Raw genomic sequence first — 60,948 nt, 5'->3', positions numbered from 1 at the left:
GATTGGGATTTGCAGTTTCTGAATTCCTTTTAGTATAGTAGCATCGCACTCCACTTGATAAGTAATTATGTTCTTCTTAATTTCTGTGGTTTGAACTGGTTGTCATTAGTTACATTTATTAAGCTCAATTTTCGTTATTATTTCCTGCTTAATTTTTGCTCTGTTCACGTGGTCTAAGACAGGGAAGCAGTGATAGCACTAGCAGAAAAATATACATTCATTTTTAAAGTGCAGTGTTGGATTTGTACATGTAATTTCTTTCAAAGAACCACCTGGTTTGAGATTTACAGGTGAGGTGTGGATAAATGGGGCATAAAAGTAACCTGAAGGAGATGTCCACCTTACTTTTAAATTGGCTGCTATATCCCTGACACAACCTCTCATTAAACGTGTATATCAGTTATATTTAAAAAATCAAATTAAGGGTAGACTTGATTGTGTGTCTGGTGAATGTATATAGACAATACAATGACCTGTCTACAAAAATACTATTAAACAGTATTATACGCTTAGGCATAGGAAAACATTTTTATTATTCACGGAAACAAGCTCAAAACACAAAAAGTTTGCCCTTTACTTTACTTTATAATCAGTTTTTGTATTCACTTTTAATTTTGATTCAGGACAATGTCGATAAATAATGTTATTTTGTCAAAAGACGAAATGTGAGTCGAACACAGAATAATGCTCTCCGTTCTGTGCGCGTTTCCATGCGCGCTCATGTGAACACCCTTTAAAAGGGCAGAGGCGCAGAATGTCCCAGCGGGTGGCTGACAAACAAACGGACAACCAAGTAGCGGATTGCGTTGTAACAAAATATGTCTTTGTACCGAAACTCAGCGTGGTTCCTTAAAGGATTCATCGAATTTACAAAGTAAGAGACAAAATTTGCATCTTTTACACGTATACTGCTAAACGTATCTAAATAATAGCTAAAGGCACAGTAATGTGTAGGAATAGCAATAGTGACTTGTAGTTCATGTGATTAGCAGGTACTTATATTTATTATTGTCTTAAAAAAAAAAGTATTATTCTTATTATTCTTCTTGAAAAATTATTCATGCACAGCTAAGAGACCAGCCAATTCTTCCGGCATTTAGTGATATAGTCAAGAAATGCAATCTATTGATTCGTGTTCACAGACTCGGATTTCCCCTCTTTTTTCGTGTCACTGAGGACGACTTTCTATGTAATTTATTTCAATAGGTATCAATAGATATTTTTGGTGCCTCTGCCAAAGTTTCCTTTCTGCCACTTCGTACCACAGAAGCTGTATTGTTTTTTCTCGTTTGCTATTTATTTTTTTAATTTGCAAGCACTATTACTCAACATTTAAGCAGGAGATTTTATCCCTGTTATTATTAATATATATTTGGTATGCTACTTGCTATTATAAACCATCGTCAGTGGTTTCTTCCAGTCAAAATACAGGTAATATATTTTCTGGTTAATTAAGGAGACTGCATTAATTAGAGACACACATATTAATTACAATAGAACCCTTAACCAAACCATAACCGTAGGTTTTCTGCTTTATTCTCTGATAGAAATGGAGGGAAAAGATTACTGTTGTAATTTCTATCAGCATTGCGCATGATCCTCTGCATCTGTTGCTATGGAGACGGAGGCAGTCGTGCTGAGTTACACAAAAAAGAGGGAAATTTGTGTCTATGAACAAGAATCAGTAGACTGAAGTTCGTGACTATATCACTATATCACTATATCACTATGATCTCTTGCGGAGTTTACACAGAATGGTGCAAAAAAAATGTAGTGATTGACACTTCTGTACATGAAATTCAAACATTGGTTTAAGATGCCAGGAAGGAAATACGTAATTCAAATAAACACTTTTTTCAAACAAAAACAAACAAGAACAAAGATAATCTCAGGTTATTATGGGCACAGATAACCTGACAAGATAAAAAAAATAGGTTAACAAAAAAAGCCGGTGTGGAGACCAGAAGGGGACAGGATCACTGGTATCTCAGGACCATGTAAGGCTTAAGAAAGAGACAGAGAGGAGAAAACACAGATTTTTAGCTGTGTTTATTATCACAAATGTTTAATTACCTTGTACATTCTGATAAACTATGACAACAAGAGAGCCAGAAGGTACCATTCACCATTTTCAAATCTGAGTGGATGTGTAAGAGTGGCAACATCCAAACATTCCGGTTCACCAAAACAATATACTTGTGAATCCTCTAGATCTGCTCCTTTATCTAAGAAAAACACTTTCATAGATGCCTTTACTAAGCAAAAATGTTTTCAACCTAGTCCCAAACACTGTGCAAAGGCTGTGCAATAGCTAAAATAACAATGAGATCAGTGGAATATTGACTTATATCTGTAAAAATCAAACAAACAAACAAAAAAGAAATTACCTTTTCCCTACCATGGATCTAATATTTTTTTTCCATTTTTATTTTCCCTGTATAAATATAACTTTTGTTTGCATTTCACTCTACAGCCATGACCCACAGTGAACCAATATGCCTCATTAGGCTCTGCACAACACTTTAACAGTGTGCTCATTTACTGAGTGGAGCAAGCGTCCCCAGTGCCTCCTTGTGCCCCTTTGTCCCACTGCCCAGTGACTCTGGCTTGAGTGGACAAAGCCACTTATTCATGCTACGAGTGGCATCACAGTGATGTCCTGATTTGCACTTGTTAGCGAACCGACATTTCAGTCTCTCAGCGCTTGTTTTGTTGGTAAAGATGTAAATTATTGTGCTTTATTGACTATTTAGCTGTAAAATCATATAATATTTTGCTGGGGTGATGGGAAGTCAGGAAAAAAGCAGGCTAATTTTAAAAGTAAATCTTTTAGTATGCTAATTGGATATTTAATACCACTATGCTATTGATATGTCAATGGAAATTAATCCTAAATGTTTTGCATTTTTTGGGTTTGTTCCAGGGGAGCATTTGAGTCTGCATCAAAACATTTTATAGAAAAAGATGTGGAAGTCTCTGTGGCAGGTCGATCTTTCTTGATCACTGGAGCTAACAGTGGCATTGGCAAAGCAGTGGCCATGGCCATTGCTAAAAAAGGTAAAGAAGTGTGTAAGTGTACGTTTGTAGTAAATATTCACAAATTTAATATTGTCTGATATTGACGGTTTACACACATTTCAGGTGGTACAATCCACATGGTATGCAGAAACAAGGACAAGGCTGAGGAAACCAGAGCAGAGATTATCAAGGAGTCTGGAAACAAAGTAAGATTACAAACTTGTAACTTTGTGCAATTGCAACAGTGGCATTAATTTTGGATATTTAAAATTTGAATGAAAAGATCAATTACTTCAGTTTTTTCCAATTCATTGATCAATTATTTTTAATTTGCAAGCACTATTACTCAACATTTAAGCAGGAGATTTTATCCTGTTATTATTAATATATATTTGGTATGCTACTTGCTATTATAAACCATCGTCAGTGGTTTCTTCCAGTCAAAATACAGGTAATATATTTTCTGGTTAATTAAGGAGACTGCATTAATTAGAGACACACATATTAATTACAATAGAACCCTTAACCAAACCATAACCGTAGGTTTTCTGCTTTATTCTCTGATAGAAATGGAGGGAAAAGATTACTGTTGTAATTTCTATCAGCATTGCATGATCCTCTGCATCTGTTGCTATGGAGACGGAGGCAGTCGTGCTGAGTTACACAAAAAGAGGAAATTTGTGTCTATGAACAAGAATCAGTAGACTGAAGTTCGTGACTATATCACTATATCACTATATCACTATGATCTCTTGCGGAGTTTACACAGAATGGTGCAAAAAAAATGTAGTGATTGACACTTCTGTACATGAAATTCAAACATTGGTTTAAGATGCCAGGAAGGAAATACGTAATTCAAATAAACACTTTTTTCAAACAAAAACAAACAAGAACAAAGATAATCTCAGGTTATTATGGGCACAGATAACCTGACAAGATAAAAAAAATAGGTTAACAAAAAAAGCCGGTCTGGAGACCAGAAGGGGACAGGATCACTGGTATCTCAGGACCATGTAAGGCTTAAGAAAGAGACAGAGAGAGGGAGAAAACACAGATTTTTAGCTGTGTTTATTATCACAAATGTTTAATTACCTTGTACATTCTGATAAACTATGACAACAAGAGAGCCAGAAGGTACCATTCACCATTTTCAAATCTGAGTGGATGTGTAAGAGTGGCAACATCCAAACATTCCAGTTCACCAAAACAATATACTTGTGAATCCTCTAGATCTGCTCCTTTATCTAAGAAAAACACTTTCATAGATGCCTTTACTAAGCAAAAATGTTTTCAACCTAGTCCCAAACACTGTGCAAAGGCTGTGCAATAGCTAAAATAACAATGAGATCAGTGGAATATTGACTTATATCTGTAAAAATCAAACAAACAAACAAAAAAGAAATTACCTTTTCCCTACCATGGATCTAATATTTTTTTTCCATTTTTATTTTCCCTGTATAAATATAACTTTTGTTTGCATTTCACTCTACAGCCATGACCCACAGTGAACCAATATGCCTCATTAGGCTCTGCACAACACTTTAACAGTGTGCTCATTTACTGAGTGGAGCAAGCGTCCCCAGTGCCTCCTTGTGCCCCTTTGTCCCACTGCCCAGTGACTCTGGCTTGAGTGGACAAAGCCACTTATTCATGCTACGAGTGGCATCACAGTGATGTCCTGATTTGCACTTGTTAGCGAACCGACATTTCAGTCTCTCAGCGCTTGTTTTGTTGGTAAAGATGTAAATTATTGTGCTTTATTGACTATTTAGCTGTAAAATCATATAATATTTTGCTGGGGTGATGGGAAGTCAGGAAAAAAGCAGGCTAATTTTAAAAGTAAATCTTTTAGTATGCTAATTGGATATTTAATACCACTATGCTATTGATATGTCAATGGAAATTAATCCTAAATGTTTTGCATTTTTTGGGTTTGTTCCAGGGGAGCATTTGAGTCTGCATCAAAACATTTTATAGAAAAAGATGTGGAAGTCTCTGTGGCAGGTCGATCTTTCTTGATCACTGGAGCTAACAGTGGCATTGGCAAAGCAGTGGCCATGGCCATTGCTAAAAAAGGTAAAGAAGTGTGTAAGTGTACGTTTGTAGTAAATATTCACAAATTTAATATTGTCTGATATTGACGGTTTACACACATTTCAGGTGGTACAATCCACATGGTATGCAGAAACAAGGACAAGGCTGAGGAAACCAGAGCAGAGATTATCAAGGAGTCTGGAAACAAAGTAAGATTACAAACTTGTAACTTTGTGCAATTGCAACAGTGGCATTAATTTTGGATATTTAAAATTTGAATGAAAAGATCAATTACTTCAGTTTTTTCCAATTCATTGATCAATTATTTTTTAATTAAAACCTTTTTTTAATTGTGTAAAAATGGCAAACACAATTGTCCAGACTTGCTACCTAATACTTATTTGAAGCACTTTTTGCAACAAATTCAAGACAGAATTGGGTATGAGCATAGGGAATTTGGAAAACAGGTCTCTGCAATGGGATACATCACTGCAAGCACAGTAGTTCTATTTTTGTGCTCCTTCTAAACATACATACACTACCAGTCAATAGTTTGGGCACCTTCTTTTTAAATATATATATATATATATATATATATATATATATATATATATATATATATATATATATATATATATATATATATATATACACAGGAGTGCAGAATTATTAGGCAAGTTGTATTTTGAGGATTAATTTTATTTGAGGATTTAATTTGAACAACAACCATGTTCTCAATGAACACAAAAACTCATTAATATCAAAGCTGAATATTTTTGGAAGTAGTTTTAGTTTTAGCTATTTTAGGGGGATATCTGTGTGTGCAGGTGACTATTACTGTGCATAATTATTAGGCAACTTAACAAAAAACAAATTCATACCCATTTCAATTATTTATTTTTACCAGTGAACCAATATAACATCTCAACATTCACAAATATACATTTCTGACATTCAAAAACCAAACAAAAACAAATCAGTGACCAATATAGCCACCTTTCTTTGCAAGGACACTCAAAAGCCTGCCATCCATGGATTCTGTCAGTGTTTTGATCTGTTCACCATCAACATTGCGTGCAGCAGCAACCACAGCCTCCCAGACACTGTTCAGAGAGGTGTACTGTTTTCCCTCCTTGTAAATCGCACATTTGATGATGGACCACAGGTTCTCAATGGGGTTCAGATCAGGTGAACAAGGAGGCCATATCATTAGATTTTCTTCTTTTATACCCTTTCTTGCCAGCCACGCTGTGGAGTACTTGGACGTGTGTGATGGAGCATTGTCCTGCATGAAAATCATGTTTTCTTGAAGGATGCAGACTTCTTCCTGTACCACTGCTTGAAGAAGGTGTCTTCCAGAAACTGGCAGTAGGACTGGGAGTTCAGCTTGACTCCATCCTCAACCCGAAAAGGCCCCACAAGCTCATCTTTGATGATACCAGCCCAAACCAGTACTCCACCTCCACCTTGCTGGCGTCTGAGTCGGACTGGAGCTCTCTGCCCTTTACCAATCCAGCCACGGGCCCATCCATCTGGCCCATCAAGACTCACTCTCATTTCATCAGTCCATAAAACCTTAGAAAAATCAGTCTTGAGATATTTCTTGGCCCAGTCTTGACGTTTCAGCTTGTGTGTCTTGTTCAGTGGTGGTCGACTTTCTGCCTTTCTTACCTTGGCCATGTCTCTGAGTATTGCACACCTTGTGCTTTTGGGCACTCAGTGATGTTGCAGCTCTGAAATATGGCCAAACTGGTGGCAAGTGGCATCTTGGCAGCTGCACGCTTGACTTTTCTCAGTTCACGGGCAGTTATTTTGCGCCTTGGTTTTCCACATGCTTCTTGCGACCCTGTCGACTATTTTGAATGAAACGCTTGATTGTTCGATGATCACGCTTCAGAAGCTTGGCTATTTTAAGACTGCTGCATCCCTCTGCAATATATCTCACTATTTTTGACTTTTCTGAGCCTGTCAAGTCCTTCTTTTGACCCATTTTGCCAAAGGAAAGGAAGTTGCCTAATAATTATGCACACCTGATATAGGGTGTTGATGTCATTAGACCACACCCTTCTCATTACAGAGATGCACATCACCTAATATGCTTAATTGGTAGTAGGCTTTCCAGCCTATACAGCTTGGAGTAAGACAACATGCATAACGAGGATGATGTGGTCAAAATACTCATTTGCCTAATAATTCTGCACTCCTGTATATATATATATATATATATATATATATATATATATATATATATATATATATATATATATATATATGATTTTAAACAGTTTCTGAAAGTGAAATTAGGACAGAACAAATATGGAATTTTGTAGTCAACAGAAATGTGTTAAATAACCCAGAATATGTTCCATATTTTTGATTCTTCAAAGTAGCCACCTTGTGCTTTGATGACAGCTGTAATGGTTTACCAACACTCTTTAAGGAGTTCCCAGGGGTGTTACATTCACATTGGCTCCTTTACTTTCCAGTGCACATCATCCTAAAACATCTTAACTGGATTTAGAGCAGGTGATTGCAGTGGTGGACGAAATACACAAACTATGCACTTGAGTTAAAGTATAGATACACAAGGTAAATTTTTACTCCAGTGAAGTTAAAAGTGCTTCCTTTAAACTTTCACTTGAGTAAAAGTACAAAGGTATTTGCCTTCAAATGTACTTAAGTATACAAGTATGATTTATTATGGCTATAATGTTTCCTATTATGATTTTTGCCACAAGACTCTTAATCGCTTAATCAACTCAGTTTATGTGAAAAGACTCTAATGTTACTCTTAGCACACCAATCTATTAATAGAATGATATGAATTAGTCAAACACTGATTTATATTTATTAAAATTATCATGAGCTGAAAACCTTCTTTTCAACTGCTTCAAAGATAAGGCTGAGTGTTTTGAAAAGTTAGAGTCAGGACTTTCTTCTATCATTTATTCCTCTCAAAATGTTCTGCTTGCTGTTGAACTGACACTGATCTGTATGTTTGTGCTAAGTAAATACCAACAAGCAGCAATTAACACAAGTTCAAAACAGAGCAAGCGCTCTACCCTGATTGGTGGCTTGCTGTGGGCTTGACCAGTAAAGTTTTATTATTCACTTATAAATAAAAAGGAATGTCTGATATTTGACTTTAAAATGTAGTGAAGTTAAAGTAAAAGTCTCCCCAAATGGAAATCTGAACAGTAAAGTTCAGATACGCAAAAAAGCTACTTAAGTATAGTAACCAATTACATTTACTTCGTCACTGGTTTTTGTTTTGTGTGTAAATCTGATGAGCGCTTTCGTCAAAGCCAAACGTAGCTACTTTGGACAATCTAAAAATAAAACATATTCTGGGTTTTTTTAATTAATAATTTTATTAAAATATTATTAAATAATTTCATACGTATTCTTTCATAGTTTGGATGTTAGTGGCTGTAATGTGCAATGTTAAAAAAAATTTAAAAAAATAAATAAAAAACACTGCAGGACAAGGTGTGTGCAAAATGGTTGTGTCATGTGACATGAGGACAACTGAAGATGATGTGTCTTATTTAGGTATTGAAACACCACTAGCTGCTAGAAAATCTTTGGTGTGCCTTGGTATAGGTTCTACAACTCTGAAATTGTACTAGTGAAATGTTTTACCAGTCTTTTAAAAAGTTTATTAATTATGAATGCCTGATTAGTGGAGTGATATAATTGTCCTTAATTGTCCTTATGTCTGGTTAAATAAAATCATTTTATATACATATATACACACTCACCGGCCACTTTATTAGGTATACCTAACTAGTACCGGGTTGGACCCCCTTTTGCCTTCAGAACTGCCTTAATCCTTCGTGGCATAGATTCAACAAGGTACTGAAAACATTCCTCAGAAATTTTGGTCCATATTGACATGATAGCATCACGCAGTTGCTGCAGATTTGTCGGCTGCACATCCATGATGCGAATCTCCCATTCCACCACATCCTAAAGGTGCTCTATTGGATAGAGATCTGGTGACTGTGGAGGCCATTTGAGTACAGTGAACTCATTGTCATGTTCAAGAAACCAGTCTGAGATGATTTGCGCTTTATGACATGGTGCGTTAACCTGCTGGAAGTAGCCATCAGAAGATGGGTAAACTGTGGTCATAAAGGGCTGGACATGGTCAGCAGGTACTCAGGTAGGCTGTGGCGTTGACACGATGCTCAATTGGTACTAATGGGCCCAAAGTGTGCCAAGAAAATAACCCCCACACCATTACACCACCACCACCAGCCTGAACCGTTGATACAAGGCAGGATGGATCCATGCTTTCATGTTGTTGATGCCAAATTCTGACCCTACCATCCGAATGTCGCAGCAGAAATCGAGACTCATCAGACCAGGCAACGTTTTTCCAATCTTCTATTGTCCAATTTTGGTGAGCCTGTGCAAATTGTAGCCTCATTTTCCTGTTCTTAGCTGTCAGGAGTGGCACCCGGTGTGGTCTTCTGCTGCTGTAGCCCATCCGCCTCAAGGTTCGACGTGTTGTGCATTCGGAGATGCTCTTCTGCATACCTCGGTTGTAACGAGTGGTTATTTGAGTTACTGTTTCCTTTCTATCAGCTCAAACCAGTCTGGCCATTCTCCTCTGACTTCTGGCATCAACAAGGCATTTGCGCCCACAGAACTGCCGCTCACTGGATATTTTCTCTTTTTCTGACCATTCTCTGTAAACCCTAGAGATGGTTGTGCATGAAAATCCTAGTAGATCAGCAGTTTCTGAAATACTCAGACCAGCCTGTCTGGCACCAACCACCATGCCACATTCAAAGTCACTTAAATCACCTTTCTTTCCCATTCTGATGCACGGTTTGAACTGCAGCAGATCGTCTTGACCATGTCTACATGCCTAAATGCATTGAGCTGCTACCATGTGATTCGCTGATAAAAAATTTGCGTTAACATGCAGTTGGACAGGCATCCGTCCGTCTTCGAGAGATGATGGTGTAGCTTCCAGTTTGGGTGTCCTATCTGCACCTTCGCGAGTGGCTGAAAAGTCAGATCCTGGAGTGACAGTCTCTGTTGCACTTGCTACAGGTGAATGCTGATGTTTGCTGAGGCTGTTGTTGGTTTACCTTCCTCCTGGCTCTCTTTGCAGCGAGGTTTGTGTTTCTCACCTCCTCGGCTTTCTGAGCGCCCTGTCTGACAGCAAGACTCCAGGCGGGGCGGTCGTCAGCACAGCTCTCCCAGTTGTTTACGTTGATGTTGGCCGTCTTCATGTCCTTTTTGCAGACATCTTTGTATCGCAGACATGGCCGTCCGGTCAGTCGTGCACCTTCTGCTAGCTCGCCGTACAGCAGGTCCTTGGGTGCGCCTCTCGCTGAGAATGGAGAACATGCTGTTTATGCCAGTGCGTTCCAGAACCTCTGTGTTGGGTACTTTGTCCTTCCACTGGATACGCAGAATGCACTGCAGGGATCTCAGATGGAAGCTGTTGAGTTTCCTCTCGTGACTCGCGTAGGCGGTCCATGCCTCGCTGCTGTAGAGGAGTGTGCTGAGCACGCAGGCCTGGTAGACGCGCAGTTTGGTCTTCTCAGTGAGGTTGTGGTTGTTCCAGACCCTCTGGTTCAGTCTGGCCATAACTGCTGATGCTTTTTCACATCAGTATCAACGCAAAAATATATATATTAGATAAATGTCACAATATTTTGCTTTGATATTTTTAGAAAAATGGCATTAGATTAAGAGAAAATATAAAAATATTATAATATTCATTAATAAAAACACAATTTTCAAGAATAATGTAATTTTACTATGACAAAATGTATATCATTGACATTATAATTTATTTAAATAATACCTAAATAATACAATTACCCTAAACATTGATGCTTCATAGTACATAAATAAATTCATCTTTGTTATCATCTGTCTCTGCAGTCATTCTCATCAGTCTGATATCCAAAGACTCTGTCAGTCTTCCACAATTTATGGAAGCATGTTTTTTTTTACCAGTAACCAGCATTCTATTTCATTGTTCCAGAACACCAGAGACTGTTTAACATAGTGTAAGATCCATAAAACCCTAGGCAATGTTCATAAAAATTGCAGAGGTACCCAAGGGTACAGTTGCGACATTCATTTTGTACAATATTACAAATGTGGAGTGTGACACCAATTTGCATTTGACAATTCAGCCCCTGTTCAGCCCCAGGGGCCAGACACAACCTCAACCTGTTTGTCTGGGAATATAGGTTCAGTATTAGCCTGTGCTATCTCTTGTTGCTTTGCCCCAGAATATGCATTGCTCTGATTGATATAAGGTGTCTGTCTACCCATAGAAACTATGCTCGTGTTAAGTAGATTAATGGCTGAGACCTCACTACCCGTAAAGATTAATGAGAAATAATATTGTTGTATTGTCTGTTTTTGCCAGTATTTGTCTGTAGGAGTCAGCCCCATCCGTACACCCCACTTGAGAAACTGATCTTGTTGCTAAAGTGACAGTGAGGCAGAGCAGCTGGCTGTGACCTAAGCCTTTGTTAACCGGCTGTGGACCGCTGATTGCAACCTTTCTAGCAGCAAGCACTGAAAGGATTGCAAGTGTTGCAGCCCTAGATTGATGACAGCCAAGGCTGTAATGAGTCAGCCAGTCAATCCTAAAAAGTTGATGTAGCATATCTTGGGTTTTGCTCAGAACCTTGCTACATTTCTGATCATAGCGTGCCACTTGCTGAATAACAGGAGACAATACAGCTCTTTTGCAGATTTACTATCACTTGTAAGGCTTCAGCATGTTCAGTAGGTGCTGCCTTTCTTTCTGCCAAATAAAGCATTTTGGCACACAACAGCCAGTCTTCTGGATACAGGAATATCAACAGGCCAGTCTGCTGCAGTAGTTCCAGTGCTGCCTGATTACACCTTGTGAACACACATAGAGGAATGGTGTGTAGTCCTGTCTTTGCAAGATACATTCAAATTGGCATTAGTCACTGTGAATCTGGACTTACCTCTCCAATTTTGGATTCATCAAACCTCCTGCACTGGTCAGTTTCTCAGCCAGAGGATTTTTGAGTGCAGATGTTCAGATGACCTATTAGTCAGGGTCTACAACACAAATAGAATATTTCAAGCCCCATCTCTTCTTGCTAGAGTGGTGGTTGAGCTTGCCGACTGGTGTAATGGTGTGACTGGTGTGATGGCCTTTATGGCTACCTCTGTGTACAATGCAGGAAGGTTGTCTGATAGACAGCTGGCCAGTGGGCTGAGTGAACAGAATAACCCACCTTGCACTCAAGCTGTTGGGAGTAAGAATTAGCTGCCTTGATCTATGGTCTATGCAGTAATCTGGATTGTGCTAGCCACACTTGACATCTAGCCTGCGACAGTAACCAATACTACAATAGCTTTCCTGCTAGAAAAGGTGATTGACCCCAAAGCAGTGCCATCTGAAGAGACATCAGTCATCAGTAAATGGGCCAAAGAGTTCCCTACTCAGCTAAAGCTGGAAGCTGTGTTGTAGACCATGACTAATAGGTCATCTGTACATCTGCACTCAGAAATCCTTACGCTGGGAAACTGACCAGTGCAGGAGGTTTGATGAATCCAAAATTGAAGGGGTAGAGTCCAGATTCAACTTGACTAATGCCATGTTGAATGTATCTTGCAAAGACTGGACTACGACTTCTCAGCTGCATAAACATCTGAGCCCTCATCACTATGGGATTACTAAGATTGAGACAACGGGGAGAATGTGTCATCCAGTAGGGGTAGTGGCCTTTTTTATGTGCAACCAGAGAACCAAATGCAACCAAGAAAATAGTATTTGAATCATCAGAAGAAAATCCTAATGATGACTCATGAGGAAGTAAGGGAGCAGTGGGCTTTTGTGTCTTCTCACCGCCTTCTGTTTCCCTGGGGGCAGGAAAGAAGCTACTAGTAAGGTTTGGAGGTTCTGATCCATGTATGTAACTTCAGCCACATGCCGGTTGCTTGCCCATATACAGGTGAGCTATAATCACAGCCTGAGGAGAAACCCCTTGAAACTCAGGGTCCCCATTCCTGAAAGCTGTTAAGGTCTTCCAGAGATATTCAACCCAGAAACAGGTAGAACATTAGATGTGAGTGTCGTTCGGAGGTCCAGAGCTAGCAAAGCATGTGACCATGATATAACAAATAAAGATATCTGGTCAGCCACTGGGTTTGCTACAATACTTAGCAAAAATATTATCAAATAGCTTATCACACACAGCATTCACCAATATTGTGGTACAACAAATGAGCAATCATGCTAGCCTAAACAAACTGTACACATTCAAGCAAACTCTCTTTATGAGAATGATAAAGAGACAGACAATGATGTAGGGGGGTGTATATTTGTACTCACCATTGAATCTGTAACATTGTTAAACCACCCTGATTATAGATATTTTTATTTATTATAACAACAACAACAACAACAACAACAAAAAAAACCCTGTAATATCACAAGGATGATCGGTGGAAATTGGATGTGACAGCTCATTTTGTCATGTCAGATCATTTTCGTGTCTGAAATCAAATAGAATTACTGATTTTGTCCTACGTTATATTCTGATTTTGTTTTAGCTGGGCTGTTTTTTTCATGTAAGAAAAAAGGTATTGTTGTAATATGACACTGCTGATTCTGAGTCTGTAACTACAGGAAGTCTATGTGCACATCCTGGACCTATCTGAGACCAGGAAGGTATGGGAGTTTGCAGAGGCATTCAAAAAAAGATACAAAATGCTCAATGTTCTGGTAAGTGATCTGCTTTCTTTTAGCCCATGCAGGGAAAATGCAGTAATTAACTGATCTTTTATGAATTGTATGTTGCTGTGATACTGCAGATCAATAATGCAGGTTGTATGATGACTAAGCGAGAAGTGAATGCAGAGGGCTTTGAAAAGAGTTTTGCCGTTAACTCACTTGGTGAGTGAAGTTTGACACACATGGATGGTGTAAAGTTCATTTTCCAAATAAAATAGAAATCATCCCATTACAAATGCAATACAGTGACTTCATAAATAGAATTTGGTATACGATCATCTATTATAGTTTTCACTATAACTACATAATTTGGATTAGTACTCAATTGTTTGCTCTCCCAAAGCTTTCTAAAGTATTACAATTTTATTTTTATTGTCTCTCCTTGCATTACTCTGCCAGCCATGTACATTCTCATCAAGAGCCTGATTCCCATTTTGGAAAAGAGCACTGACCCCAGAGTGGTAAGTTCAAACATAGACGCATGACACTGTAAGAGTCAATGCAATGACGGCACTTAATGTCTTTCTGTTAGATCACAGTGACATCAGGCGGGATGTTGGTGCAAAAACTACGTACAGGAAATTTGCAGTCACAGAGAGGCAGATATGATTGCACTATGGTATATGCCCAGAACAAGGTATGCAAAAACAATACACATACAAAAATGTGTGGTATTTATCCACAAAACAAAATATGCATGCTAATTTGGCACTAGGCTTATGAATGCATTTATTTTTGGTATATTTTAGTGATGGGTAATTAAGCATTGGTTGTTTTAGAGGCAGCAAGTGGTGATGACAGAACAGTTTGCTAAAGTTCACACAAGCATCCACTTCTCAGTAATGCATCCTGGCTGGGTGGATACACCAAGTAATTACACACTGTTTATACGTATAATTAAAATAGTCTGAGCTAGATGTAGAAATGACAGCTTTTTTCCATTTCTCTGCTCTGCTAGTGATTGCAAATGCCATGCCTGACTTCTACCACTCAATGAAAGCGCGTTTGCGAACACCAGAACAGGGAGCTGACACTATGGTGTGGCTCGCAGTGTCTGAGGCTGCAGTCACAAATCCCAGTGGGAGATTTTTCCAAGGTATGAACAATACACATACAGTTCATAAATGTATATGGATAGCAACTTGATGCATAAAAGCATGCGAACATGGGTTCACTTGTTTTTTAAACCATGCCGGATAATCTAAATGATACTGTTGAAATATGCATCTTAATAAAAGTGGCCAGAGGAGATTTACCATGCTTACAAATAAAAAAATCCCCACCAGTTGTGTTAAAAAGAGTATGTCTGACACACAAGCAATACAATTTTAAATGTGTTGCTCCATAACATCTGGTTATAATTGAGAATGTTTTATCTTGAAAAAGATCACTTAAGAATAATAATAAATACAATAATAAAATAGATAATAAATAATAAAAGAGAATCTTCCTAAGAAAAAAATATTTATAATGCTAATTATCAATTTTAACATAAAAAACCTGTTATAACAAGAAAACTATGAATGCCAAATTCAGTACATTCAGAATCTCAGTCTCAGCATGCTGTATAGCTCAAATACATGAAAGCTTAAATTAGAGCATATTACATTTCTATCAATGAATGTCAGGTGATCCATATCTACCTGAAAAATATAACTTGCCTGCCAGCAAGAAAGAGAGCATCCAGTTGAGCATGTGTGTTGAGTCTTTCTTTTTTGAGTTCACCTTCATCATTTGTAGAGGACACTGCAATATTCTCAAGAATCAGCTCATAGAGTACGAACGGGAAAATAGTGCTGGATTTGTTTAATAAAACAAGCCAGAAAAGACTTGCTGAAAAGAACCTTCATGTGATTTTATCCAACTCTCATATTGCATTGATTTGTTGTACTTTTACTCTTTTACATGGTATAGATCGAAGGATGGTATCAGCCCATCTGCCACTGGCCTGGACACATAGTTCCCAAATGGAAGATGAGAAGTTCATGAGCGTTATGGAAGAGATAGCAAAGGGTTTCCAACCTAATTGAACATACAAAGAGAAACAGAATCACTTCAACACAAATGTTAGCCATACAACACACAGTGGACAGTTTCCCTTTAAATACATACATTGCCATTTATGTAACACACATACACATTATGCAGATTAGGTAAGAATACAGAAACCGAACTAAAAAAAAATTAATACACACAATTTACCCTATATTTAACTAATAATATATTTAAATGTTGGGTCTCCACTAGGTATTACTCGTTGTAAATATGAACACTTCATGGTTCAGGGTGCAAAACAGTTTGCAAACAGTGAGAATGTTTCCAGTAAAAATGACATACATCCATTTGCATTCATATTAAAATATTTTGTCCATGTTGTTACAGAATGTTTTTTGCCTTTTATGCCATCTCATTGGTTTACCCATGGGTTTTCAGTAATGTACAGTGACTTCAGCTGATCTGGTCAACCAGGTGGGAACCTGCTTAGACCAAAATCACTCTCATTCTTCACCCAGTGAACCAGTGAGTGGTCTCATGTGCATTCTGTCTGTAAAGTTGTAATGTCTGGATCTGTAGAATGGTTCAACAATTACTCTTAATATGCAAAATGTTTTTAAAATGTTTTACTGTTTTACTATGTTATGAGCAAATAATGTTTTGTGGTTTTTTTTTGTTTTGTTTGTTTACTAAGGTGTTAATTGTAACTAAACATGTAAACTACTCTGTTATATGACCCATGGTACATAATTAATAAATGTCTATATAAATAAATCAGTGGTATTACAGTGGGTATGAGGAATGCTGGAAGATGAAAAAAGACAGACAATTTGAATTGAGTTCGGAGCCTTATACTGTAAGGTTTCCGAAAATGTTGCGTCATTTTGCACACTTTATTGTGCAAAAATAAAGAGTTTAGGTAATGTACACTGGCATAATCAACTGCATATAATTTATAGTTATAAATAAAATATATACATTTTCAAACAGTATTTAGCATAGGGCTGTTTAAAAAGGATTTTCTTTCTGATATTTACTTCTGATCTTGCACTGCAACATCTATGTCAGATATTGTTTCAAGGGGAACAAAATAACCCAGCGCAAATAAACTGACATTAATTAAGGCTTTTATTTTTTATGACCAAAAAATATGAAGCCACGCCCTATGGTGACCACTTCGTTAGTAAAAAGCAAAAAAAAACACCAATATTTGTTCACAGCTTTCGCATGGACATGTTTACAGTAGAAAAATTACTTAGGAAATTCTCATCTGCGTGCACACTGAAAAAACACACAAAACAAAGGCAACTTTGAAACATTCAAAGAAACTTCAAAGGACAAATGTAGTGAATGAACAAGTTAGTGTATGTGGGTGTGTTTGTGTCTGTCTGTGAAATAGAGGGAGAGAGAGAAGCTGTACCATATACACTTACTGGTCATTTTATTAGGAGCACCCCTGTCATTCATGCAAATATCAGACCATTTTAATGGCAGGCTACAAAAATAATGCAGCTCAGAGATTAATGTTCACAGCAGAATGGAGAAGTGAAAAGCACAGCTTGGCTTGTCCAATTTTCAAACCAGCCTCTGTGGCACCAAACAACAGTTGGTGCAAAAAATAAAAACATTGTGTGAGCAGCAACTTTGCCAAGGTTGAACTTGAATGAGCTGCACAAAGCCCTGACCTTAATTCTCCTAAACACCTTCTGAATGACTGTGCACCAGTTCTTGCACAACATAAGCATCCTACCTCACTAAGGTTTTCTCTCTCACACACACTGTACACTGCACATGTGGGTTGGGATTTAATGGGCAGCAAATGAACAGTCAGTTGAAAGTAAAAATGAAACATAGAAGAATGGCAAGAATCTGAACCTTAAGAGGGGACAAACTGCTACTTGACTGCTACATGACATGAAGTTACAGTGTCTCTAAAATGACAGGTCTTGTGGGGTGGTCCAAGAAATCTGGCTTGTCATTTGGCTATCCCAATTTGCCTCTTTAAAAAAAGGCCCTTATAAATGTTTTATGCTTCCTATACACCAACTTTGACAATGGACTGTTCACTGCGTAATATATTTAACATGTATAAATTTACCTGACGTGCCATTGTAATAAGAAAAACAATGTTATTCATTTTGTTTTTTAGTTGCTTTAATATTACAGCTGATCGGTGTATATTAGTCTCTCTCTCTCTCTCTCTCTCGCTCTCACTATATATATATATATATATATATATATATATATATATATATATATATATATATATATAAATAATGGGAACCTTTATCTACAGAACCTTTATATTTATCCTACAGAACCTTTCTGTGGCAATGTCAATTGCATTTATGGGTCACTGTTAGAGCCTGAATCAAACTCACAGTTCTTCACCTGAGTTGAATAAGGCAGGGGAGAGACAGAAACAGAAACAGAGAGAGGTTTACAGAGGCATACAGAAATATTACTACAGAGAGGCCAGTTTTGTGTATTAAAAAGTTGAGAGCTTCTGTATGGGGCTTCTGTTGGAAGAAATCATGGGTGAAGTTTGAAATGCTTCAATCACTCAGAAAGAGCCCCCTGAATTGTTGTAGCCAACCACGTGGTTCATGTCCCATATCTGTAAAAACAACAAATATAAGTGAAGTTGGGCCAGAATTATTTTTGCTTTATGAATCTCTTTATGCAAATTAAAAGACAATTTCAACCATAATGTGGATTTCCATAGTCAAATCTTAACAATTCACTTCCTACCTTAACAATACGGTCATTCCCACAGGTGACCATAAGGCCTCTAGACATGTCAATGTCCATGTGAGATATGTTGTGCTTCCCTTCATGGATCACAGCCATAGGTAATCGACTGCGAAATAAATTAATTAATAAAAACAAATTAAATAGACAAAAAAAACATGCATATTCTCTCACACATAATGATGTGTTTTTATATATACTTACTCTTCCTCTTTTATTGTCTTGTAGCAGTCATCACACATTCGCACCTGGAACTCAAAGCCCATGATGGGGTAGGTCGACTGTTTAGAGCTACACTTCCCACAAACTGCCTTACCACATTTCCTGCAATGGTGCTACAACACAGAAAAAAAAAATTATGGTACATCCAGAATTATCCAGGATTACTGCCTGAACACAGCTATTGCTGCATTCTGAAATGATCAATCAAATGATAGCATGAAATCAGTATGTATTTGTTAACAGGCCTTCTAGTTTGATGAAATTTTGCAAATAATAAAACAAAGAAAAGTAAAACAGGGCAAACAGTTATGCAGAATATGGGATCATTATACACCTGCATTCTTAGCAATAGTACTCTTTGCAACATACTTGTCTGAGACCCAAGGTCTTAGTGTCCCACATTTGCTTAATGTTCCAAAAAAATGGCTGCTCACACATCTGACATGAGTCACTATCCATCCACTGTGGAGCCTATGTGCAGAGTGAGAGAGAAGAGCAAAACATCAAAAAATGTTAGGAGCCAGACTGTATTGGTGTCCATGAGCGACATTTGACTCTTGAGTCAGGGGAGGGGCAAGAAAAAACTATGTCCTACAACAGCGTTCTACCTTAGCAAAGGGCTAAACGGCATCAAAGCGATTAACTATTTTATCCAAATCTACATGAATGGCCCCGTTCACTGTTAAGTACTGCAATATCTGAGTGTCTCTCCTGGCTAATTGTGTTTCTCATATATTTTATATACAAAAAAGCACGATCAAGGGCAAAACTATATTCAAGCCTTCATAATTCGCATATCATTCTTTCCTGAACTTTCTATCGTTCGATGCTGGAAATTAAATAACTGGTTGAAATGGCCCGACTTAAATCTATTTTTGCAGAGGTTTTTAGTCCGTGCACCGGATCTTGCTCAGGATGCACAACGGCGCTAACATCAGCTAACAGCAGGAATTCTCCTCTTCTGAAAGAGTGACACTTGAATGCTCAATTACCTGTCCTCCATCAGCAATATCTGTTTAGTTATCCAGTGTATTTGTCCATTTTGTCTGATCAATCATCTGGTTTTCTCTAATTCTTTTGCTAATCAATGCACATGATTCGCAACAATATTTAAATAGCCTATAGCATTCAAGTAATGATCGATTGGTATTAATAAGTCAAGAAAACATTCCCCACACCATTAAACAAGGCTAGTTGCTAGATTTATTCTGTTTTCAAATTCTGTCCCTACCATCTATGTGCCTCAGCAGAAATCTGAAACTCCAGAAATGTCTAGTCTTGGTGAACCTGCTTGAATCGGTCTGGCCATTTTCCGTTGACCTCCCCCATGGACAAGGTGCTTAAATCTACAGAAGTGCCACTCACTGCATAGTTTTTCTTTATTAAACCGTTCTGAGTAAAATCTCAGGGCTGTTATGTCAAAATCTCAAATAATCATCAGTTAAAAAAAATACACAAACCAGCCTGTCTGGCACCAACAGAAAAGTCACAGTCAAAATCAGTGGGTGGTCTTTATGGTAATCATATTACAATTGAAGGTATTTTACTTTTGAATTGTTGTCATCATCTTCTCAAGCATTAAAAGCATTGAAAATTTCAACTCCTAACTGCATTAAAAGTCTCCCATCCATACATACCCACATATGTTAGTATGTAGTGCTTTTCTGTATCTGGTATAATTGAGAGAGCAAGTGCACCCAATATAACCATTTGGTGTTAGTAATTATGCGTATAAACAGATACGGATATGGTTACAATGGCACCTACCAAGGGATCGGATATGTTAGATGTAAAATGTCTAACAGTCATTTTTCAAAAGCAATGTGGTGACCTATTTTTTTTCTCATGTTTCCTCTTACATCATATGGACAGCCGGTAGCATGTGTGTACCTATGTGGGTAAGAGGTGGCACAAGGGTGCACTATGGGAAGACAAACTGGTGGAGCCTGATGTTCTGGGAAATGTTTAACTAAGAAGCATTGGGTCCTGGAATTCACATAAGTATTTGATAAATACTACCTAGTTAAACATTGTTGCAAACCAAGTACATAGTGCACATACCCTCATTGCAAGGGTATTCCCTAATGATATTGATCAATTTAGCAGTATACACTCCAAAACACTGCAAAATGTGTTTCGGAACGGTCCAAAAAATATGACAAAAAGTTCAAGATGTAGACTTGGCCTCCAAACTCCCCAGATCTGAATCTGAATGAGAATCTGTGGAATGTGCTGGATAAATACATTCAATCCAATAAACATTCCTGTTTAATAATGTATTTTTCCATGTCATTTCTTTAATGGATCTAATGGATCTTGCAAGAGATACCCCAGTTTATAAAAAGGCTCTGTACAGTAAAACTTTTAATATTTAAAATGAATCTTTTTCAAAAGAATGCAAAATTTTGAACTCATTTGTACTAGGCTGTTTTAGTGTAAAACAATTTGATTGTAATTAATATTTTGTATATTGAATGCCAAAACTAGATAAAACTACTATGTATTTATGTATTTATACCTCCTCCCGTGGCATGTCCATATTCCAGACTGAAATCGCTCCATCAGCTGAGCAGGAGACCAGCTGCTTAGACAGCTGCAGATAGTGCAGAGCCTGAACCTTTTCACTGAAAGACAATTAAAAGAGCTTTTAAAACCACTTGGCTTATTCCACACATCTTAAATTAAGTTAAATATCTACAATTGAACTCTTTTTTAAACATTTCTACGCTCCTATTTTTCCTCATGGACCATTCTCACTAACGCAGTAGTGTGGTTTGCAATTAGGAATATACATCTTGTTTATTTACTATTGCTTAAATTCAAAGCTTCCAGAAATGTTGAAATGTGCTCTTTGTCTTTAGCCGCTTATAAAACAATATGTTAGAGTCAATGTAAAAACCTTTACTGACACCAAAACATTTAAGAACTCAGTGTGGTACCAGTGCTGGTACAGGGTTGGGTCATGCCCACACTTTATGAGATAAAAGAATAAAGAAATGTTCCCACTTAAATAGAAAGAACAAAACATTATGGGAGCCCAAGCAACATGTACAAATGTACTTGGCATTCACATGCATGGCTTGTGGCTGCACCATGGTTCTTAAGATCTCTAGGGTGAACATGCTTAACAGAGCAGTCTTCAGACTTGTTTAGCAGCAGAAGCAGTGTCACATTTACATAAACTTTTGTTGTGAATGGTGAAGGCATTTTCTATAGTTACATTATTGTATATTTTATTATAACAAATATTAACATATGAATTTGTCACTGGTCAAAACACCTTATAATATACAATGCAAAAGACATACAATTTATTTATTTTTTAATTTAAGAATACTTTATCAATCCCACAGATAATTTGTTTTCCACATATCCCAGCGATGTTAGGAAGCTGGGGTCAGAGGGCAAGATCAGTCATGTTACTTCTGGAGCACAAAGGGTTAAGGGCCTCGCTCAAGGGACCCAACTGTGCTAGCTTGGTAATATTGAGGCTTGTTTCTCTTGCAGTGACAGCAATTAAAAATTTATATTGAGAGCAAAAAAAAAGAGATTCCAAATGAGAATGCCAAAATTTATATTTTTAGCAACTTTTATCTGCATGCTTGTAAGTAAAACAATAAAGCGACTAATTATAACTGTTCAATTACTTTTTCTCCTTTGGAAGTAAGAGGGAGGTAGAGATATATAATAACTGTAATTCCTGCCGTTTTTTTTATGCCTGTCCTATATATGTAATGTAATGCAAATCCCAGGACTAATTTGTAATGGTGGACCTTTTGTTGATAACCCCTATATTCATGTCTCCATCTTTTTTAAGGTGTGCTTTCTAATAATAGTTATACTACTACTGATGTATGAAGCAATAAACGACAGTACCTGACAGAACTTTTGGTCTATTCCGACCCTTTGATCAAAAACTGTAGGCTATTTGCTCGTACCACAAATAGATACTGCCTACCAATTAGTGTTTGGTACTCAGACACAGTCTTGGTTGAAAACATTTGTGAATTCTGCGAATAGATTTTTCTTAGTTAAATAAGCAATAGTGTGTTTGAGTTAAGTAGGACGTTTGGATGCTGTCATCCCCCAACTTTAGTACAGTACATTCACTCAGATTTGGTGACAGTGGAGTTGCTGGCCACTTTATATCACACAGGTTCCTTCTGGCTCTTGATTTTTAGTTATGTTAAGTGTGGTAAAAGCATTTAGAAATGTTCCCACTTAAATAGAAAGAACAAAACATTATGGGAGCCCAAGCAACATGTACAAATGTACTTGGCATTCACATGCATGGCTTGTGGCTGCACCATGGTTCTTAAGATCTCTAGGGTGAACATGCTTAACAGAGCAGTCTTCAGACTTGTTTAGCAGCAGAAGCAGTGTCACATTTACATAAACTTTTGTTGTGAATGGTGAAGGCATTTTCTATAGTTACATTATTGTATATTTTATTATAACAAATATTAACATATGAATTTGTCACTGGTCAAAACACCTTATAATATACAATGCAAAAGACATACAATTTATTTATTTTTTAATTTAAGAATACTTTATCAATCCCACAGATAATTTGTTTTCCACATATCCCAGCGATGTTAGGAAGCTGGGGTCAGAGGGCAAGATCAGTCATGTTACTTCTGGAGCACAAAGGGTTAAGGGCCTCGCTCAAGGGACCCAACTGTGCTAGCTTGGTAATATTGAGGCTTGTTTCTCTTGCAGTGACAGCAATTAAAAATTTATATTGAGAGCAAAAAAAAAGAGATTCCAAATGAGAATGCCAAAATTTATATTTTTAGCAACTTTTATCTGCATGCTTGTAAGTAAAACAATAAAGCGACTAATTATAACTGTTCAATTACTTTTTCTCCTTTGGAAGTAAGAGGGAGGTAGAGATATATAATAACTGTAATTCCTGCCGTTTTTTTTATGCCTGTCCTATATATGTAATGTAATGCAAATCCCAGGACTAATTTGTAATGGTGGACCTTTTGTTGATAACCCCTATATTCATGTCTCCATCTTTTTTAAGGTGTGCTTTCTAATAATAGTTATACTACTACTGATGTATGAAGCAATAAACGACAGTACCTGACAGAACTTTTGGTCTATTCCGACCCACAACTTTGATCAAAAACTGTAGGCTATTTGCTCGTACCACAAATAGATACTGCCTACCAATTAGTGTTTGGTACTCAGACACAGTCTTGGTTGAAAACATTTGTGAATTCTGCGAATAGATTTTTCTTAGTTAAATAAGCAATAGTGTGTTTGAGTTAAGTAGGACGTTTGGATGCTGTCATCCCCCAACTTTAGTACAGTACATTCACTCAGATTTGGTGACAGTGGAGTTGCTGGCCACTTTATATCACACAGGTTCCTTCTGGCTCTTGATTTTTAGTTATGTTAAGTGTGGTAAAAGCATTTACTGGCATTGCTGATGGCCCCTGTGCTTCAAAAATAAACAATTTAACTAAGCACAGCCCAACAGTAGGTATCACAGGCAAAAACCGTGTACATTTCATTACTGACATGTGACTGTTAAGTGCAATATTAATGTTTGCAAAAGTAGATTCAACAGTCATATGTCATACACTACACTAAGGTACCGTTACTAAGGGGTCTAACGGTACACGTATTCGCACCAAAATCTTTCGGGAACAGTGCTTTCGATCCTTTTTACGTGTGGAATATAGTTAAAATCTGAGTTCCCTTTAGGAAAGTGGGGGACCACAAAATTGTTTAGTCTCTGCCTCACACTTTTAGTGCATTTTTTATTAGTATTATTAAACTTTAAAACTTGCACAAGGCCAGGGGTATTAAAAAAAAAAAATAAAAAAAAAAAAGAAAAAGAAAAAGGAAACTAAAGTGAGCGGTGTCACTGTGGCCACTGACTCCATACAGGAAATAAGATTTGTTTTGTGCATGCATAAAAAACGCTAAAGAATCCATAGCGATAGAATTAGCTGCTAACCTAGAAGTTTGCGGCTAATGCTAGCACTAAGGATACTTTAAAATTTCTCTTAAAAGGAGAAATCCTGACAATTCCACATATCACACACACACACACACACACACACACACACACACACACACACACACACACACACACACACACACACAGTATTACCCAAATGGGTCTAACAAATGCAAACTAATTTATTTTTTCCATTTATTTTATTTTATTTAAGCAATTTAATTTGTGTAAATTATTGATAAAAGTTGTTGCAGTTGCTGAAGTGAATAGCTGTAACATAAGGTATATATACAAAGAATAAGCAATATTTTTAAGGAGATAAGATCTTAATGCTGCTACATCAACATATATCTGTACCCTCATAGAAAATAAACATAATCCTAGATTTTTATTCCAAACTGTTAGCAAAATTAACTACAAATAGAAGCACTACACTAACATGCACACCATCAAAAGGTATCACCAATGATTTAATGAAATTTTTCAATGACCAAAAAAAAAAAAAAGAATTTAGTCAAAAATACTATACATTTAATCAGATATTTGAGTGATCTAACACCCCAGATAACTATATTACACTGAGCAGATTACTTTTTGCACCAACTGGAGTGCTGTATGGATGCTACTGGAAAAGATAAGTTTTCTCCACAATCAACAGCTATTGTATTACTGATCAATGATGTGATGAGGTCTTCAAGAAAATTTCTAGCTCCTCTTCTTGACCCTCCAGCTTGCCTCCACGATGAACCCAACAACTTCTATACTCATATTGAGGATTCAAACCAAACTATTGCAATGATGCTATCATAAGGGAGCATCATTGCAATAGTGGGCCAAATTCCCTCCTGCAGTGTGTGCAAACCTGGTAAAAAACTACAGGAAACGGTTGACCTCTGTAATTGCAAACAAAGGCTACTGTACCAAATATTAACATTGACTTTCTCAGGTGTTCAAATACTTATTTGCAGCTGTATCATACAAATAAATAGTTACAAAATCATACATTGTGATTTCTGGATTTTTTTTTTTAGATTATGTCTCTCACAGTGATGTCCACTGTGAGAGACATAATCTAAAAAAAAAAAAAAATCCACCTACGATGACAATTTCAGACCCCTCCATGATTTCTAAGTGGGAGAACTTGCAAAATAGCAGGGTGTACAAATACTTATTTTCCTCACTGTATATATATATATATATATATATATATCAAATCAAATCAAATTTTATTCATCACATACATATACATACAGGGTACGACATGCAGTGAAATGCTTTATACGACGGTCGGGCATGAGGGGAATAGGATGGGGAAAAAGAAAAGAAGCAGATAAATAAAGTATAAAGTATAAAAAACTATATAAAATAAAATATAACAATATAAGATATAGAAGATATATAAAGATATATGTATGTGAAACAAAGAGAAAAATGTATATACAAAAAAAATTCTTATAGCAGTAGACAGTGAAACAGTAAACAATGTGTAACAAAGTGTAAACAATAGGCAATTTTTGTGGTGGGTTGTCCATAAAGTGTCCGTGTGCGGTATGGTGTGGTGTAAGGGTCCATATATATGGACCCTTATATATATATATATTATATATATATGGACCCACAATATATATATATATATATATATATATATATATATATATATATATATATATATATATATATATATATGTGTGTGTGTGTGTGTGTGTGTGTGTGTGTGTGTGTGTGTGTGTGTGTATTCTACAGTAAAAATGTGGGTGGGTATTTATGGATGGTGCAAAAATGTGTGGTGGGTAAAGCAGTGCAAAATACACAGAACGTGACAATGCAGAAGTGTTTTTGTTAATATTTTATGATAATATATCAGCTGTTCAGTGCAGTAAGAGTCACAGGAAAAAATCTATTCATATATACACTGCCTTTCCAAAACAAAGTCACCACCTGGATATAAATTAGCAAGTAGGTAAGATCCAATTATCCTATTGAATAATTACTGCATGCATGATTATGTTTCAGCTGGAAACAAGTTATTTGACTCTCAGTGAGTAGTTTTCTCATCTCATTTGGAGATCATTTACACATTTGGTGAAATCAATTCATAAAAAACAACAGTAGAACTCACAGCTATGTTCAATAGTGAAAGTAAGAGCATTTTCACATGCACAATGTGAAGGGAACTCAAGGGATTGGGACTAAACAGCTGTGTAGCCTTAGGAAAATCACTTATTGTTGAGGCTTATCAAAAAAAGGCTTTAATTAGCTGGGGGGAATAAAGATTGGACTCAATGGAGCAATGGAAGGAGGTAACGTGGTTTAAAAAATCCTGATTTACCCTGTTCCAGAGTGATTGGTGCATCAGGATAAGAAGAGAGGAGAATAAACTAATGCACCCATCATGCCTAGTGCCGATCGTACAAGCCTGTGGGGGCAGTGCTATGATCTGGGGTTGCTGCAGTTATTCAGGTCTCGGTTCAGCAACGTTATGTGCCCAAAGAATGTGGTTAGCTGACTACCTGAATATACTGAAGGACCAAGTTAGAGAGCAAATCAATGGATTTTTTTCTTCCCTGATGGCACGGGCATATTCCAAAATGACAATGCCAGGATTCATCAGGCTCAACTTGTGAAAGAGTGTTGCGGGGAGCATGAGACATTATTTTTACACATGGATTGGCCACCAGAGTCCAGACCTTAACCCCATTGAGAATCTTTAGGATGTGCTGGTTTTTCCAGCTCTCTACAGGAAAAATGTTGTGACATTGCAGAAGCTTATCAAAAGGATGCCCCGGCGAATGCGTGCCATAATCAAAGCCAAAGGCGGTCCAATGAAATATTAGTGTGTGTAACTTTTTTTGGCCGGACTGCAAAAAACTAAATATTTTTACAATTTTGTCAGTTCACTATAGTCACCATAAGATTGACATTTTTTTTATAAATTTGATACATTTGAAAATATTGTATGAATTTGCTAATATCTTTTCTATGGCTTTTATCTTTTCTAAGTGCTAAAACACACTGGTCAGCCAAAAGAAAGAGAGACAAAAGATGTTCGAGACAGAATGGAAAGAATTGTGGAACTGTAAATTTAAAGACTTGTATGCTTATAAATGTAGGTAATGTGTGTGCATGTACTCACTGATGTCCCTGCAGTAACAGTGTGCGGCCCTTTCTCCCGCCGATATCCCACATGATTATACTGTGATCTGATGCACCAGAGAACAGCCATCTATTCACCGGGTCCCACCACAGCGCTCCTATGCTTCCTAAAAACACAGAGATAATTTGGATCTGTAAAGACAGACCTTCAGAGGTATTTTAGAAGTTTCTAATAATCTCACACACACACACACACACACACACACACACACACACACACACACACACACACACACACGTATTATCCAAATGGGGTCTAACAAATGTAAACTATTTTAATTTAATTTTTTCCATTTATTTAATTTTATTAATACATTTAATTGAGTCAATTTAATTGATTACTCATTTTAATAAATATAATAAAAGTGTATTGCATTAATTAGATTTATTCTATTTTAATTTTATAAAATATAATTTTATATAAGATTTAACCAACCAGACATTTTATTTTAATTGTTTTTAAAAATGTAAACTGTTCAACAGTCAATGATCACAAAAGTTAATAATTATAATCTGTTAATACAAAACAACAAGCAATTTTATGTTTTTTTTTATTTCTTCCCCCTAACTATACTGAAATTCAACCTGGAAAGATGGTCCAGTGAGAACAATCTACATTTACATTTACATTTGCGGCATTTGGCAGACGCCCTTATCCAGAGCGACTTACAACTGAGCAGGGGAGGGTTTTAGGGCTTTTGCTCAAGGGCCCGCAGTGGCAGCTTGGTGGTGGTGGGATTTGAACCTGCGATCTTCTGATCCAAAGCCAAATGCCTTAACCACTGAGCTACCACCTCCCTTCTCCTGAATGTTAGCAGGAGTAAGGGGTTAATAGTGGACTTTAGCACAAGCAGGAGCAGTCATACCATGCGCTAAAGATCTTCCAGTGGAGAGAGTGGACATTTTCTGTTGCCTAGGTGTTCAGATCTGGCAGGACCTGTCTTGGTCCTGTCACATTAACACCCTGGTGAGGATGGCACGCCAGCGTCTGTACCATCTGAGACGCTTAAGGGACTTTAAACTACCCTTTCATGCGCTAATTACTTTCTACCCCTGCACCAGAGGAAGCACCTCCTGGTTCAGGAACAGCACCATGCAGGAAAGACAAGCCCTCCAGAGGGTGCTGCGGTCATCTGAACGCACCATTCGCACCGAGCTCCCTGAACTGCAGTACATCTACAGCAAGCGCTGTTTCTTTATTTTATTTTATAGTCTATGTTTACATGTTGGACAGTGGCAAACGGCATTTAACTACATGTCGAACTCTGTATGTATGTATATATGGTCAATAAAAATTTTATTTGAACTAAATGAAGATTAAAAAACAGAGGTACGTACCGAACCATGAATTTTGTGTACCATTAAACCCATAATAAAATAAATAAATAAATACACACACATATACATATATATATATTTCGAACCAGACTAAGAGTAACTCTGACTAAGAGAAAAATCTGATTGTTTTGAAATGTTATTTCGAACTGAGTTTGTACTAATAAATTACAACAAATATTTTATTATTGTAGTATTCATTTAAAGTAGTAAATAAAACTTGTGACAAGTAATTTACAATTTTTGTTGAGTTTACAGTACAGTACATGTACAATTCCCCTTGAAAAAGGAACCATCAACCGGACAGAGTCAAAATTTTTGGTTACTCGTTAGGGGTCATAGAACATTACCCGAGGTACGTATTGAGGTTGCACTGTATACACACACACACACACACACACACACACACACACACACACACACACACAAATTTATAGATCAAGAGAAAGTAATGTTAACATGTTAACAGATAATTGAGTAGAAGGAAAAAATGTAAAAGAAAAAAAAAAACGAGAGAACTGCAGCCTTGAGAGCCTTGTCAAGCAAAATTGTTTCAAGAATTTGGGTGAACTTCACAAGGAATGGACCAAGGCTTTGGTGAAGGCATCAAGAACCACCACACACAGACATGTCAAGGAATTTTGCTACAGATGTCGTATTTCTCTTGTTAAGCCACAAACAATGTCAGAGGCTTAAAGTGGACTGTTGCCCAGTGGTCTAAAGTCAGCAAGTTTTTCAGCAAGTTTTGTATTTAATTTGGAAACCAAGGTCCTAGAGTCTGGGGGAAGGGTGGAGAAGCTCATAGACCAAGTTGCTCGAAGTCCAGTGTCAAGTTTCCACAGTCTGTGATGATTTGGGGTGCAATGTCATCTGCTGGTGCTGTTCCACTGTGTTTTTTGGAAACCAAAGTCACTGCACCTGTTCACCAAGAAATTTTAGAGCACTTAATGCTTCTTTCTGCTGACCAGCTTTTCAAAGATGTTTAATTTTCCAGCAGGACTTGGCACCTGCCCACACTGTCCAAAAGCACCAAAAGTTAGTTAACTGACCATTGTGTTGGTGTGCTTGACTGGCCAGTAAACTTGCCAGATCTGATCCCCATAGAGAATCTATGGCATATTGTCAAGAGAAAAATAAGAAACAGAAGACCAAAAAATGCAAATGAGCTGAAGGCCACTGTCAGAGAAACTTGGGCTTCCATACCACCTCAGCAGTGCCACAGACTGATCACCTCTATGCCACACTGAATTGAGGCAGTAATTAAAGCAAAAGGAGCCCCCACCAAGTATTGTATAAAAGGTTTGTCCAAACTTCGACTGGTGGTGTATATACAGCCGTGGCCAAGTTTTAAGAATGAGACAAATATATTAATTTTCACACAGTCTTTAGTGATTTAGATATTTTGTCAGATGTTACTATGGTATACTGTATAATTACAAGTGTTTCATAAGTGTGAAAGTCTTTTATTGATGAATTACATTGTTTATGTCAAGAGTTAATATTTGAGGCATTGACCCATTTTTTTCAAGACTTATTTTGCAATTCCCTCTGGCATGCCATCAATCAACTAATGGCAGCCCATTCTTGCATAAACAATGCTTGGAATTTGTCAGAATTTCCGAGTTGTTTTATTTTTTTTGTTCACACTATGGAGCAACTATTATTTTGATAATCGATTAATCGGATACATTTCTTTTTTTATGTTTTGCTTATTATAACTATTTAAAACCATAATTTAGGGTATTTATGTATAAAAGTATAACAATTGTACTTAAAACAGCATGAGTATGCAAGGTGAAACAATTTGTGTAAATCAACATTTGTATTGTATTTTGCAGATGAAATAAAAACATAAAACATTGTTTTTACTATTTTTGTTTAAAAAGAATTTGTGAAGATACAAGCATCTAAAATATATAATGAATTTAATGCTCTGCACTGGTGATGCCCCAATCCTGCAGGTGAATAAACTTTAGCAGATTGTCCTGGCACTTGCTGGACTTTCTTGGGCACCCTGGAGCCTTAACAATTATTGAACCTCCCTCGTTGAAGTTCTTTGTATAGTCCAATAAATGGTTGATCTTAATAGCAGCAATATCCTTGCCTGTAAATCCCTTTTGCACAAAGCAATGATGACTGCATGTGTTTCCTTAAAGGTAACCATGGTTAACAGAGGAAGATGGTGCTTGACATGGTTCAAGCACCACCCTCCTTTTAAAGTTTTCAGTCTGTTATTCTAACTCGATTAGCATGACAGAGTGATTTCCAGACTTGTTCTTGTCAACATTCTCACCCGTGTTAATGAGAGAATCACCGACATGATGTCAGCTGGTCCTTTTGTGGCAGGGCTGAAATGCAGTGGAGATTTTTAGTGGAGTATATGCAAAGAGGCATCATAAAAACTGAGGGAGCAAACTTTGTAAAAAATGTATTTGTATTAGTAATTTTAATGTATTTTATTTTATATTTGTGTCATTCTCAAAACCTTTGGCCACCGCGGGATACACACACGTGCCGAATTCCAAAAAAGTTGGAATGCTGTGTGAAATGTAAATAAAAACAAAATGCAATGATTTGCAAAGGAATTTAATCTGTGTTCTCTTTATAATAAGTAACAAAAAACATTGTATGTATTACTAAAAAAAAAACAGCTGGATGAGTATTTTCCAGCTAATTAGTTTAATTTGCAACAGGTCAGCTGGTAATATGATAGGGTAAATGGAGTTTTCTTAGAGAGGCAAAGTCTCTCAGGGTTAAAGAGGGCAGAGGTTTACCAATCTGCAAAAAAATGTGTCTACAATTTAAAGATAATGTTCAACATCAAATTGCAAAGACTTATAAATAAGCTTAATTTAGTTCAGAATGCAGCAGCAAGAGTCCTCGCTAGATCTAGAAAATATGACCACATCACTCCTGTTTTAATCAGTCTACACTGGCTCCCAATCAAATCTCGCATTGATTATAAAATACTACTACTGACGTATAAAGCACTTAATGGTCTCGCACCGCAGTATCTGAGTGAACTTTTGTACCAGTATGATCCTCAACGCCTACAAAGATCAAAAGGTGCTGGCTATCTGTTGGTTTCTCTAATAATGAAGACTACATCTGGGGCAGATCTTTCTCTTATAAAGCCCCACAGTTAATGTTTGGTGAACTGGGATATTTGTATGCTGTCGTCCCCTCACATTCACACGTTCACTCAGGTTTGTTGACGGTGGTGTGGTGGGTCGTCTCTTATCCCAGAGATCCCTCATGTCTGTGTTACCTTCTGGTTCTCCCTTGTAGTTATGCTGCCATAGCGAGTCCTGCCGGAGTCCAAACTGCACAGTGATATTAACTTTCATACAACAATAAGGACACTTAATAATCCATATCCTTCTCTTCCTGTCACCCCTCCTCTCGCTCTCTCTCTCTCTCTCTCTCTCAGTTAAACATGATCCTGAGGTTCCTGTGACCACTGTTCCTGCTCCTCTCCCCTCCGTGGATCTTCCCACTTCATCCAGGCCTGCCTTTGAATAGTGTTCTCTTCAACTGGAGGCCACTCTGTGGGGGACGGTTTCTCATCAACGCCTTGGGTGGTTCCATGAAATTCGGAGTAAGAACGGGCGCTTTGGGGATGGATTTGGACTGTAGTTAATGTCAACAGTCTCCCACACTGACTCAGGACTACTTTTCGCTTCTGATCATCATCACTGTACCCCGCAACATCATATATCTGCTATAAATGGACATTTGGTGCAACCCAGATGCGGATGGGTTATCTCTTGAGTCTGGTTCCTCTCAAGGTTTCTTCCTAATGACATCTCAGGGAGTTTTTCCTTGCCACAGTCTCCACCGGCTCACTCATCAGGAACAAACTTACTTATAAAGAACATATTCAGTTTTAATCACCACATTATCTGTGTTAAGCTGCTTTGAGACAATGTTCATTGTTAAAAGTGCTATACAAATAAAAATAAATTGAATTGAATTATGAATATCCTCTTTGAATTCTATGGGTTTACATATAAGCACTTAGTAATCATTAAGTCTCTATCTGGTCTTCAAATTAAACAAATAATTAAATACAACCTCAGATAAAGAACACACGACATTAGAAAGAGTTACCACCTCTTTAATAATCCAAGTTTTATCATTTTGCTGGTCTGGATCATTCAGGCGTGTGCTAGAACAATGCCAAAGAGGAACGATATTAGCAATTAACTTAGAGAAGCAATTGTTGATGCTCATTTATCTGGGAAGGGTTATTAGGCCATTCTACAGTGAGGATGATTATTCACAAGTGGAATGCGTTCAAGACAGTTGTTGGATGTTCCAGGAGTGGACATCTTAGATACATCCCCATGTGAGACCACCATGCAATGGTCAGATAAATAAAAAACAAAGAAATAAAAAAAAAAAAACAAATACATCTCACACACTACAAGGCTCTGTTAGCATGTAAAATGTGAAGGTTCATGACTGTACTAATAAAATAAAGTATGGTTTGTTTTAAAGAGTTGCCAGGAAAAAGCCTCTCCTACTGGAACAATATCCGTTTGGACAGACGAGACAAAGTGGAGATGTTTGGTCATTTTTGGCCTTGTAGGCAAGCATCAGTGTTTTGAATCTGATACGTGCAGCTACTGGAAGCCAATGAAGGGAGCGCAGCAGTGGGGTGGTGTAGGAGAATTTGGGCAGATTGAACACAAGTCGTGCAGCTGCGTTTTGGATCATTTGCAGTGGACGAATAGTGTTCAGGGATAGACCCGCCACCTCTAAACTTACCATCAGTGAAGTTGTATTTTTGCAAGAACCATTAAATCTAGTAAACGGTGCTGTGGCATTCTGAAGAACTGAAGTTGCAGAGTGTAGAATTCAGCTTGCTTTCCTGATCGCCAGATTTAAAGTTGCCCCTACACGCAAACAAACTGTTCCTAGACTTGAGCTTTATGCAGCCCTTATCGGTCCACATCTATCAAAGCTGCTCAAAAATGAACTCACTCTTGAGGTCAGCCAAGTGGACTGATTCAATCACAGTTTGTTCATGGCTGAAATCTGAATCTTGCAGTTTCAAAGTCTTTGTAGGGACCAAGATCCAAAACCTAAATGATAAACATGAATGGCGATACGTAGACTCCTCTAGAAACCCGGTTTAGTAGTGCTTGTTATGCCAAACAGGTGGAGTCAAGACCACTTTTTTTACTACAAGGTGAATCAGAGTGGCATAACTTAAAACCCCTGAGGATGAAGTGGAAAGGAGATCCAGTGTATTCTGTGGTGTCATATAAACATCAAATTCCTTAGATCCCAGTGAATACCATTCCTGGAAAGACCTTGTTGAAGCCACAGTTCAACATTGTGATTCAAACTAATCCAGTTAATCTACAGCAGAACATTTCCTTTTCTGTAACATCCAACAAGACAGCATTCCAGAGGAATATGAACAACTAAAGTCTGGCAAGCCTGTATCCACTACAAGCCGATTACTCACTTTAGCCCCAGAGTTTGAGTCAACTTATACGGGTCGGGGGGACGTCTACGTCATGCTGAAGGTTTAGAACTCCAGACAATTCACCCTTTTGTCCTAGATCCTCACCATCGAGCCACCAAACTACTAATACAGGACTATGACAATAAGCTGTGTCACCCAGGATGGGAACGGGTATCTGCTGAAATGAGAAATGTGTGAATACTAAGAGGTTGTGAGGTAAGTCGGAAGCCTCAACATAACTGCATAGAATGTTGTAAGTGAAAGGCTAAACCTGAGGTCCCTAAAATTGTTGATCTACCTCCAGCACACCTAAAACTCCACAAACCTCCCTTTTATAGCACTGGTATAGATTGATTAAGACCTTTCCAAACAAAATAGGCAGACGTTTAGAGAAAAGATGGGGAATAATCTTTAAGCGTCTCATGACTCGATGTGTACACATTGGGCTCCCCACAGCTATAGACACTGATTCCTATCATATGGCTCTGAAAATATTTATTGCATGCTGAGGCACCCCCTCAGAACTGTTATCTGACCAGGGCACTAACTTCAGGGTGTTCGCCAAACAAAATCGAATTCCAGCTACACCCACCTAACGCTGACCACTTTGGTGGCAGCTGGGAAACAGAGAGCCGATCCCCTAATAATCCCTACCGTACAGTAGTAGGTGCACAAACAGTAACGAGGGAAGTTCTGAACAGTACTTATCAAGATAGAGGGAATTCTTAAAAGTAAGCCTCTAGGTAATGTCTCCTCCAATATAACTGACTTAGACCCGATTACCCCAAATCTCCTGCTCATGGGGCAGCCACACAGCTCTCTACCTAGTGTGAGACACTACTTACCTAACCTCCAGGTGCGACATAAATCTGTTGTAATGATGGTTGACCCCCAGCTACCACGTGCTCTTTGGTTGATTGGGAGAGTGATAGGGTCATTCCCTGAAGTAAATGGACACATTAGGTCTGCAGAGATCAACAAGGGTCGACTATACACACGGCCTGATACCCGTCTCATTAATCTACCAGAGATAGCTGATGAGAATGACACCAACATCAAACCACCTGGCTTTTAATCTTGATTCAGAGAAAAATATGCCTTGCATTTTGGGGGGCTGGTGGTGTAGGAGAGCCTTTGCCTTGTATTTCAATGCTTCACTACTAAAGGGAGATTCACAGTGCCATTCATGATAAGTTACCTCAGTGACATCACAGTGCACCGCTCTCATCAGTGTGCTTGAAGGCCAGAACACTAAGCAGCGAGGCACATATTAGATAAATGTCCTGCATATGAAAGGGACAGATTTTAGTTAATTCAGGAATTAGGATGGATAGGAATGGACAATATCTCTCTACTGGTACTGCTGGGAAGCAAATTCGGGCAATCGAGAGCTCAAGAATTGTTATTTAAATACCTAAAAGCTACAGGAACAATAGATATAATTTAGTTTATTTATTTGTATTTATTTATTTATTTTTATTTTATTATTCCACCTTACTGTGTTCACTCCACACTCCAGATCAGTAGGTGGCGGTAATGTACCTTTTCGTTGGTCTGCCAAACCGCCATAAAACACCACAACAACAACAATAACAAAAGCAGCCAGCATAAAACATTGTACAACCTATTGAACAGCAGTTGGAAGATGACAACAAGAATCACACCACACACATGGTCAAATCCATAAACCCAGTAAAGTTTGACTGTTCTGAAGCCTGTGCCGTGTTTTTACCAACACACTGGGGCGAGTACGATCTCCTGATCAGCGTACAGCATACAATCTTTCTTACTATTTTGGTAAATGAATGTGTATGTATGTGTATTTTTGGGCACCCTACCTTCGTGTCCCTTCAAAGTAGTTATGGTGGAATATGTTTGTCTTTCCAATTTCAGCAGGCTGATTTGTCCCGAGCAGTCACCAACAAACGCATGTTGGGTATCATCATCATACCTAAGCAGGCAGTCAAGGAAGCTCAAAGAAAAAAAATAAATAAATAAAATCATACACAAGGCAGATGGAGAACGCAAACATACATCAAGTAGAATAATACTAGACTTGGTGTACACAAAGAAGAATAAAAAACAGGACATTTACAATACTGGAAAGACCAAATATATCGGGGTCTGCACTTGAAGGATACTGAAGACATGAGGCCCAGGAGCTGAAATAGTGGCATCCCAGCATGGAACCACTTTGGGTGCACATCCAGCTGACACTTTTATCATATCCTGTGCTCACCACCCACTGACTCAGCAAGGAAAACACCATATCTGACACACGGCTTTGATGAGCTTAAACACAAAAGAAAAGAAGAAAAACTAACATATTAAACTAGTAAAAAAATAGAATTATGTTAAATTGACCTAACTTTAAAAACTATTGAAGTAAACAAAATCACAGTTATGATACTAGCACAGACTTTTAAGGTTTAATTAGGTATAAAGGTTTTTAAGGTTTAAAGTGCACCTGCTTTTAATAAATAAAAAAATCATGGTTAGAATATGAATGTGAGAAGCTATTTTTTTTCTTTATTTAATAGCCCATTTATTTTCTGTGCCACTAATACAGATTAATTGACATAAAACGTGTTCAAGGTTAAAACATTTTTAAAACCTATGGCTGGCATCCTGTCAGACGCTATGTGAAAATCTGTTTGATGTTGCTGTAATGAATAGGGTTCTAAAGAAAGTTATTTTATATATATATATATATATATATATATATACACACACACACACACACACTCTAGGTATACTAATGTTAAAAAAAAAAAAAAAGTTTTACCAAAAATAATAAGGATTTTCTTTTTTTTAATTTAACAGCCACAAAGCAGTTTAACAGAATTACAGACATACATTAAATTATGTTCTGAAGGCAACGGTGTCAACAAAATGCTCCATGATATGAGAGCAGGAAGAACTCTTAAAAACAACAATACTTAAAAGAACCCATCACTTTTTTGGGTGATACTGGATAGTGGGACTATTAGTCAGATTCCAATTTAAGTATAAGATTACAAGACTTTATTGCCTCGCAACTGTCTCAGTGGAAGTTTTGTTTGGTATTGATGCATTTTGTACCAGTTTAAAATAAATAAATAAATAAACTGGCCAGTAAATTTTAATAAGCATTTTAGAGATTTAGAAATTTTTGATTGGTGTCTATGTGATGGGTTACATACTGTATTTAGTTACTTTTTTGCTTGAAAAAAATTGTTACAGGGTGGGCCACAGAAAAGTAGCCTGTCCAATACCAGTGCCATGCTCTTTGGAGAAAAATGCATTTCCAGGCCCTTCTCCGTGCCCAGGTGGAGGACCGGAGGGTGCTCAAGAAGAAGTGTAATACAGCTGCAGCCCCAGCAGCCAGGCTTCAGGAATTCCAACACATTGCCCTACAGCTTCCTGTTGACAGCATGCTGGAGAATTCTTGCAGGCAATTCTCACAGCGGGTGAGCTGCATCCCTGAACAACACTTTTGCCTGTTCACATTCGCCAAGCCCCTTCTTGACGCCTGCCAGAAGTGGCTGCTGGATAAAGAGCATGATAATGATCTCAACTTCATGATGCTGGGGCAGTTTGTTGTTTGACAGCCAAAGGGGGCAGCAGAATGAATCCAGCACTGACGTTAGCAAGTACAGTGGAACCTCGGGTTACGAATTTAATTCGTTCCGGTACTTTATTCGTAACCTGAAAAGTTTGTATCCCGATACAAATTTCCCCATAATAATGAACAGAAACTTCGGTAATTCGTTCTGGACAACCAAAAATAATACTTAAATAAAAATAAAGCCAATATTCACTAATATTATTTACTTTTAAAGTTATATTAAAATTATACCACATAAAAACATACAAAAGAGGAAAACATCTTTACCAGGTACTTTCCCTTTGAGAAGACTCGTCGCAGGAGACGGCGTTAAGTAGAAGGGGAGGAGGAGAGTTATTGTTTGGAAGGAGAATCTTATTATATTATATTATTTATATATTATTATATATTATATTATAGAATATTAAAGACAGTGTTATTATGTTGATGGAGAAGTATAGAGAAGGACAGAAGGAATTGCATTGTGTATTTGTGGATTTAGAGAAGGCGTACGACAGGGTGCCAAGAGAGGAGTTGTGGTACTGTATGAGGAAGTCAGGTGTGTCGGAGAAGTATGTAAGGGTGGTGCAGGACATGTATGAGGACAGTGTGACGGCAGTGAAGTGTGCAGTAGGTACGACAGACTGGTTTAGAGTGAAGGTTGGACTGCATCAAGGATCGGCCCTGAGCCCTTTCCTGTTTGCAGTGGTGATGGACAGGTTGACGGACGAGGTCAGACAGGAGTCTCCCTGGACTATGATGTTTGCGGATGATATTGTGATTTGTTGTGAGAGTAGGGAGCAGGTTGAGAAGAGCCTGGAGAGGTGGAGATATGCACTGGAGAGAAGGGAATGAAACTCAGTAGGAGTAAGACAGAGTACATGTGTGTGAATGAGAGGGAGGGCAGTGGAGTGGTGCGGTTGCAGGAGAAGAGCTTCAGAAGGTGGAGGAATTCAGGTACCTGGGTTCAACAGTGCAAAGTAATGGAGAGTGTGTTAGAAGTGAAGAAAAGAGTGCAGGCAGGGTGGAGTGGGTGGAGAAGAGTGACAGGAGTGATTTGTGATAGTAGGGTATCTGCAAAATTGAAAGGAAAGTTTATAGGACTGTGGTGAGACCTGCGATGTTGTATGGTTTAGAGACAGTGGCATTGAGTAAAAGACAGGAGGTGGAGCTGGAGGTAGCAGAGCTAAAGATGTTGAGGTTTTCGTTGGGAGTGGCGAGGATGGATAAGATTAGAAATGAGTTTATTAGAGGACAGCGCATGTAGGATGTTTTGGTGACAAGGTGAGGAGGCGAGATTGAGATGGTTTGGACATGTGCAGAGGAGGGACATAAATTATATTGGTAGAAGAATGCTGAGGATGGAGCCACCAGGTAGGAGGAAAAGAGGAAGGCCAAAAAGGAGGTTCATGGATGTGGTGAGGGAAGACATGCAGGTAGTTGGTGTAAAAGAGGCAGATGTAGAGGACAGGGTGGTGTGGAGACGGATGATCCGCTGTGGCGACCCCTAATGGGAGCAGCCGAAAGAAGAAGAAGAAGAAAGACAGTGTTATTAACACGAACGCTGAGACAATTGTTGCATTAGAGGGAAAATGAGAGCTGTTTCTTTAAGGCTACTATCAGTTGGTATTGAATTCCAGAGTGAAATTCATTATGGGAATTGTACTTCGGAAAAGATTGTAACCCTGCTAATCTATCTTCATAAAAACAAGTAAAGTGGTTATGCATCGGCTAATGTTGTCCATCTCATCATTCCACGAGCATCAACTAACGAGTTGTTACGCTGCTGCCGGGAAAAGTTCAAGCGGATAAGTAACACGATGCTCTCGCTAGGGACACAGGACGCTAACTGATGTGACGAGCTGCGTGGATAGAGCAAAAACAACCAACTTGCCTGCGATTTTTTGGTGAGCGACGTTCGTATCCCGATATATTGTTCGTAACCAGGGGCAAAAATTTTGATGAACTGCGATTAGTAACCTGAATTATACGTATGCCGGGGCGTTTGTAACCCGAGGTTCCACTGTATATAAGAATGTATACGGTGGCTTTTGTTTGCAAGAATGTCAGTTAAAGATGAAGGAAAGAGAGAATGAGCATTACCATGCGTTTGTTAAATGCACTATAAAAAATAAAACAAACGTTTTCCATGAATTACAGAGAAGAAACCTCAGAAGCCTCTTTTAATTACATAAAAAGAAGAGTTATTTTGTTTATTTGCTGTGCTAAACCTTTGACTTTTTAGTAGCTTGCTATTTACACTGAACAAAATGATGAATGCAACACTTGTTTTTGCCCCCATTTTTCATGAGCTGAACTCAAAGTTCTAAGACCTTTTCTATGTACACAAAAAGGCCTATGTATCTCAAATACTGTTCACAACTCTGTCTAAATCTGTGTTAGTGAGCACTTCTCCTTTGCTGAGATAATCCATCCACCTCACAGGTGTGGCATATCAAGATGCTGATTAGACAGCATGATTATTGCACAGGTGTGTTTTAGGCTGGCCACAATAAAAGGCTCATGGGAAGCTCATCTGCATGCTCGACGTCCAATTCCTGTCAATATCCAGCAACTTTGCACAGCCATTGAAGAGGAGTGGATCAACACCCCACAATCAACAACCTGATCAACTCTAGGCGAAGAAGATATGTGGCAAATGCACCCCAAAAAAAAAAAAAATAAATAAATAAATATATTATATATATAAATATGTGTGTGTGTGTGTGTACACACATACATACAGTGGTGTGAAAAAAAGTGTTTTCACCTTTCTGATTTCTTTTTTTTTTTTGCATGTTTTTAATGTTTCTGATCATCAAACTAATTTAAATTTTTCACACCACTGTATATAAAATGTTGATTTTAATGTACATGTTATGTTACCTGGATAGGTTTTTACATGGTTCATCTTGTTGAAATCTTCAGAAATAAGAAACTCCTGCATAGCAAAAATATATTAATTAATAGTCAGAATTCCACAATGAATGTTGAAGGACAATGTCCTTATCTTAACTGACTGGTAGACATGACCAGAGACTATTTTACCACAATTGATCCATTGTCCTGTCCTATAAAGATCCGCCTGCTTTCTTGATGGTATGCCATGCATGAACATGGAGCTGGAGGAGGCAAAATAAATTTATTCAAAACAAGGATAGAAAAAAGTATATAAGTCAATATGTCAGATGTTTAATTTGTTAAGAAAACAGAAAATGGGTACCAGGTAACTGACCAGACCTTTATTCAAGCAAGGCAAAACCACAAACAGAGCAGCACAAAACAAGGCATGTTAAATACATTTTCTCCAGAGAGAAATTGTTGTGAAAGGAAGGAGGAAGACAGTGGACAATGACTTTCTTGGTAGGCTACTGTTTAGTTACAAGCCATGTAACAGACACTGTCTTTTGTTAAAGCCTGTGTAAAGTACATTAGTTTCAATGTAGGCAAAATGTATTATGTTCAAAATAAAAATCTTTGTAAAATTCAGTGGTGTGGCTTATATTTGGGTACGCTTAATAGAATATAAATCTTCTGTCAAGCGATTACAACTTGGAACATGTGATCAACAAGTGCTGCCCAGGTGTGCAGTGGTAGACTAATTGTTTAAAAATTCATAGCTTTGAAAGTCTAACATTGATTTGAGCCCTAGCTGTTGCCTCTGCACACTGCAGTTGTTGTTAAAATGGTAAAGGAACATGTTGAAAAAGAAATAAACCACTGGTGCTCTAACAACCAGACATCAAACCAAAGATGCAAACCCCATGTTAGCAGTAAAAATCAGAAAGCCTACAGAATGAAGAGAAACCTTAAACAAATTGATGAAAAGGACAGCATATTAAAATTAATAATGATGATAATAATAATAATAATAATATCCAAAACATACAATGTCATCTGTCAAGAACAGTGGAGGCAGACTGAATCATTCTCTTGTGGTGTGCCATATTTAAAAAATATTATAGATTGTAAACTATAAATAAAAGAGTATTTCATTTGCAGTTTGGGATACATATTGATACACATATTGAAAGCAAGATATAGGCGATCAGGTGTTATTTCGTATTCAACTAAAGACAACCCAGTTGGCATATCCATATGCAAACACATATATATGCAAAGAAAGCTAAAATTTTGATCCATCCACAAATTTATATTTTTATTTTAGAGTATAAATATGAGAGAGCAAATAAGACAGATCTCTTAAAATAAACAGGTAATTTATTTCCTTTTTATAATTAAGATTTTATTGCTGGAATTGCATACAAGAATATTTTAGAAAAATATATTTTTATAATTTATTTATATTTAATTTTACTGCATTTAATTGCCATATTAAATCAAAATGTCAATGCAAATAAAAAAAAATTTAAAACACAAGCAAACAGACTATATGGTGTTTAGTTTAGTATGAAATGATTCCAAACGTTGGAAACTTTGTTTTATTTGGCCTAAAACCTATGGAAGCCCATTTCCGCCACATTAAAAATAGAAAGTTTGCTTAATGCAGACTTTTTTTCCCTCAATTTTTTCTTACAATTCTGACTTCATTCCTCACAATTCTGACTTTACTTCTCGTCAACGTCCAACATTTATGGTGTATCCACCGCTAACCATGTTGTTGGCCTGAAGTTTGAAGCTGTTGGTGTATGAACAAGGCTCCTCTGCTTCATCTTGTTCAGTCTCCTCCAGAGCTGATTGTTAGACAGAGTTCTCTCCAGTGATCAAAGGCTTAGTTTGATACCATGCAATTCTATTGATGGTAGCCCATTCAATTCTTAATGTGTAAAGCTTTCTGGCACTACAGAGGGGTTGATGCTGCCTGACTGGCTAAAAAAAGGAGAGCTTGCGAGAAATAAAGTTAGAATTAGGCAATCCTTTTTTTAATGTGGCAGGCTTCCATATGAATCTTCTCACCCTCACAGTTTTTTCCTCATTCATACATTTTTCATTCTGCAGCGCCTCCTGTGTTTACCTGTCCAAGGCGCTCCAGAGTTTAGTGGGTGGTGCGACAGTAATAATGGTCCGTGGGGAAACAAGGTGCATATGTGTAGTTAAACAGACTAAACGAAGCATTGAGGGAAATAATTTGCCTCTATGACTTTATTTGTATTCAAATTACTCAAGGAATCTTTTTTTCAGCCCAAGTGTTAATACACGATGTATGCAAATTATTTCTTTGGAAAAGGAAAAAAAAGGGGGGGGGAGAAAAGCATACAGAGCTACTTGGAATTTTTTTTTTTTTATAGAGGTAGAGAGTTCACTTTCATGCTAAATGCAGAGGTTAGCATATTTATATATGCTTTAAACTCACAGGACATAGAATGATAAATGCTGGGCCAGTATTGTCCACTGTCTCTCTTCAGCCATACTCGAATAGACCTAAAACAAGAATTAAAAATGCCATTTCAGAATTGCAAAATTGTATTGGCACATAAATACTGAAAACACTTAAAATGGTTTCAACAAATAAATAGCAAATAAATACTGATGAAATGGTGCTAAAATATTAGCTGAATAACAGTGTGCTGTTATAAATGGGTTAATTCCTAATCTTGTAAATATAACAATAGCTTTGTTATGTGGAAATTAATTAAAGTTTCAAGCCTTTTGTTCCTAACCCACAATTTGGATCTACTACCTTTTTTCCTGGCCAATAAATACTTAACCTCTTAGTCGTCAGTGCCGCGCAAGCACGGCGATATCCCATTGCGCTCAGGTGTTAATGTTTCGCAATAGATTAAATAAAAAGGGAGAAGAGTAACCATGACCAACTATACATTATTATAAAGGTCTAAGCCTCAAGCAGCGATTTCAGATCACTGTTTTTCAATGGAAAACGAATAAGAATCCATTTGCTGAATTTGTGTAAGCAGTACACACAAACAACATGCATAAAAATTGCACTACTTACATTATTATTGTAATAAAGAGTCACAAACACATCCACTGCTGCTAATCCCGGTTTATTTGGAAAGATAAAAGGTCCACTGAACAACATGCCGTAAAGCATTTTTTAGTTTTTTTTAGGTTAATGTTTGTGTGTATATGTTTCGGAATAACTTTCACATAAAAAAAAAACAACATCTTGCTGATGAAGAAAACAAATATGGCTAGTAGAATATAGTGTTACAAAACAAATGAGACCACACACTTTATAAAAAAAAAAAAAAAAAAACAGTGAAAGAGGCGGAATCTCTGGGGGTTCGAGTATTCGCTCAGTCTGCAGTTGTGGTGACGTTTTTATTATGCATCACCCATCATTTTAAACCTTTTATCTCAAGCCAGTAGCATTATAGAAACAAAATGATTGATGGAAAATGTAGCCAATGAGTGCAGGATTCTAACAATATATGGGAGGATTTTATTCGCCATATGTGTGAGTCTTAGTTTTATTACTCTTTATAAACTCTTAGTGGCCGAAGCAGCACGTGCTGTGACACCCCAGGAAGTGATGCAGCTCACAGTTCGGCACAAACAGCTGTTTTTAGCTTGTGCTAACTGGACTTTGTTTACAAAAAAAAGAAAACAAACAAAAATTCAAAAAAGTTGTTTTATTTAAGATTTGCACAAAGCAGTGATAAATATTCTTGGTGCGGAGTAACAACAGAGACTTGGAAATCTGCATGGAGATGAAAAATCTGAGCCTATTTTACATCTGTAAGTTACAATATATCTATTTACAGTTTTATATGGTGTTATATGTTTTATTGCCCCTGTGAAACAGACAGTCTCAAATCTTATTTTTCACGATATCTTCATTTAATAAAATATATATATATATATATATATATATATATATATATATATATATATATATATATATAAATAATCAGACATGTTATATTAGTCCCATTACTTTTCTGGATTGCTCCAGGACTGATTTCATGTATTTTATAAATGAAGAAAAAAAAAATTTAGGAAATTTATATTCACAGTACTTCATCATCTATAACATTCTATAACTTTTTAATTGTGTATGTAGCACATTTTTTGTCAGGAACTGTTAACATTTAAAGTTAGGTAGGGCATTTTCAGCTGTGAGTCCCAAAATCTGTGGCGAAAGCCACTGGCCCACCAACTTATAAGCATAAGATATAAAAGAAATACACACTGTATATAACAACACATCTAAACAACACACTAGCAAACTTTTGCGACATTTACTAAGGCTATAATAATAATAATAATAATAATAATAATAATAATAATAATAACAACAACAACAATTTCAGGGCCGCTTTAATGAACACAAATCCGCGTTTATGCAGTCAAGCGTGCTAACTCAACTGACTAACAGAATGATACCACTAATATCAGAGAAGAAGCAGTCTTATTGTACCTGTCTTCACTGACTGTGATGACTCCGTCCTCTTTCTGAATTAAGACTGCGGCAGTTACTGAATCTTGGTGCCCTTCGATTTTGTTCAGGAGGACAGGCCTGGAGCTCTGTTGCCTTGAATGAATCTCGGCCGCCATAGCTGAATTCGTATTTTGATCTCCCCTCCCTGTAGGTATTTAAGCAGACAGCTAATCGCTGCTGCTACTTTTCTTCTTGTTGTTTTTTTATTGTTTGTTTGTTTTGTTTTGGTTTTTCTTCTTCTTCTTCTTCTTCTTCTTCTTCTTCTTCTTCTTCTTCTACTTCTTCTTCTTGACGGTTCTTAAACCAGCTTTATAGTGCATTACCGCCACCAACTGGATTGGAGCACCGAGTGGAGGTTAAAAAATGTTGATCTTAAATTCTGTAAACCAAAAGTTATCGTATGTAACAGAGTTTTTTTATTGTATGCGTCTCCACTTGCTAATAATGAAATGGTTAAACAATCTCATTAAGATTATTGGTATGAACGGGTAAATACAACTTCCTATTTGCTGGCTGTTTCTCTGAGCTGGGTACACTTTGTGTTGTAAGGCCTGCAGTCCAGCATGAGGACTGCTGAATATGCTGGAGAGATGTTACTCACTATATTACTATATCACTGTTTTCTCAGTGAATAAATCAGAGGAAAACTACTTGGAGCACGGGTTTCATTAAATCCCAGCTCTCCCCAGCGTTGCCACATAGTCCATCACTGGAAATGTTTCACATAAACACCACTTATATTTACAATTTAAGGATTAAACTTACATAGTTTTAACATGGCTGAGATAAAGCACAGAAGGAGAAAAGAAAATCCAAAGCAGGAGACGGCGTATTGCACATCTGCTGGGAAGGACAAACCTGGACTCAATGTGAAATATATAAATTCAAATAAAAGTAAGGGTCCATTTACACATGGCATCCTATGTTCCTTTTGACCTAGACTGCTTTTATTAACAGACTGTTTCTGAAGCAGACCCCTTCAACCTTGCAACAGCAGACACCCTGGCAAACACAGAACACAGTAAACAGGTAATATACACTTATTTACAGTTGTAAAATATATTGAGCTCTGATTATATCTAATTAATCAGTATGTAGTGTGTATGGCTGAGACCTGTTTTATGAGAACACTATCTAATAAGGACGTTCATGGAGTATAATGTAGGAGTTCTCTACCAAAGGAGTATTAGTGTGTCAGTGTGTGTCACAGTTCTTTAGTGATTTACATGTTTTTGGTGTTTATCGGAGTGTATATGGAACAGACATGGTTTAGCAGTAAGCTGCGTATATGCGTATATACACCTTGTTGTAATGTGATAGTCCATGTAGAATAGCAGCTGTGTCTACAGTGTCTGACAGAATCCTGGTCTCAAGGGATTTTATAAAGTTATTGTATTAACACCATATACTTTATTAGATTAATTTCTCTTAAATTTGCCTCTTATAGATGTAGACTTACTGACTATTGTACATCCTCATCCCTCAGAGGTGAGGGTTTGTTACTGAAGCACCACATAGTAGATATGACCTGGGTGATTGTATATCATAACAGAAGTGACCCAAATCTTATAGTAAAGTTAAGCCATTATTGTTGTTGCTGGGTGTCAATTTTATGGGTGTTAATCAATAAAGACATAAGAGATATGTAAAAAATAAAATATTGTCCTTGTTAATTATGTCGAAATGATAGTCCTTAAATGTGTTAACCTGGTTAAGAAGACACTACAGCCAGGCTTACACTGTCTGATTTTTGAATAACTCCAATATTTTGCTGCTGTCTGTACATCAGATAGTCAGTAGAATATGAGGGTAAATTGTAAACATTAGTTAAGCTAAATTTATGTTTAAACCAAAAATGGTTTGAAAATTTTATTGATTTGTGTCTGGGCTAAAGGGAGGTGTTAGCCATTAAAATATTCCTGGACAGGTCAATATAAAAGCATTTTGTTTTGTCTATTTCAGATTACTATCTTAAAGGACCAATCTTATCCTAAGAAACAGTGTTCAAAGAACAAGTAAAAGAGTAAAAAAAAGAAAAAGTAAGGCTGCCTGATAGACATTTTTGTCATAAGAAATTCTTTAAAATTATAAACTGAGTATTTCTTTTGGTTATGTTTTTAAGTATGTACTGTAACTTACAACAACCAAAACAGTTCTTGAACAAAAAGAAAATATGACAAAGGTTTATATTGATAATTTGTATATTGTAAATCAGTCACACTGTTCAGTAGAATATACAAAAACCTTTCAGTGCTAACACACACCTCTTATAATGTCAAGAGTAAACCCTGTAAATTAAGAATTTGTTTTGTTTTTATTAACAATATTTGTGTTTAATTTGTGAAAATGTCCAATGCCCTTAAACATATAGATTTTATTATGATGTTAAAAGGCTGTTCTGGTAATACATTTCACAGATTTGTTCACAGGAATTTGTGAGTGGGGTTTTGTTTCCACACGACCAAAGCCAGGGCATAATTTTAATATTAACAGATCATCAAAAAAAAACACGTGAAATATTACATTATTTTATTATCATAATATTATGAATATACACTTGTTATTACATCCACTTATTACAAATCATTCCTAAATATATTATTATTGTGTGTGTGTGTGTGTGTGTGTGTGTGTGTGTGTGTGTGTCGGATGTGTTTGTGTGTGTGCTGGAACATGAGGTGGAGCTGGACTCTGTTCTACAGCTGGAACTTGAGGTGGAACTGGTTTCTCATCCACAGTTGTCTACTGCTGGGGCATTTTCTTTATTTGGCTCTACCTTCTGGCTTGGTGTGAAAGAGGGAGTCATATTCTGAATCTGTAACACACAGACACACACAGCTGTTAACACTTCATTTCATTTAGTTTGTATCAGATCATTATCACTGCTAGCAGGAGGTTCTTGTGGTAACTAGCTAAAGGAGGTTATTAAACCTTTTCAGCCAGTAACCCATTTAACTGCAATATTGAACTAATGTGGACAGCACGATGTGGTAGATGTTTAGGGTACAATCGTCACCTGCACATTCTCCATCCTCTGCACGTTATGATGGACAGGGTTATCCTGGTGTTCTCGTCTCAGTAGGGTCTTCTGCTTGTTATTGAAGACCTGGGTGTGGTGGTACCTCTCAGTCTTGTGCTCTTTACGGGATTAAAGTGTTAATGGAGCTGTAACACAACAGAGACACTGCAGTTAGTCTTTATGCCGACACCAGCAAAATTACCCCATGATGCTGACTAAAATACCCTCATATGATCAAACCCACCCTTTATATTAATAGCTTACACTTTATGGCCGTTAAGAAGTTTGCCATTGAGTTTCTCTTTTGCCAAATCCGAAGCCTCTGGAAGCTATAGTCCATAGTCCATGAGCTCTGGGAGAAACTCTGTCATCCAGGTGGAGGATGAAGACCCTCTGCCGGGATGGAGCGACTGTACGACCTTTATTATAAAAAATTATTATCACTGAGAAACAAATCACACATAAAAGCCATCATAGGAGACATCATCATTAGCCACATGCTAGCCGGGTTTGCTAGCGCTGTTTTTGTGTTAACTAGATTTTTAGAATATTTGACTAAAAATTGACCAAAAGACGAATATATTCTGTTTTATGTTATTAAGACATTTATAAATAATTTATAGCTCACTAAATGTCGAATATTTTAACTAAGGATGAAAGTTAGCCGGCTAGTTAGCCTAGCTCAGTGGTTCTCAAAGTGTGGGACTCGGTGTTGCAAAGAGAATAAAACTAAAATATCCTAGAAAATCACCGTTGCGAGGTCTTACAGTTTCTCCATCCCGGCAGAGGGTCTGCATCCTCCACCTGGAACACGGACTTTCTCCGGGAGCTCTTTACTGATGATGCAGAGTAGTGATGAGTCGGTTATGAACGATTCCTTGATTTCGAACGAGTCTTTAATGTGACTCAGAAGAACGATTATTCTCAAAGAGTAATTCGTTCATTTCTACTGGACGCGCGCGAGCAGAGCATCGCAAAATCTCTGTAGGTTAAGTAGAGGAGATAAAAGATGCACTAAAAAAAAGATTCGATAGATCAATAGAGACCAAATCAGAAGAACCCGCTACAAAACCACGCCCCATTTCCATGGAAACCAGTGCACAAACAATTTCTTTTTCTGGTGATAGGACAATAAAAAGCACTTGTGGATAATTTGCGATAAATATATAATTACAACACACTTTATATACGAAAAGATTGAAAATGCAGGACTCCAACACAAACAAGTAAGGTTTTTATTTACTGTTTTTACTGATTATTTTCCTGCAATATCACATTCCAAATGTATTATCTATACTGTAGAATTGTCTGTGTCATGTGAATTGATCACATTTTCTCTGCAAACAAAATAAACAAGTCATAAACTGCACATGAACATCTAGTGTTCTATCTGAATCTTTTCTTTTCTTTTCTTTTCTACAGAAATGCCGGTATTAAAAACCAGCTTCAGGCACTTAAAGGTGGGTAGAGTTTTGATGCTTCTGCCTTCAGTGAGTAAGACAGTACAAGCACATTATTACTGCATGATACACTTCTATCAAATAAACATATAATGTGATTCGTGTGATCTGAGCACATTTTCATTTAATATTGTAAATGATTTTACAGACACAAACACAAACACCTGCATTGACTCTGTAATAAAGTGGTTATTGTCATTACAGAGATATAGAGTTCCTCCACTCACATTGGGAATGAGTAGAAAGCTGACAAATGTACAGTGGAACCCAGTTATCTCGCCCTCAGTTACCTCGACAACCCTATTAAGTCGACGTTTTTGAAGTGGAACCGCCAAATTTTTGCTTTTTCTAAGCATTTTTTATCGGTTATGTCGACTTTTTTTATGTCGCCGAACCCTAATATCTCGAGCACACGGGGGAAAAATTTGCCATTTAACGTCAGTTATCTCGGTGCAGCCGCAAAAGAACTCGCGAAAGTGGCGGAAAAATCAAGGCTTACAGCTGCTACAGGTGTTGTATTGTATACTGGTGTATCTCTGCTGTTAGTTAGTGCACATATGCCTTTTGTTGTTAAATTTTATTGTGGGAGGGAGGAAAAAGGACAGGCACAACAGGTCGGTTCACCGGCGTCACCGCCGTTCTTTATTCAAGTTCTATGGGTTTTTTGGTTTTTAGCACACTGGTGTCTGATCGCTCCGTGCTCGCACGGCACTATTGGCTGGCTGGCTGGCTGGCGCCGCACACACGCACACACACACACCTCCGCTCCCTCGGCTTTTATACGTTTCCTGGTCACTGAAAAGAAAGCACAGACATCAGGTTTTATTAGATGCAGGTGAGGCAAATCCCCGCTTACCTGCGTCCTGCCCCGCCCCCCATTCACAAACCGACGCTCGGCTACGCCCCCGCTGCCACAGTTATGCGATGAACGAGAGGCGAAAGCCGCGCTTGGCGGCGCGGAACGTGGGATGAGCAAAATCATAGAATGAACACTGGCAGGATCGGGGGGAATCCGCGGTGCGCTTTGGGAAGAAAAGAGCAGCCGTTGAGAGAGTGCCAGTGGAAAGGCACGTACTGGGATACAGCGATATCAACGACCGCCGTGAACCAACATATACCAACAATAATGGACGGTGAGAGTGTGGAAGTTTAAATAGGAGCTGGTGATGATGATAAACGAGCACCATATGTGCGCGATTGAAGCCTGAAGCTTCAGAGAAAGCGGCCGAGAAAGCACCTGACACGCTGAAGAGGGCCGAAGGGGGCGTGGTAGGTGGATTCCTGACAGATAAACATGTACTGTATGTATTTTTATAGCATGCCTTCATCAAACAAATTGCGGCAACGCTGTTGTGTAAAAAACCCCTTCAAAAACACGTGCATGCACATTCTAATTTATTAACGCACATCATGTACATAAAGAAATTTCAAGCACGTTAATAACAGTTTGTCTTTTCTGATTCCTTTTTATCCTCTAAATGTTCAGGTCTCTCACTGCCTCTTGTCACAGAAAAACAGAGAAATGATATTCTGCCTGACTTTTTACCTCCCAATGAGATCCACATTGAGGAGTTTGAGGATGGTGATGACCATAGTCAAGATCAAGCACACAGATATAGTTCTGGTATGGAGAATCTTTACAGGGGGACGAAGAGGAGGAGAAGTATTAAACAGATCACAGAAGAGGCCCCTCCGAGGAAAAAGCAGTGTGAGGAGAACGAAGATTATGTGTATGACATTGTTGATCTGACTTTTTTGGAGAACAGCTCATCTCCTTTGTCTGGCTTATACCCTTTGAGGGAGATGATTCCCAGTGTAGATGTTTCCACCAGCACTGTGGACATCAATGAAGAGGACAGTGATGAAGAGGCCCCACCTAGACGGCAGTGTATGGGGGAAGAAGATAATGTGTACGAGGTGGTTGATCTCACTTTTTCGGAAAGGAGCTCATCCCCTTTGTCTGGCTCATCCCCTTTTTGGGATTTTATTCCCACTGAAGATGCTTCCTCCAGCACTGAGGATTTTTGGTTGGCGATGATGAGAACGATGGAGCAGTCAGATGTTGAGGATGACCATGAAGAGGTCCCTTCCGGAAGAAGCCAGTGTGTGGAGGAAGAGGATGATGTGTGTGAGGTGGATTATCTCACTTTTTCGGAAAGGAGCTCATGCCCTTTTTGGGATTTTATTCCCACTGAAGATGCTTCCTTCAGCACTGAGGATTTTTGGTTGGCGATGATGAGAACGATGGAACAGTCAAATGTCGAGGATGACAATGACGAGGCCCCTTCCAGAAGAAACCAGTGTGTGGAGAAACATAGAGAGCTCATTGCCATAATTTAAATAAAGTGTTTGAATATTACTTTCTGGTAGTCTCATTTAAATATCTTTGATAAGTATTTCACGTCAGTTCTCCAGTATTTAATCACTGTTGTTTTTTAATCTGCATCCACTAGGAGATCATAATAAAATAATATCATCATGAGGTCATTCTTTTCTTTGTACTTGACTTGGATTTTGGACCTCACACACTTAGGACCATAAGTATGTGGACAACATTGTAATACAATACACTGCTGTTCAAATAACTATAGATCTGACTGTAGATATATAGACTGTATATTAGAGAAATCTGTTCTATTTTTGTAAAATTAAATTAGTATTTTGTATATAGGACCTATAAATTAGCATAGTTATCAGATTTGTATATTAAATTAGATTAGATTAGATTAGATTCAACTTTATTGTCATTACACATGTACAAGTACAAGGCAATGAAATGCAGTTTGGGTCTAACCAGAGTGCAATAACAGCAAGTGCAGCAAGTGCAGGATATATAGTTTTTACATGAATTTACATAGTTAAATAAAATGAAATATAGACTATAAACAGTAATTTAAAGATGTATATGTACTATAAATGTAGTATACAGATGAATATATATATATATGTACTATGAATATAATTACAGATGAATATGAATATATATGTACTATGAACAATAATATACAGATGGATATATATCCATCTACAATACAAAAAAGAGCAGTGTGCAAATGAGCAAAGGTTTGTGTAAACAGTCCGTGCAATAACAAAGTGTGAGGTGAGAAATGATCAGTGTCTTGGTGAGCATAAGTTTTTGTTCAGACAGTCCATTAGCAAAGTGACGGTAGTTCATCAGTGAGTGTCAGAGTTCACTAAAGAGACAGCTCTAGGAAAAAAAGCTGTTCTTTAGTCTGCTGGTCCTGGTCCGGAGGCACCTGTCATGCCTGCCGGAGGGCAGAAGAGTGAACAGTCTATAGGCGGGATGAGAGGAGTCCTTGAGAATGCTGCGAGCTCGACGCAGACAGCGTTTCTTTTGGATGTCGTCCATGGCTGGAAGTGGAGTCCCTGTGATGAGCTGAGCAGTTTTCACCACCCGCTGTAGTGCCTTACGCTCTGCAACAGAGCAGCTTCCATACCAGTGACACCTGACCAGCTGTGACACAGCTGACCAGGATGCTTTCTATTGTGCAGCGGTAGAAGTTCACCAGGATATCCGAGGAGAGCTGATTTTTCTTAAGTGTCCTCAGGAAAAAGAGGCACTGTTTCAAGTTCCTGGGGATCCACATCTCGGCGGACCTGTCCTGGAACATCAACACCCCCAGCCTGGTCAGCCTGGCCTGGCCTTCTTGACCAGGCTGGGGGTGTTGATGTTCCAGGACAGGTCCGCCGAGATGTGGATCCCCAGGAACTTGAAACTGGAGACGCGCTCAACAGCCATCCCATGGATGTGGGTGGTGTCATGTGTGCCTCTTGCCTCCTTCCTGAAGTCCACAATGAGCTCATTTGTCTTGGAGGTGTTAAGGAGCAGGTTATTGTTATTGCACCATGTGGCTAGGTGGTGGATCTCCTCCCTGTAGGCAGTCTCATCATTGTTGGTGATGAGACCGATCACGGTAGTGTCATCTGCAAACTTGATGATGGAGTTAGATCCATTCACAGGCCTGCAGTCGAAGGTGAAGAGGGAGTAGAGGAAGGGGCTCAGCACACAGCCCTGTGGTACACCAGTGTTGAGTGTGATGGTGTTGGAGCAGATGGAGACAGATCGAACCTGCTGGGTTCTGTTGGTCAGAAAGTCCATGACCCAGTTGCAGGTGGAGGTATTAATGCCCAGATCTAGAAGTTTGGCTATTAACTTGGATGGAATGATGGTATTTAATGCTGAGCTGAAGTCAACAAACAGCATATGTGCATAGGTGTTCTTATTGTCCAAGTGTGTGAGCACAGAGTGCAGTGCCATGGAAACTGGCACAATGGAGGTGCATTTAAAGCAAGTGGAAACAGCTGCTTGGGCAAGAGACAGGTTGAAGATGTCAGTAAAGACCCCAGCGAGCTGCTCAGCACATGCCCTGAGTATGCGACCAGGGATGTTGTCTGGTCCAGCGGCTTTGTGAGCACTGACCCGGCTCAGTGCATTGCAGACATCTGTGGAGGAGAGTTTGATTGGAGAGTGATCAGCCGAGAGTTTGAGCTTTGTGGCAGTTTCTTTGTTGTCTCTCTCAAAGCGAGCATAAAAGTCATTAAGCTCATTCAGAAAGAGGACATTAGTGACAGCGGGGGTGGGGTGGGAGGATTTGTAATCACTGATGGCCTGGATGCCTTGCCACATGGGTCAAGGGTCAGAGTTGGAAAAATGCTCCTCTATCTTTAGCTTGTAGCAGTGCTTGGCCTCTTTGATGCCCCTCGTCAGGTTAGCTCTGGATGTGCTGTAGGCCTGAGCATCACCTGACCTGAAGGCAGTAGTGCATGTCTTCAGCAGGAGGCGCACCTCCTTGTTCATTCATGGCTTCTGATTTGGGTATGTAATGATCTGTTTCTGGGTAGTAACACTGTCTGTGGTGGAACTGATGTAATCCAGAACAGAGGAGGTGTAGCAGTCAATGTCTGTGTGAGAGTCACTGGTGGCCTGAGAAGCAAATGTACTCCAGTCTGTGTGTAAAAACCTTTCCTGAAGTGTGAAATCTGCGTCTGCAGGCCACACCTTGATGGTTCTCACTGATGGCTTTACCCGGTTGATGAGGGGTGCATATTTGGGGGTGAGAAACAAAGAAAGGTGATCTGACTGTCCCAGGTGGGGGAGGGGTCGCAACTTAAGCTCCAGCCATGTTTGTGTATACATGGTCTAAAGTTTTGTTCCCTCTGGTGTGACAGGAAACATGCTGATGAATTTTTGGAAGAACTGCCTTTAAGTTTGAGTGATTAAAATCTCCCGCAACAATAAACGCAGGTTTCGGGTGAACAGCCTCTTGTTTACTGATGGCCGCATAAAGTTCTTTCATAGCAAGCTTAGCATCAGCGTCGGGGGGAATGTAAGCAGCAGTAATAATGGTGGAAGTGAACTCCCGCGAAAGATAGAACGGTCTATATTTAACCATGAGAAACTCCAGGTTAGCTGAACAATGACTCTCGACAATAACAGAGTTCGTGCACCAAGCTTTGTTAACATAAATGCACAATCCACCGCCTCTGGTCTTACGGAGCCATCTAACGTCCTATCCGCCCGGAGTGTGTGTGTCGTCCCGCTAGCTCAATAGCGTTGTCCGGAATGGTGTCACGTCAGGTGTACGATGTATATGCACAGTTGTTCTGCATGAACAGACCCGATATGATCAACAGAAATACCGCAAAATTGCAGATTCTGGAGAGACCCTGAGCCTCACGATGTGCTCGCGCCGCCATCTTGGGTCACTTGTAGGCTAGGTGTATTAGTGTCAGGGATCCACCTGCCATGCCCCCTTTGGTGGCTCTCTATGCCTCCGCTCTCCCTAGAGCTCCAGGTTTAACCACGCACACCTAGGGCTCATCATCAATCATGCCTCCACTCTCTCTGGAGCTCCAGGCATAACCACGCACACCTGGAGCTCGTTGTCACTCATGCCTCCGCTCTCTCTGAAGTTCCAGGTTTAACGATGCACACCTGAAGCTTATCATCACTCCACCCCGCTCCTACATAAACCCCTCACTCACATTCACTCCCCGTTCGTTATTGTATGTGTTGGTCTTTACATGCGGGTGATGTTTTCATGTTTCAGCATTCACACAGGACGCTATTGATTCGTTTCATTCGGACTCCACAATCCCGTCCCGGCTGCGCTTCTCCTCCCCGCGCTTCTCGGGTCAGCTACGCTTTTTCCAAAGCGCACCTCGGACTCTTAACTGAAGGACTGCCATGTGCGTGTGTGAGTGTGTGTGTGTGTGCGTGTGTGTGTGCGTATCTCTCTCTCACGCATGTCATTAAAACCCAAGCGAACTGTACTCCAAGTTCTCCACAGGAAGAAACAAAGTAAGTCCAAGAATAATTCAGCAAAACTCCAGAAGTAGTTTTGCTACCACTATTTCTTCTATGTCTGATGTAAAGGAACACAGTGAGACATTGACCAACAACAAATGTATCTTTTCCCTACAGTCCAATGCTCATACTGGGGTTGGTAAAGACTGCTGTGCATTATCCATTGTATCTGTGAGTGTCAAGTCAAAAAAGGGAAATAATGTTGTGAAAATTTACGCTTTTATGGATTCAGGAAGCTCTGCTTCCTTTTGTACGGAAAGTTTAATGAATAAGCTCAATCTCCCTAGGAAAAAAGTTAATATTCTTCTCAGGACTATAAGTCAGGTCAAATCAGTTAGCAGTTATGTCTTGAATGATTTGGAAGTGTCTGGGTTGAATTAGGAACATTATTGCTTATAACCTGAAGTGTATACTCAAGATACTATGCCTGTAACCACAGCTAATATAGCCTCACAAAATGATCTTCAGTCTTGGCCACATTTGTGTCACCTCAACTTATCGGCAACAGACTCTGATGTTGAACTCTTTATTAGAGCCAATGTTCCACAGGCATTAGAACCTTGGCAGATATGAAGTCAAAATAATGGTCCCTATGCAATAAAAACTGTTTGGCTGGGCGGTTAACGGACCACTTAAGGGAACGGTCACAATTAAGGATGTTGTGGAGCGATCTCCTGTAATGCTGAATAGGATTTCAGTACTGAACTGTGGAAGCAACAGTTCAGGGCAGATTTTCCTGAAATTGCACATGATCATATCGGACTGCCATTTAGAAACACTGATGTAATCATTCCAATGAACCGTAAGATTGTGGAGCAGCATGCTTTACATCTGCAAAGAAGGTTCAATGTGAATCCTACCTTTCATGCAAACTACACCACCTTTATTGAAGATGTCATCAGTAAGGGTTATGCAGAAAGAGTACCCATGGCTGAGTTGGAAAGGTGTGATGGACATCTTTGGTATATACCACATCATGGTGTATACCATCCTTAAAAACAGAAAATAAGGGTACTGCTTGATTGTGGAGCTTCTTATCAAGGTACATGTTTAAATAGTAATCTCTTACATCTTACATCTGATCTAACTAGTTCACTAGTTAGCGTACTTGTACGATTCGGACTAGAAACTGTTGCCCTGATGGCCGACACCGAGTCTATGTTTTATCAGGGAAAGTCCTCCGAGAAGACCGTGATCTTTTAAGATTTCTTTGGTGGCCTGAAGGTAACATAAACAACAGTTTGGAGGAATACAGAATGGTGGTACATTTATTTGGAGCTACATCTTCAGTTGCTCAAGTTGCTCAAACTTTGCATTAAGAAAATGTGCAACAGATCAAAAGGACCTATATGAATACAAGACAAAGGATGTTGTGATTATTAATTTTTATGTGGATGACTGCCTGGTCTCTCTAACATCTGAATCTGATGCTGTGCACCTGTACAAGAACCTCACTGATATGTGCGCTAAAGGAGAATTTAACTTAACTAAGTGGATGAGTAACAGTCGTGCTATATTGAGTGCTATACCTGAAAAGGACAGGAAGAGCAAGGTTAAGGACCTGGATTTGGATCATGGCATATTACCACTAGAAAGAGCCCTGGGAGTACAATGGTGTTTTAATCTATGACCCTCTAGGATTCCTTTCACCTGTGATTCTATCGGCAAAGATAATCCTACAAGATCTATGCAGAAAAGAAATTGGATGGGACAATGTTATTTCTCTGGAGTATATTCAACGTTGGAGAAAGTGGCTAGATGACCTGCATCCATTGGAAAGTTTCATTGATCACAGACGCAAATAAGCAAGGATTCGGTGTGGTTTCCTACTTTTTGATTCACAACGGCAATAATTCCACACATTCAACTCTTCTAGCAAGCAAGGCAAGAGTTACACCATTAAAATCCATTAAGATTCCTCGCTTGGAACTTACAGCTGCCACACTTGCTAGTCGCAATAACAACGTATGAATGAGAGAGCTTAAGATGCCCTTTCACAAATCAGTTTTCTGGACAGACAGTACTTCAGTATATTCCTCTTGTTTCTCTGTATTAGCTTGCAGTACTTTATAGTAAACTTTTTAATTAAATATTTAACATTTTCCCACCAAATTCGTATATCCTCAGTGTAAATTTCGTTCTCCTACTTTTCTTCAATGATTTATTTTTTTCTCTACATAATCTTCATTTTTTAAAATGTCTGTATTTAAGACCCATATTCCCGGCCCTCTTTTTACAGAACTCCAGTCAATTACCATAAAAAATGGTTTATGATCGCTTAAGCTCGATTCTTCATGTTTGATATTACAGATAAAACTTTTAATGTTTCTTGTACATAAAACAAAATCAATTCTAGTTTTGCACAAAAAATTTCCTACCAATTGCCTTCTTGAATATTCCTATCTTTTAATTTCTTTCTCTCCATATATCAATCATGTTTTGTTCTTATATTAATAGATCCAGTTCTTTTCTCCCTTTATCAGTTTTGAAAACCATTCCCTCACCCATTTCACACTTACTAAAAACGGTATTAAAATCACCCATCATAACGATTTCTTTGTAATTTTTTGAAAAAGCTCTTATGACACTAAAATACTCTTTCTTTGTTTTCTTCCGTTGGTGCATGAACATTAACCACAACTACCACTTTCCCCTCATACTCTATTTCTACAGCCATGCATTTCCAGTCTTTATCGCTGTATACTGTTTTACACGTTACGCCACTGTTTTCCCTTATTAAAAATGCAACCCCTCTGCCCATCCTATCATCACCGTTGTTAAAAAACACCTCTCCATTCCACCTTTTCTTTATTTCTGCCATGTGGCCTTCCTTCCAGTTAGTTTCCTAAAACAAAATTACATCTTCTGCTCTGCACATTTCCTTAACTCTCTCAAAATTCCTTATATCTGTTAATCCTTTGGCATTAAAAGTCACAATTCTCAACAGCATAATGCATATTGGACCAATAACAGATCCCATTTTTCTCAGTCCATCTCCTCCAAATCCATCCTTTAACGAGTCAAATCTGTTCTCAGTTTTCACTATGTCCTGTTTAGGGACCTTCTTTCTGGCAACATCCACATTGGGTATTGCTTTTACTGGCCTCCTTCTTTTTGTTGGTTTTGCCTGTTTGTCCTCCTTTTTAGCCACCAGCTGCCCACTATTTCAGCTTGAGTTACAAGTAATTGTACTTACACTACCCTGTCCATCAGTGTTTTGAATCTGATACGTGCAGCAACTGGAAGCCAGTGAAGGGAGCGCAGCAGTGGGGTGGTGTGGGAGAACACACTCGTTGTCGGATTCTGTCATGGCCAGATCATTCTGCAGGCTGTCTGACAACTCCATTTGAGTCCAGGGTTCTCTGTCCTGTTGTATGACAACTGATGTCTCTTTTCCTTGGACCTTCTTCTCCACCCCGTCCACTTGCTGTAAGAGATTGTCCTGTTTTTCGTCCTCCTTTCGTCCTTGTTTCACGTCCTGGTCCACTTTTGTTCCCCCTTCTGGTGATGTTGTTCCATTCTTCTCTCGTCGTTCACTGTGCCATTCATGCACCTGTCCATCCACCTGCTGGTCATCCTTCTCCTCCTCATTTCCCATCCAACACTCACACCTATTTAAAGGCAGATCGCTATCCGGGCATTGCAGTCCCTCGCAAAGTGCCCTCTCTCCTCACACTTGAAGCATTTAAAGTCCGGGCAATCCTTCACCACGTGATCCGGGCTCAGCCGGCAGGTCTTCACCTGATGGCTGTGCATAACACGGAAGTACTGTGGGCCTTCTGTCGTTTCTATCTTCCTGCTGTATGGTAGAGTGGCAAATTCTTTCGGGAACCGCGTTCACGAATCTCATCCCATCCTCGATGTTGGTGCCCTCCTTTTTATCTTTGATATAGGGAAAACTCCCCATACCTCCAACTTTTTAACAATTTCATCATCCGCAATATAGACAGGCAGATGCATAAATGAGACCACATAGTCTCTATTTTGTAGTCGTTTCACCTCCCAGCTGGTACCCTGGATCACCAGACCCTCCAAGAAAACTCTGTTTTCTTCCTGTTCTAGGGTGACCTCACACTCGTTGTTTTGCTTAGATCGCACAGCAAGAATCTTCCCCTGACCAATCCTCTCTGTTATAGCTTTTATCAGGTCAGATACTCTCATCTCTTTTAAATGCCCCGCCTCCACCGTCACTGTCGCTTCCTTCAGGTAAATCCTACCTTCAATTACATTTCTTACTCATCACCGTTGCACCAGTCCATCGTCAGGTACCGTGTGAATTTCCTCCGCCATAGCCATTTCCGTCATTGAAGGTCTGTCCATTACAAACAAAAGAAAATCACGAAGAAAACCACAAAACAATAAGGTTAACCCAAAATCCCTCCCAAACAGCCAGAGCTGTGGGGAGGATGAGATTAACCAAAAATAAGAAACACTGAACAAAAAAAGACAAGGACAAACACAATACAAACAAAAACA

General features: G+C 38.4%; 3 protein-coding genes and 2 long non-coding RNA genes across 11 annotated transcripts; 3 read left to right on the top strand and 2 right to left on the bottom strand.

Moving 5' to 3' along the window:
* The first annotated feature begins 718 nt into the window (after positions 1-718).
* Positions 719-16,576, top strand: dhrs12la (dehydrogenase/reductase 12-like a). 6 transcript variants are annotated; one of them, XM_046862275.1, is made up of 10 exons: positions 719-874; positions 2,924-3,057; positions 3,142-3,224; positions 13,703-13,798; positions 13,888-13,969; positions 14,207-14,268; positions 14,340-14,444; positions 14,587-14,677; positions 14,766-14,903; positions 15,722-16,576. In XM_046862275.1, exons 1-10 carry the CDS (start codon positions 819-821, stop codon positions 15,835-15,837), a joined length of 963 nt encoding a protein of 320 aa, XP_046718231.1. In that variant the 5' UTR covers positions 719-818; the 3' UTR covers positions 15,838-16,576. The 6 variants fall into 6 exon arrangements, with proteins under 6 accessions (XP_046718231.1, XP_046718236.1, XP_046718235.1 ...); XM_046862280.1 differs by lacking the exon at positions 719-874 and adding an exon at positions 2,697-2,715; XM_046862279.1 differs by lacking the exon at positions 719-874 and adding an exon at positions 2,699-2,820.
* Positions 16,577-16,912: 336 nt separating this feature from the next.
* Positions 16,913-45,937, bottom strand: wdfy1 (WD repeat and FYVE domain containing 1). Its single transcript, XM_046862274.1, has 12 exons — positions 45,645-45,937; positions 43,617-43,684; positions 41,351-41,424; positions 41,189-41,243; positions 36,858-37,008; positions 36,555-36,667; positions 27,886-28,012; positions 21,294-21,399; positions 19,145-19,246; positions 18,758-18,888; positions 18,554-18,662; positions 16,913-18,419 (listed from the first exon to the last, which is right to left on the bottom strand). Exons 1-12 carry the CDS (start codon positions 45,779-45,781, stop codon positions 18,366-18,368), a joined length of 1,227 nt encoding a protein of 408 aa, XP_046718230.1. The 5' UTR covers positions 45,782-45,937; the 3' UTR covers positions 16,913-18,365.
* LOC124394166 lies at positions 44,736-48,027 on the top strand. The gene is made up of 3 exons (XR_006927440.1): positions 44,736-44,962; positions 46,623-46,694; positions 47,628-48,027. It is a non-coding gene; the product is annotated as an uncharacterized LOC124394166 (long non-coding RNA).
* Positions 48,028-48,177: 150 nt separating this feature from the next.
* LOC124394165 lies at positions 48,178-49,584 on the bottom strand. 2 transcript variants are annotated; one of them, XR_006927439.1, is made up of 4 exons: positions 49,452-49,584; positions 48,949-49,103; positions 48,682-48,830; positions 48,178-48,480 (listed from the first exon to the last, which is right to left on the bottom strand). It is a non-coding gene; the product is annotated as an uncharacterized LOC124394165 (long non-coding RNA). The 2 variants fall into 2 exon arrangements; XR_006927438.1 differs by having other exon boundaries at positions 49,436-49,571.
* A 202-nt stretch (positions 49,585-49,786) lies between these two features.
* LOC124394164 lies at positions 49,787-52,503 on the top strand. The gene is made up of 3 exons (XM_046862281.1): positions 49,787-49,910; positions 50,107-50,144; positions 51,631-52,503. The coding sequence occupies exons 1-3, from the start codon at positions 49,888-49,890 to the stop codon at positions 52,482-52,484; spliced, it is 915 nt and encodes a 304-aa protein (XP_046718237.1). The 5' UTR covers positions 49,787-49,887; the 3' UTR covers positions 52,485-52,503.
* Positions 52,504-60,948: the final 8,445 nt, after the last annotated feature.

The sequence above is a fragment of the Silurus meridionalis genome, chromosome 12, assembly GCF_014805685.1.
Source record: "Silurus meridionalis isolate SWU-2019-XX chromosome 12, ASM1480568v1, whole genome shotgun sequence".
NCBI lineage: Eukaryota > Metazoa > Chordata > Actinopteri > Siluriformes > Siluridae > Silurus > Silurus meridionalis.
The sequence above is the reverse complement of the archived record's forward strand: the minus strand, read 5'-3'. Positions and strand labels throughout refer to the sequence as shown.

Bases quoted from the DNA above. Each gene is read 5' to 3' on its own strand.
- dhrs12la (XM_046862275.1), top strand. From the start codon at position 819: ATGTCTTTGTACCGAAACTCAGCGTGGTTCCTTAAAGGATTCATCGAA. The intron at 3,058-3,141 runs GTAAAGAAGTGT...CACACATTTCAG, and splicing joins CATGGCCATTGCTAAAAAAG to GTGGTACAATCCACATGGTA. The intron at 14,678-14,765 runs GTAATTACACAC...CTGCTCTGCTAG, and splicing joins TGGCTGGGTGGATACACCAA to TGATTGCAAATGCCATGCCT.
- wdfy1 (XM_046862274.1), bottom strand. From the start codon at position 45,781: ATGGCGGCCGAGATTCATTCAAGGCAACAGAGCTCCAGGCCTGTCCTC. The intron at 37,009-41,188 runs GTAACATAACAT...TTTGTGTTTAAG, and splicing joins CCATGTAAAAACCTATCCAG to CTCATCAAAGCCGTGTGTCA. The intron at 21,400-27,885 runs GTGAGTACATGC...ATTGTCTTTCAG, and splicing joins CTGTTACTGCAGGGACATCA to TGAAAAGGTTCAGGCTCTGC.
- LOC124394164 (XM_046862281.1), top strand. From the start codon at position 49,888: ATGCAGGACTCCAACACAAACAA. The intron at 49,911-50,106 runs GTAAGGTTTTTA...TCTTTTCTACAG, and splicing joins CAGGACTCCAACACAAACAA to AAATGCCGGTATTAAAAACC. The intron at 50,145-51,630 runs GTGGGTAGAGTT...CTAAATGTTCAG, and splicing joins CCAGCTTCAGGCACTTAAAG to GTCTCTCACTGCCTCTTGTC.